The 62183-nt window shown below is 34.9% G+C and overlaps 1 pseudogene; it reads left to right on the top strand.

Moving 5' to 3' along the window:
• The first annotated feature begins 40579 nt into the window (after positions 1-40579).
• LOC118006327 lies at positions 40580-40745 on the top strand (annotated as a pseudogene).
• The last annotated feature ends 21438 nt before the right edge of the window (positions 40746-62183 follow it).

Below are 62183 nucleotides of genomic sequence, written 5' to 3'. Positions count from 1 at the left end.
TGGGGGGGGGGGAGGGTTAGAGGGAGAAGCAGGCTCCTCGCCTAGCAGGGAGCCCGGTGCAGGACTCGATCCAGGGACTCCAGGATCATGACCTGAGCCGAAGGCAGTCGCTCAATCAACTGAGCCACCCAGGTTCCCTAAGCACATTTCTTGATAGTGTGTAACACTATTAATTTTTTTTGTAATTAATGATAGTACTTATTCACAAGTAATATAAAATAGATGATAAAATTTCAATTATGAAGTGCAGCTTCCAGAATGGTTTCTGGAACATCTTCTACAGCTCCTTTTTGTCTTTGCAATAGTAAAGAAGCTGACAATTTCAAACAAGTTAACTAATATACAGAATAAGTAGTAAGTGTCACAATGTTTACTCTCCAGAATGTAGTCAAGAGCCTTGAAGCAAGCTCCTTCCCACCTTCTTCTCCAGAATTAAGCCAGTGAGCAGTCAACCTCAGTCCTGAAAGGGCCACATGCTTAAGCTCACACAGTTTCAGGGCAGTTTCTCAAATGTCTCCTCAAAAGTCACTTTACTTTAGTTGTGGTTATAGCAAGCTTATTGTCTGATTTTTCTGCCCTCAATAAGTTAGATACAAGAAATTGGAAAGTGTCAGGGAAGAAGTCATGAGACTCAGACTCATGGATGATACCAAGAAGTGACAACTGGTCAACTAGTAGCCAGGGAGGAAACATAAGGACTACATAAAACAAGTCCAAATACTCAGAAATCAAATGGGGATAAATAGTCCTATTAACCTCAATAGCCTTTGGGAGAATTACTACTTTAGAGCAAAATAATGTTGATAATGTGACCATAAATTTTTAAGAACAAATAAAATTTTGCTTCAGGATATTCTTTCTAACATGCAGGATAAAGTTAAATATATTTACCAAGTTTTTTATTCAAAATATTTAGATAACAAAGTAATCTGAATACTTCTCTTATATAGAATATGTTTTCCCTCTATGAGTTTAGGATAAATGAAGTAGTTTGGTTCAATGGTTACTCAACTCACTTTAGTTCTGATGAAAATTCAGATACTAATTTTTATGTATTTTACATAGTTCTTTTTTTTCTCCTTCTTTATTTCAAGAGGAGATTTCCTTTACAACAAATGTATTATCTTCTGGTTCTTATTTTTTAGCTCTGTCCTCACACAATCCATTTAAGAAAGCCTCTCAATTCCTAAAACTATTAATTATATATTTCATAATATTTAAAATGAAATAGTTTGGAAAAATGTATGCAACTATGCTTTTCTGATTGCTTTTAACTGCAAGAAAAATAAATCTTGAAATGTGTGGTTCTCACAGAAAGTAAGTATAACTATAGATAACTCTACAAAATAACTTTTTTCAGGCATTTGTACTTTCATCTGTGTCTCTATCTTCATGTTTACTATTCTATATGTCACTTTTAAATCCTCATCGAGTGCACTTTATATGCATGAAACTATTTAAGCCCTGTCACAAACCTAAGATGGGCATTATTGTTTAGATGCTTTTCAAATGACTTTCCCATTGTCATTTTAGACATTAAGTGGTATAGCTCAGTTAACCTGAATGCAGACTGAAACACTGCCCATGACTAATGAATTCAAATGTGTGACACCGTCTAGCCTTCACTAGACAAAGACATGGAGGCAAGAGACAGCTGTAGCTGGGGCTAAAGCATTCTACAACCTGTCAAGTGAAGATGAAAGTTTGTTGGGGGCTCTGAGGACAGATAAAATGAACAAAGATACACAGGTCCTGCATGGTTTAGCTCAAAGAGGAGATTGTTTACCTTAGTGGCTAGTCCCAATTTGCACATCAACCTTTGAAGCATCTTGGATGCAGAGGGAAGAACTGCATTGAGGGGCTAAAGGGTGAAGATAGATTTCCTATGAGTCCTTTCAAGTGGCTGACCATCAAGTCTTGAAGAACATGACACTAATTATAACAGCATCCACAATCTCCTGTCTGATCCTTACTGAACTGTGTTCCCAGTTAGAGAATCAAAATATCTTTCACAAGAATATAAGTTGCATGCTGAAGCTGTCCTATTCATTGTTATGTCTCATACTCCATGTATGGTTCCTACTACATAGAAAGTATTTATTAAATATTAGTTGAGCTAATGGAAGGGCAGAAATGTACCACTATTGCAAACTACCATACTCCCAGAAAGAATGTGAATATGGGACATCTTGACTTTTTGGACATATTGACTAATCCTTCATCATAACAGCCCCACCTATGGGTCACTCACCCTTGATTGAGATAATTAAGAGCCAGCAGGGGATGATACAGTGTATTTTCCTACCTTTAGTGTATATGGTCTTCACCTCTTCTGTAGACAATAAATAAACATCAGGGAATACATGCCAACTATGCCTATTAATTTTTATATGTTGATAAACAATTTATATTTGGTAGGTAGTAATTTACCATATAATTGTGTTTATGAACATTTATTTAATTTTTTGAAGTAATTCTTAAAATTTATAAAATATGTAATATTAATACCACATATATCTAGTCTTGATGAGGCAGATAGTATTCATAAAATGTCTTATGTTTTCAAGTTTGCCAGAGAAAATTACTTATGACAGAATTGGCTTATATTTTCCAAGTTTTGCATCTATTCAGAGACAGTCATATGCTTCTCTAACAAGAGATATTCTAAAGTTAATTTTAACTCTGTCCCCAATGAAATGAATCAATAAACTCATTAATAACCTACATTGGTTAAATATTAAATTATTCTTGATCAGAAAAGTGCATTTTAAGCCAGGTACACTTAGGTTTGAATAATTATAATAAATAAAATTGAAATGTGGGTCCACTATTAATATCCTTCTAGAAATGACTAAGAGTCCTTAGTTTGAACTAATTTATTGATAAGGATAATTAATTTTTAAAGGGAACTATAAACATCCCAATAAAAAACCATTCTGCAGATGGTACACAGAGCAGCTCCACATTCTGTTCTTTGAAACATGTTCTTTCACAGTGACTATTTGGAAGAAATGTTATCTGAGACATGATGAGAGGGTTAAGAAAGTCAATATTTGGAATGAGGTGAGTTTTCTCCAAATATTGAACAATCTTTATATGGGAAAGGAAAAACTCATTCATTTTTTTTATCCAGAGAGCAGATTATAATGAGTGTTGAAAATCTGTATATGTTGTATATCTATGCAGGATGTAGTGAATCAAAATTTATTCCATCCATATGTACAGAAGTCCAAAAGATGAGAAATTAACACAAAAATGGTTGTGTTGTGGAACTCTCCTGTGAGAGCAAAAATATAATTTAAATGTACTGTATAGAAAAAATTACTATCCAAAAAATGTAGAAGTCTCCATCAAAAGAAACAATAGACAACAACAACAACAAAAACAGGTAAACTGTGCTTACAATAAAAAAGAACACATATTAAGAGGAAAAAAAAGCACCACTGTGATGAAAAATTATAGATATAACAAAATAAAAAACTTCACCTCCCCCAAAATAAAAAGACAAAGAGCACACTGAAAATAGCATAAATATATATAGCTTAAAATTATAAAAGTTTTCCCCTAAGAATGAAATGAAATAGCATTTTATTTTTTTTAATTTTTTAAATTTCTTTTACTTTTAAAGATTTTTATTTATTTATTTGACAGAGACAGACATAGCAAGAGAGGGAACACAATTGAGGGAGAGGGAGAAGCAGGCTTCCTATCGAGCAGAGAGCCCGATGTGGGGCTCAATCCCAGGACCCCGGGATCATGACCTGAGCCGAAGGCAGATGCTTAATGACTGAGCCACCCAGGTGCCCCTGAAATAGCATTTTTAAAGAACAGATCATTTTGATAAAGAACTAAATAAAATATCTAGAAATGAAAGCAAAATTTATAGACAATTCCCTGAATCAAATCTCTTTCTGTTCAAAATAACTAAAGTGGCATTTTTTTTTTAACTTAGTGGTATTTGTTTTTTGCAGTTGAAATTTTTCTGATATATCAAGGATTCACTCTTCCAGAAACTTTTTAACAAGTCTTTTTGTTAGGAATACTCATATATTAATGTTGCCATTGATAAAAATATCTTCCTGGGAATGGAGACTCTAGAAGAGAACTGTTATTTGATTGATGTATTAATATAAAATGTAAAGATGACTAAATCATACCTTTTTAACAAGTTTAATACATTGTTATAGTTATATTCTTAAGTAAGCTGCTATAATTCCATACATTAGAATTACGGCACACATATCAAACTATCGGTTGACAGATTAGAAAACATACTCTCAATATAGAAGCAATTCAATATGGATTAATAGTACCAAAACCTGTTATCATGTTAGGGTCGTTGCTGCTCAAATACCTCCTGTCTTTTATATTTACTCATAGTACTCCTTTCAGCAAGTAGTAAATTTTAAATAGTCAGATATTATTATTATTATTATTATTATTATTATTATTATTATTATTATTTTAATTTGGTATATCGTGAAGGATTTCCTGGCTAACTGTATTTTCACAAATAAAGAAACTGTGGTTTAACAGTTTAAGTTAAATTATGTCAGCCTGTCCAAGTGACTAATTTAGGAACCAGCCAACACATACCAGAAATGCATGATACTGGAATTCAGATTTTGTCTTTCTCCTGCCTATGTCACATAATCTAAAATAACAACCAGGATGGAATGAAGTTGGGCAAAATAGAATGAAGAGTGATGAGGAAATGAGGAACATAAATATCAATTGTAACAAGACTGTAAAATTTAGTGCTCCCCTCCCCCCCAGGAAAAGTAATCATTTGTTTCTCATAATTATGTGTCAGTTGGGCATTCTTCACCTTAGCTGACCAGGCTGGGACTGGCCTGTATGGGCTGACTCACAGATGTGGGTTCTCAGGTGAAAAGAGATGGGCTAACTGGGAGGTCTGAAACCACTTTCCAGGTCTCACATTGTTCAGGCATTCTGCCTTGACTACTTCATATGACACAAGAAGACATTCCATCAGCAAGAGAGAAAATGTGCCAATATATAATTGTTTTACATTTCTCTGCATTCCTTATGTTTGCTGATATCCTATTAAATAAGCATTCATATGGTCAAGCCCAGAATCAAGTTGGAAGGGGATTACCTAAGGGTATGTATATGTATATAGAAAGAGGTATTGCATAAAGCATATGTTTGAATATTTCTATAGGTAGATTTCTAGAAGAAAAATAAAAGTTAGTGCATATATTGTAATTTTTGACATTGACCAATAAGATCACCATACTAAAATTAATTGCTCCAGTTAAATGCTTACCAAACAACTCTATCATTTCATTTTGCTTTCCCATATATTTATTCTTAATTTGAGATGACTCACTGACCAGAAATCTCAAAATTTGCATTTATAATTCCTATGTGTGTATGCATATGTATTTAATACTGATATATAATCCATAATCTTCTTTTTTTTTTATGTAGCATGCATTTTCCTCAACATAAATCTCTTTAAATGCTTGAAGTCTTATAGCAGCAAATTCATGAGCATGCTTTCTTTTTTACAATCTCTTCCAGACCTCTTTTCATAAACTTAAAAAAAAATAACTGGAAAGGGGAAATAAAAGAATAAAGTGAATAAAGGAGAGAATAAAGCTAATTGAAATCTAAGTTTGTTACAGTGTCTGTTTAAACATTTCATATTGAATGAACTAATTCTTTCTAATTAAATTAAATAAACACTGGTTACCTGTAATAGGTGCACAACATTATTTTAGGACTCTAGTGAATAAAAGTTAGGAAAAGGTTGCTTGACATAAACTAATTTACCATCTAGTAAGAGAAATGAGACACATTTACAAATAAGCATAAAAGAAGAAAGAATATAATCACTAACTGATTTAAGAAAGAATAAGTTAAGACTTCTTATGAGGGGCGCCTGGGTGGCTCAGTTGTTAAGTGTCTGCCTTCGGCTCAGGTCATGATCACAGGGTCCTGGGATGGAGCCCCGCATCGGGCTCCCTGCTCAGCGGGAAGCCTGCTTCTCCCTCTCCCACTCCCTCTGCTTGTGTTCCTGCTCTTGCTATCTCTCTCTCTGTCAAATAAATAAATAAAATCTTTATAAAAAAAAAAAGACTTCTTATGATACTGTATTTAAATTGTATTTAGTCTGCTCTAACTGCTATAATACCATGAACTGGATGGCCCAAAACAGGCATTTCTTTTCTGTAGTTCTGAAACCTGGGGGATCCACAACCAAAGTGCTAGTTTCTTCCATACCTGGTAAGAATTCTTTTCCTGGTTTACAGAGGAGCATCTTCTTGCTGTATCCTCACATGGTAAAGAGTGAGATTGTCTTTCTCCTGTATCTTATTTTAAGGTACTAATTCCATCAGTGGGGCTCCACCCACGTGATCTAATTAATTTCTGAAAGCCCTGCCTCCAAATATCATATTAGAAATTATAGATTCAACATATGAATTTTATGGGGGACATTACAGCCAATAGCACCATCCTTCAGACACATATAGAAGTTTGACAAGTGGAGATAAAGGGGAAAATCAGTGAAAGTAGGGTCCAGACAGTATAAATTGTCAGCAACAATATTCTATGTGCTGGCCCCACCTACCTCTCAGAATTATGAACCATGGGACATTTACCTATAGTTTGATAACATGAATAGAGTGAAATCTTAAATCCACTTCAGAGAAGAACTTTTGCCTAAAAACTTTAAAAAAAAATATTTTATTTATTTATTTGAGAGAGAGTGAGAATGCGAGCGGGGGGAAGAGCAGAGGGGGAGGGGGAGGAAAAGAATCTCAAGCAGACTCCACACTGAGCACAGAGCCTGATGTGGGGCTTGATTTCACAACCCTTAGATCATGACCTGAGCCAAAACCAAGAGTCTGACGCTTAACTGACTGAGCCACCCAGGTGCCCCTGAAAACTTTTTATATGGTATAATATATTATACGTCAAATAGAATTTTACATACAGATGAAATCTGTATTTCCTAAATAATTTCTTATACAAATAGACAGCATTTGAAAACACTCAACAGTTTAGGGGAAAAAAAAGGCAGAGAAACATGTCAAATATCTGACTGAAATCTTCTTTTGCTCTAGAAAAGAATTGACTTTTAGAAACAATAATGTCACAAATGATAAAATCAATAAGAACATTCTGGAGTTAATAGAAACTTCAGTGATTAGTATTTGCAAATATCATTCTTACCTTAGTTCAATTCAAACATAGAGTTATTGTTAGAGGCTGAACTTCATACTCATCACCTATGATTCTAGTGAATAGGAGGTGATAGAAAGTCAGTTTCAGAAAAGGCTGTGGAATAATACCCAATTAGATTGCATTGAAGATGGTATAACATATCATTAGAGCCAAAACTCATTTCTGAATATTGACCACCTCTTGCCAGACGTAATGGAAAAATGTTCCACACATATTAACTACTGATCTGAGAAGTAATTTTTAATGGGATCACGGCAAAAAGCGGTTTAGCATAAAAAGGGTAATATTTTCTGCTTCCAACTAGACTCAAAGAGAACATAATAATTTTATATATTTTATATATACATATGCAGTATTATATATGAATAATTATAGATAGAATCTACAACACACAAAGTAAAATAGGAAAATAATAAAATAGATTTTAAAATATAGAAAATGTAAAAAAATACATTTATTTTTTTTTGGTTTTTTTATTTTTTTTAATATGTTATATTAATCACCATACATTACATCATTAGTTTTTGATGTAGTGTTCCATGATTCATTGTTTGAGTATAACACCCAGTGTTCCATGCAGAACATGCCCTCTTTAATACCCATCACCAGGCTAACCCATCCCCCACTCCCTCCCTTCTAGAATCCTCAGTTTGTTTCTCAGAGTCCATAGTCTCTCATGGTTCGTCTCCCTCTCCGATTTCCCCCCCTTCATTTTTCCCTTCCTACTATCTTTTTTTTTAACATATGTATTATTTGTTTCAGAGGTACAGGTCTGTGATTCATCAGTCTTACACAATTCACATTGCTCACCATAGCACATGCCCTCCCCAATGTCTATCACCCAGCCACCCCATTCCTCACACCCCCACCACTCCAGCAACCCTCAGTTTGTTTCCTGAGATTAAGAATTCCTCATATCAGTGAGGTCATATGATACATGTCTTTCTCTGTTAGACTTATATCATTCTTAAAGCATCAATCCAACAAGATCTAACAATTGTAATTATCTATGCCCCCAACATGGGAGGAGCCATCTATATAAGCCAACTGTTAACCAAAATAAAGAGTCATATTGATAACAATACATTAATTGTAGGAGACTTCAATACTTCACTCTCAGCAATAGACAGATCATCTAAGCAGAAATTCAACAAAGAAACAAGAGGTTTGAATGATATTGGACCAGATGGACCTCATAGATATATACAGAACATTCCACCCTAAAACAACAGAATACTCATTCTTCTCGAGTGCACATGGAACTTTCTCCAGAATCGACCACATACTGGGTCACAAATCAAGTCTCAACTGATACCAAAAGATTGAGATTGTTCCCTGCATATTCTCAGACCATAATGCTTTAAAACTAAACTCTATCACAAGGAAAAATTTGGCAGAAATTCAAACACTTGGAAGCTAAAGACCACTCTGCTCAAAACTGTTTGGGTCAACCAGGAAATCAAAGAAGAACTTAAACAATTCATGGAAACCAATGAGAATGAAAACATATCGGTCCAAAACCTATGGGATACTGCAAAGGCAGTCCTAAGGGCTATCTAAGCTATCTAATACATAGCTATTTAAGCCTCACTCAAAAAAATAGAAAAATTCTAAATTCACCAACTAACTTTACACCTTAAAGAACTAGAGAAAAAGCAACAAATGATGCCTAAGCCATGCATTAGAAGAGAAATAATTAAGAGCAGAGATCAATGAATTATAAACCAAAAACACAGTAGATTCGATCAATGAAACTAGAAGCTTGTTCTCTGAAAGAATTAATATGATCAATAAACCACTGGCCAGACTTATCCAAAAAAAAAAGAGAAAGGACCCAAGTTAATAAAATTCTGAATGAAAGGGGAGAGAACTCGACTAACACCAAGGAAATAGAAACAATTATTAGAAATTATTATCAACAACTCTATGTCAATGAATTAAACAACCTGGAAGAAATGGATGCCTTTCAAGAAACCTATAAACTACCAAGACTGAAACAGGAAGAATTTGACAATCTGAATAGGCCAATAACCAGTATGAGATTGAAGCAGTGATCAAAAACCTCCCAAAAAACAAGAGTCCAGGGCCTGATGGATTCCTTGGGGAATTCTACTAAACATTCAAAGAAGAAATAATACCTATTTCTTTGAGCTGTTTCAAAAAATAAAAACAGAAGGAAATCTTCCAGACTCATTCTATGAGGTCAGCATTACCTTAATCCCCAAATCTGGCAAATACCCCATCAAAAAGGAGAATTTTAGACCAATATCCCTAATGAATATGGATTCCAAAATTCTCAACAAAATCCTAGCTAATAAGATTGAACAATACATTAAAAAGTTCATCCACCACAACCAAGTGGGATTTATCCCTGGGATGCAAGGGGTGGTTCAACATTCGCAAATCAAATAATGTGATAGAGCACATTAATAAGAGGAGAGAGAATAACCATATGGTCCTCTAGATTGATACAGAAAAAGCATTTAACAAAATACAGCATTGGTTTCTGATTAAAACTCTTCAGAGTATAGGGATAGAGGGAACATTCCTCAAGTTCATAAAATCCATCTATGAAAAACCCACAGCGAATATCATCCTCAATGGGGAAAATCCCTTAAGATCAGGAGCACATCAAGGATGCCCACTCTCACTACTATTGTTCAACGTAGTCCAGAAGTTCTAGCAACAGCAATCAGACAACAAAAAGAAATGAAATGTATTCAAATTGGCAAAGAAGAAGTCAAATTCTCTCTCTTCGCAGATGACATGATAGTTTATGTGGAAAATCCAAAAGACTCCACCCCCAAATTACTAGAACTCAAACAGCTATTCAGTAATGTGGCAGGATACAAAATTAATGCACAGAAATCAGTTGCTTTCTTCTACACTAACAACGCAACTGTAGAAAGAGAAATTAGAGAAACGATTCCATTTACAATAGTACCAAAAACCATAAGATACCTCAGAATAAACCTAACCAAAGAGGTAAAGGATCTATACTCTAGGAACTACAGAACACTCATGAAAGAAATTGAAGAAGACACAAAGAGTTGGAAAAACATTCCATGCTCATGGATCAGAAGAATAAACATTATTAAAATGTCCATGCTACCCAGAGCAATCTATACCTTCAACGCCATCCCGATCAAAATTCCAATGACATTTTTCAATGTGCTGGAACAAACTACCCTAAAATTTGTATGGAATCAGAAAAGACCCCAAATTGCCAAGGAAATGTTGAAAAAGAAAAACAAAGTTGGGGGCATCACATTGCCCTATTTCAAGCTATATTTCAAAGCAGTGATCACGAAGACAGCATGATACTGGCACAAAAACAGACATATAGTCCAACGGAACAGAATAGAGAGCCCAGATATGGACCCTCAACTCTATGGTCAAATAATCTTCGACAAAGCAGGAAAAAATATGCAATGTAAAAAAGACAGTCTCTTCAATAAATGATGCTTGGAAAATTGGACAGCTATATACAGAAGAATGGAACTTGACCGTTCTCTAACACCATACACAAAGATAAACTCAAAATGGATGGAAGACCTCAATGTGAGACAGGAATCCATCAAAATCCTAGGGAACATAGGCAGTAACCTCTTAGACATTGGCCACAGCAACTTCTTTCAAGATACATCTCCAAAGGCAAGTGAAATAAAGGGAAAATGAACTTTGGGGACTTCATAAAGATAAAAACCTTCTGCACAACAAGGGAAACAGTCAACAAAACAAAGGGGTAACCGACAGAATATCCATATATACAATGGAATATTTCTCAGCCATCAGAAAAGATGAATACCCAACTTTTACATCAAAATGGATGGGTCTAGAGGAGATTATGCTAAGTGAAATAAGTCAAGCAGAGAAAGTCAATTATCATATGGTTTCACTTATTTATGGAACTTAAGGAATAGTATGGAGGGCATTAGGAGAAGGAAGGGGAATTCAGAGGGGGAGATGAACCATGACAGACTATGGACTCTGAGAAACAAACTGAGGGTTTAAGAGGGGATGGGGGTGAGGGGATGGGTTAGGGCAGTGATGGGTATTAAAGAGGGCATGTACTGCATGGAGCACTGGGTGTTATTTGCAAACAATGAATCGTGGAACACTACATCAAAAACTAATGATGCATTGTATGGTGACTAACATAACATTAAAATAAAATAAAATAAAATAATAAAATAAAATAAAATAATAAAATACTAGCAAACCAATTCTAGCAATATATAAAACAGATTATGCACCATGACCAAGAGGGAATTATGTCTAGAATTGTAGTTCGTTTAAGATTTGAAAATCAATTAATGAAATACACCATAATCAATAGAATAAAGGGGATAAAACCACATGATCATCTCAATAAATGTAGGAAAAAAGTATCTGAAAAAAGCAGCATGTCCTTATCATAAAGATAATCAAAAAAACTAGGTGTGGAAAATAAATTCACCTAATAAAGGACATTCGTGAATATCCTCCAGTTAATATCACATTTTATGGTGAAGGACTGAGTGCTTTTCCCTTATTAACTGTCTACCATATAAATTTTGTGATTATCAGTTTATTAAAGTTTTGTTTTATATTAAGATTCCTTGGCAGTATTATTTTTTCTTTATAATTTCTCAAAATATATTCCAAATTTATTGGCACAAAGGTTTCCTTTATTTATCTGAGAGAGAGAGAGCATGTGTGAGTGGGGGGAGTGACAGAAGGAGAGGGAGAGAGAATCCTCAAGCAGACTCCCCAGTGAGTACTAAGTCCTTTTAGGGGCTTAATCCCAGGACCCTGAAATCAGACCTGGGACAAAATCCAGAGTTGGACACTTAACAAACTGAGCCACCCAGGTGTCCCAACATCTTTAAAATCTCTAATATAACTGAATGTATTAGAGAATATAATATATATCATATAAATTTAACATTTTTGAGTTGCTTTATCATCTATTAAGTAATGACTTCTGTAGATGTGTTTACCTTTAAATTCCTTTTTATCTCTTTGAGAGCAGAGTACAATATAAACTCATCATTCAAAGAACTTGTTAGTATTGCACAAACTTATCTGTACCATGCAAGTTTTCTAAGCACTCTATATTTTTATCTCTTCACTTAGATTCTGATAGATATGTGGCAAAAGGTATGCATAATTTTATTCAGTGCTTTATAAAGAAAATGTAGGTTCAACTCTCTATTATTATTTTATTATAATCTATTTTTCCTTTTAATAGTTGAATTAAAATCTTTAAAATTATTATTGTTATTAACATTGCTATAAAATTATTTTTGTATTTCTTGTTCCTGACTTCTAGGTAATCCCCTCTCACTGTCTTCTCACTATCTTAGAAAATGTGATTTTAGGAGCCCCTGGGTGGCTCAGTTGGTTAAGTGTCTGTCTCCAGCTGAGGTCATGATCCTCGTGTCCTGGGATCGAGCCCGTGTCTGGCTCCCTGCTCAGGGGCAAGCCTGCTTCTCCCTCTGCTTGTCACTCTCCCTGCTTGCGCTTTTTCTCTCTCTCTCTGACAAATAAATAAATAAAATCTTAAAAAAAAAAAATGTGCTTTTAGTACTGACCATGGTCACTCAACGCAAGATCAAAGCAAAACAAATGCACTTTTACACGCAAATCCATTTATCATCTCCTTCCACCCAGTATACCTCTCCTTTAAGAAATAAGACTAAAAAATTTTGGTGATTTTTAATTAAACAATGATTTTCTGTTCAGTTTTGTATGTCCCAAGACTGAACAGCAGAAGTATCTGCTTTGTACCATATCTATTTTTTCCTCCTCTCTTTATATTGGTTCCCTCTTTGCTTTCCTTCCATCTCAGTACCATAGTAAAGAAATGATGTTAGAAGATGACTCAAGTAGTCACATTTTCCCTCATGCTCATCATACATTTCTAGTTGGGGTGACCGCTAGTGGTAAAGTAAGGCTGATGCAATTGCTCAGGAGATATGAAAGGGAGAATTGCCCTCACCTAAAATGTATCTCTGGTGCCACTAAGGCTCTGAGTATATACACAAAATCCCAAACGATAATTACAAATGGTATCAACCAGCAAGACAAGCCTATTGACTTCCAGGTGCTAATCTGGCCTTATTTTGCACACAAAGAGACATGTTTAAATAAAATGAACAATTTTGTTAATCTGCATTTTTTCATCAATAGTTTCATTTTTTTTATCAGTTTTTCATCAGTCAGTGCTTGGCTACCCAAAACCATTTTCTCTCTGTTTATTTTTTTAACAGAATATCACAAAATATATTACATTTAACAATACCTTTTGAAACACCTGGCAATCATGACTTATTGTGCATCTCAGTCCCTGGACCAAAGGCAACTTATTGGTAGAGGATCGTTGGACCCTTTTGGTCAAGGAGAACGGAACTAATCTAGGGAACAGAGGTGCACTGCATTTTGAGTATTTTAAAAAGTGATAAAGTGATATAGTTTATAGATACACAGAAAGACCTACTGAATGCTATGCTTTCCTGATTCTCTTAATATTTTTAAGTATTTCTTTTTTTTAGTTTTAAAGTTTTTATTTTTTTATTTGACAGAGAGATAGACAGAGCCAGAGAGCACAAGTGGAGAGAATGGCAGAGGAGAGGGAGAAGCCTGGTCCCCACTGAGCAGGGAGCCCTATGCGAGGGCTCGATCCCAGGACTCTGGGATCATGACCTGAGCCAAAGGCAGACGCTTAACCATCTGAGCCACCCAGGTGCCCCAAATAAGTATTTCTGTTATAGATTGTAAACACTGTTGTTAGTGCTGTTAGTGTGTAGGAGATCAGACTGAGGAGCTTGTGGTTGATGATAGGACATTTAGGATTAATATCAGTATCATAGTAAAAATATTATGTTGGATGAGAAAGAAAGAGTACAACTGCAGGCTTATTATAATGTTTTGACCATGAAAATATGACTGAAAACTTTACCAATGAAACTGCTCTGGGAGTTTCAATTTTAACACTCTTAAAATAAAATTCCACTTTCCCCCTTACTTTTCCAAACTGTTCTTCAGCTTTCATATACATTCAACATTATTAAAAATGATTGGAGATATTTGATCTTAAAACATTTGTTTTCTATAAAAAGGGACAAGTGGATGCAAATATCAAAGCCATTGATTTCTCATCTATCCTCAGATGAAATTTTGATATTATCCTGACAAATTTTATGATGCATTGAATACTATATTGAATACTACATGGCTTTAGCAAAATTATCCAACTTTACTTTTTCATGAAAATAACCACATACTTACATATTTTTCCACTTTGTCCTACTTATGCCAAAAAGAATGGGATTTAGAAAGAGAATTGAAGATACAGAAAAAATGTGGGAAATGATTTCATAAGCTGCCTTAGCACAGTTACAGAAGTGTAATTGGTAGACATTATAAAATGTCAGCTTTTATCTATAGTAAATATAATTTACACAGCAGAAAAGAGTGATTAGAGTCAGATCACTGAGAGGCTAATGAAAAGAGCCATCGGCACAGATGCGGATTGTTCATTTTGCAAGAGATCAGAGAAATGACAAGTGTTGAAGGTGTTTTTATATGCACCGAAACTCATTGCAGACATGCTCCATCATGCCCTGGGATACAGAGCAATCTAATCATTTTATATTAAATAATTCAAATTCTATGGCCTGTGTTTGACTCACATTTTGAAAGGTATTGAATTGAATCATTCATTGCTTGGAAGTTAAAGTATGTTTCATAAATTGGGCTTGTAAGAAACATTAACAGAAGAGGGCCTTAACAAAACAGAACAGAATAAAGGGATGGGGCTTGGAAGGGACAATAAACCGGAGACCAAATTGCAAAACTAAATTGCGACAACAAAATAAATAGATCTGATATGCTATTGGAAATAACAGTCTACATATTTGTTTTGTAAATGATGTCCTCTAATAACTATTAAAGGAGTTACTTGAAAAGTTTCATGGTTTTTTTGTTTGTTTGTTTGTTTTTTTGTACTCCAGTTAATGAGATTGTAGAACTTAAAACATTGCCTAAGGAAGAGAGGATGAAAAAGAAAATTATGCTTCTTTAGCATCTTTTGGTAAATGAGTACTATTGCTAATCAAATAAAGTTGAATCACAAGGGAAATCAGAGGGAAGCAGAACTGAGAAAACTCTTAGAAGGACATTTAAAGGAAACTAAGATCACTCGAAAGAGATAAGCTTAACAATAACAATTTCTGTTAAATATATATTTATCTATTTTACTATCCTATTTTTCTAGGTAGTAAAGAAATAAGTTGGGGTGGTCTACTCATATTATTTAAAATTTCATTAAAATATTTAATTAATATCTTGGGGTAAATTTAGGCAACAAATGTAGAGAAGTATTTTGAATCATGAGATTTTAAACATTAACCTATAGAGTGCCTGGGTGGCTCAGATGGTTAAGCGTCTGCCTTTGGCTCAGGTCATGATCCCGGGGTCCTGGGATCGAGTCCCGCATCGGGCTCCCTGCTCCTTGGGAGCCTGCTTCTCCCTCTGCCTCTCTCTCTCTGTCTCTCATGAATAAATAAATAAACTCTTTAAAAAAAAAAAAAAAAAAAAACATTAACCTATAGTAATTCAAGACAGCATGTTTTCTTAAGATAAAAACATGTTCATTATTCTTGGCTAGAACTCTTTTGTTATTTTTTTATTGTGAAAGTAAAACATAATTTTAATTGTTATTCTCAGAAGAGATTAAACCAATAATTCAAGAAATTACAACATGATGATTTAGATCATTATGGTAAATAATCAACCAAAAATATAGTAGCAGCACCAACAACATCAAAGTAGTTAAAAAGCAAGAGTGAAAGTAAAACAAAAAAAAAAAAAAGAGGGAAAGAGAGAGAGAAAAATTCAATTTGCTTAACAGTAAACCAGAATTAATGACTGCATTTATCTAAGAAAGAAAATGGAAGATTAAAAGGTATAATAAATATTACTCATTATGAATATATCTGGAAGTATTCAAAAGAAAAATAAAATGGCAAAGAAGAAAATAAAAACTGTACTAAAATTTGCATGAGAGATACAAAATAAAAAAGTCCACAGAATAGTTTAGAGAAATGTTAACCCTTTTACACATAGGTAATTTATTTAATACACCTAGACCTGAATATTCACATCAGTAAAAAAAAAAAATAATAATAACTTATTTACTTTTTAATTTATACAGGCTAAATTTCACTTATGGCCCACAGTTCTGTGAATATTGATATATATAAAAAGTCATATACCCATAACAACAAAATTCCCTCATGCCACTCCTCCCCATTCATAACTACTTATATGCCTCTTCCAGAATTCCAGATAAGTGGAAACATATATGTTGCCTCTGGTTTCTTCTACTTAGTAAAATTCATTTGAGAGGACTTCATGATGTTGTGCGTATCAATATTATTGCCATAGGATTTTTGTCTTAAACCATTTATTGGACAAAGTGTATTTGGACTGTTTCCAGATTTTGATGATTATTCATTAAAATGCCACATTCCTGTACAGGCTTTGTATAAAGACAAGTTTATATTTCCTTAAGATAAGTAACTCAGAGTGAGATTTGTGGGTAATATAAGCATATGATTAATTTTATAAGAACTTAAAACAGTTTTAAAAATGGATGTGCTCAGCATAATACCCTCCAGTTCCAACCATGTCGTTGCAAATGGCAAGATTTCATTCCTTTTGATGGCTGCATAATATCCCATTGTATATACATATAGATAGATAGATAGGTAGATAGATGATAGATAGATAGATAGATAGATAGATAGATAGATAGATAGATAGATAGATAGATGGTAGATTGCTTCTTCTTTATCCATTCATCTGTTGCTAGGCATCTTGGCTCTTTCCATAGTTTGGCTATTGTGGACATTGCTGCTATAAACATCAGGGTGCACGTACCCCTTCCGATCACTTCATTTTTATCTTTGGGGTAACAAATAATACATTATATGTTAAAAAAGAAGAAGATAGCAGGAAGGGAAGAATAAGGGGGGGATCGGAGGGGGAGATGAACGATGAGAGTCTATGGACTCTGAGAAACAAACTGAGGGTTCTAGAGGGGAGGGGTGGGGGGATGGGTTAGCCTGGTGATGGGTATTAAAGAGGGCACGTTCTGCATGGAGCACTGGGTTATCCGCAAACAATGAATCATGGAACACTACATCAAAAACTAATGATGTAGGGGCACCTGGGTGGCTCAGTCATTAAGTGTCTGCCTTCAGCTCAGGTCATGATCCCAGGATCCTGGGATCGAGTCCCACATCGGGCTCCCTGCTCCGCGGGAAGCCTGCTTCTCCCTCTCCCACTCGCCCTGCTTGTGTTCCTGCTCTCTCGCTCTCTCTCTCTCTGTCAAATAAATAAATAAAATCTTAAAAAAAAAAAAAACAACTAATGATGTAATGTATGGTGATTAACATAACATAATAAAAAAATGGAATATTAAAAAAAAATGGATGTGCTATGGCACATCCCCGCCAGCAAGGTATGAGTACAGCTATTCTGCCTCCTGAAAGCAGTTGGTATCACCACGTTCTTTGTTTTTATAGAATTTTTTTTTAATTTATTCATTTGAGACAGAGAGATACAGAGAGAGAGAGAGTAGGAGCAGTGGGGAGAGGCAGAGGGAGAGGGAGAAGCAGACTCCCCGCCAAGCAGGGAGCCCAATGCGGGGCTCGATCCCAGGACCTGGAGATCATGACCTGAGCTGAAGGCAGACGCTTAACAACTGAGCCACCCAGGTGCCCCACCACGTTCTTTGTTTTTTCTTTTTTAATTGTAGCCATTTTAGTAGGTGTGTATAGGGTAAGGATATATGTCATTTGGGTTTCAGTTTGTACATTCTGATGACGAAGGATGCTGAATATCTGTTCATTTGCTTATTTGGCATCTGTATATCTTCTTTGGTGAATTGTGTGTTCAAATTTTTGGATACATAGTATCATTTAGTTTTTCTTTTAGTTGAATATATATATATATATATATTCACAAATCCACAGACTGAGATTACATTTAAGTCATTTTTATTTATTTTATATGTAAGGTGTGATGTAAAAAGTTGATATTTTAAAATATGAATATGCAAATGTCTGTTTTGTGGAAAAGAATGCACAATTGTGTCAAAAATCATTTGACTACGTTTGCATGGCTATATTTCTGGGCTTTCTCTTCCATTGTGTTGATCTTTGTTCTATCTATTCCCAAATTTACATACTTTTTTTACCACTGTTACTTTATGGTAAGTCTGGAAATCTGGTCCTCCAACTTTTTTCTTCCTTTTTGAAATTGTTTTTGACTATTCTACTTTATTTGACTTTGATATACATTTTAAATAAGTTGTCATTTTCTACATAGAAATCCTGCTGAGACTTTGGGGTTAAGTTAAATCTGTAGTTCAACTATGGGAAAACTGACCCTGTTTTTTGAAAAGTTTAAGATTTTTTTTTATTATGTTAGTCACCATACAGTACATCATTAGTTTTTGATGTAGTGTTCCATGATTCATCATTTGCGTATAACACCCAGTGCTCTATGCAGAACGTGCCCTCTTTAATACCCATCAGAGAACTGACCTTATAACAATACACGTATTACCCACTTTCCGAAGTTCACATTATGCCATTTCACTTTTAGTAAACCCTATATTAATATCTGTTTTCACTAACTAAAGAAATATGAAGATTTTTCCTTTTATGAAAAAAAAAAAAAGGCAAAAAGCAAAAATAGACGCAGTATGCACCTGAGCAGTGAGAGTGACCCCACCCAGTTCCTTCCCTGGGAATTATACACAGCATCTCAGCACCAAGCCACCATAGCTTTGAACGGTCTCTATGAGCACCCATACTTGATCTTAATTTATTTTGTGCATCCATTAGCAAGATATGTCCTAAGGTATCAGAAAAGCCTTAAAAAGGTAATTTTGGGGTCTGGGAATACTAAAAAAAATGTTTCCAAATAAATTAATGGTACTTGTTTTTTTGCTTTATGCCATTCAGCTTACAAAAGTTTTCAAAAGAATGCTCTACTTTCAGATGGTGGGAGAAACCTTTATTGAGTCTGACAATCCAGGAACATGGTATAGCCACTCTGTTTATTAAGGTCTTTTATTTATGTCATCAATGTTTTATAGTTTTTATCATATAGATAATGCACATATTTTGTTACAAAGTACACAAGTAGCTTTTCTTTGTAATATGACTGGTTCTTTTTAAAATTTTGAACTCTATTTTTCATTACTATTAAACAGAACTATAGTCTGTCTATATACGTATAGATTATATATATATATATATATATATATATATATATATGCTGCATTGTAAGATCTTGCTAAATTATTAAGTCTAGAAGATTTTTTCTAGATTTTTTTGGATTTTTTTTGCAATTATATCCTCTGCAAATAAAAAAAAAACATGTTTATCTTTAAATCTGTATGACTTTTGCTTCTTTTCTTGCCCTTATTACACTATCTAAGACTTCCATATGATGTCTAATAGGAGTGATGAGACGTATATCCTTTTCTTGTTCCGAGGGGATCAATTAGTCATTCACAGTCAAGTATAATGTATAGCCTCCTCCATTATCAATATCCCCCACCAGTGCAGTACATTTGTTACAACAATGAAACTACATTGACTGGTCATAATCATACAAAGCCCTTAATTTATACTGTGGCTTACTCTTGGTGTGTAATTCTATGTTTTTTTTTTTTTAAGATTTTTTTTTTTTTAATTAATTTATTTGACAGAGAGAGACATAGCGAGAGCAGGAACACAAGCAGGGGGAGTGGGAGAGGGAGAAGCAGGCTTCCTGCTGAGCAGGGAGCCTGATGTGGGACTTGATCCCAGGACCCTGGGATCATGACCTGAGCCGAAGGCAGACGCTTAACGACTGAGCCACCCAGGCGCCCCATAATTCTATGGTTTTGAGAAATGTATACTGATGTGTGTTTATCATTTTGAATACTTTCACTGCTCAACAATCTTCTGTGTTCTTCTAATTCATTACTCTCCACCACCAACAACCCTTGGAAACCACTGATCTTTATACTGTTTCCATAGTTTTGCCTTTTCCAGAATGCCATATAGTTGGAATCATACAGTATTTAGTTTTCTCAGTCTGGTTTCTTTAATTTTGAATAATGGTCCTGTCTTGCATTTCTGGGATAAAAACCAGTGGATACTGTAGTTTGTCAAATGCTCTTTCTGCATCTATCGAGAGGATCATATGATTCTTATCTTTCCTTTTATTAATGTGGTATATCACATTGATTGACTTGTGAATATTGAACGACCCCTGCAGCCCAGTAATAAATCCCACTTGACTGTGGTGAATGGTTCCTTTAATGTAATATTGGATTTGATTGGTTAATATTTTGTTGAGAATTTTTACGTTCATGTTCATCAGGGAAATTAGCCTTTAAATTCTCTTTTTTTAGTGGTCTTTGGTTTTGGAATCAAGGTAATGCCGGCCTCATAGAATGAGTTTGGAAGTTTTCCTTCCATTTTTATTTTTTGTAAAAGTTTCAGAAGAATAGGTATTAACTCTTCTTTAAATGTTATGTACATCCCCCTGGGAAGCCATCTGGCCCTGGACTTTTGTTAGTTGGGAGATTTTTTATTACTAATTCAATTTCTTTGCTGCCTATCAGTCTGTTCAAGTTTTCTATTTCTTCCTATTTCAGTTTTAGTAGTTTGTCTGTTTCTAGGAATTTATCTATTTCTTCCAAGTTGTCCAATTTGTTGGCATATAATTTTTCATAATATTCTCTTATAATCATTTGTATTTCTGTGATGTTGGTTGTGATCTCTCCACACTCATTCATGATTTTATTTATTTGGGTCCTTTCTCTTTTCTTTTTGATAAGTCTGGCTAGGGGGTTATCAATTTTATTAATTCTTTCAAAGTACTAGCTCCTGATTTCATTGATCTGTTTTTTGGTGGTAGTGGTTGTTTGTTTGTTTCTATATCATTTATTTTTGCTCCAATCTTTATTATTTCCCTTCTTCTGCTCACTTTATGCTTCATTTGTTGTTCTTTTTCTAGCTCCTTTAGGTATAAGTATAGGTTGAATATTTGAGATTTTTTCTTGCTTCTTTACGTAGACCTGTATTATATATACTTCCCTTTTATGACTGCTTTTGCTGCATCCCAGAGGTTTTGGACTATTGTGTTTTCATTATCATTTGTTTCCCTGTATTTTTTTTATTTCTTCTTTAATTTCCTGGTTGACCCATTCATTCTATAGTAAGATGTTCTTTAACCTTCCTGTACTTGTGGTCTTTCCAAACTTTTTCTTGTGGTTGACTTCAGGTTTCATAGCATTTTGGTCTGAAAATATGCATGGTGTGGTATCAATCTTTTTCTACTTGTTAAGGTCTGATTTGTGATCCAGTGTGTGATCTCTTCTGGAGAATGTCCCATGTGCACTTGAAAAGAATGTATTTTCCTGCTAATGAGTGAAATGTTCTTTTTTTTTTTTTTTTTTTTTTAAAGATTTATCTATTTATTTATTTATTTGAGAGAGAGAGAATGAGAGACAGAGAGCATGAGAGGGAGGAGGGTCAGAGGGAGAAACAGACTCCCTGCCGAGCAGGGAGCCTGATGCGGGACTCGATCCTGGGACTCCAGGATCATGACCTGAGCCGAAGGCAGTCGCTTAACCAACTGAGCCACCCAGGCGCCCTGAAATGTTCTTAATATATCTGTTAAGTCCATCTGGCCCAGTGTGTCATTCAAAGCCATTATTTCCTTGTTGATTTTCTGCTTAAATGATCTGCCCATTGATGTAAGTGGGGTGTTAAAGTCCCCTAATATTATTGTATTATTATTAATGAGTCCCTTTATGCTTGCTATTAATTGTTTTATATATTTAGGTGCTCCCAAGTGGGGGCATAACTATTTATAATTGTTAGTGTTCTTGTTGGATAGACCCCTTTATTATTATATAGTGCCCTTCTTTATTCTTGTTACAGTCTTTGGTTTAAAATCTAGTTTGTCTGATATAAGTATGGCTACTCTGGCTTTTTTTTTTTTTTTTTACATCTGTTAGCATGATAAATGGTTCTCCATCCCCTCACTTTCAATCTACAGCTGTCTTTAGGTCTAAAATAAATCTCTTGTAGGCAACAGATAGATGTGTCATGTTTTCTTTAATCCATTCTGACACCCTGTGTCTTTTGATTGGAGCATTTAGTCCATTTACATTCAAAGTAATTCTTGATAGATATGAATTTAGTGCCATTGTATTACTTGTGAAGTCATTGTTTCTGGATAACTGCAATATGTCTTGGTGTTGGCCTGCTTTTGTTGATTGTGATGGGATTTTTCTGTGCTCCTGGATTTGGATGTCTCTTTCCTTCCCCAGATTAGGGAAGTTTTCAGCTATAACTTCCTTGAGTAAACCTTCTGCACCCTTTCCCTCACTTCTTCTGGAACTCCAATGATACAAATGTTACTATGCTTTATAGAGTTGCTGAGTTCTCTAATTCTACATTCATAATCCAATATTTTTCTTTCCCTCTTCTTTTCAGCTTCATTATTTTCCGTAATTTTATCTTCTATATCACTTATTTGTTCCTCTGCTTCTTCTATCCTTGTGCTCATTATATTCAGTCAGTCTCACATCTCAGTTATAGCATTTTTCATTTTGGCCTGACTGGTTTTTAGGTCTTTTATCTCTGTGGTAAGGCTCCCTGGTGTCTTCTATGCTTTTCTCGAACCCATCTAGTATCCTTATGATTGTTGTTTTAAATTCTGGATCAAGCGTACTAGTTATATCTTTAGTTATATCTATTTCAATTAGATCTCTGACTGTGACATTTTCTTATTCTTTCTTTTGGGATGAATTCCTCCATCTTGACCTTTTGTCTAGGTCTCTGTCTTCTGAGTGTTAGGAAAGCCTGTTATGTTTCCTGCTTCTGAGAGTAATGGCTTTATTAAGAAGAGGTCACATACTGCCCAGGGCCTGGCATTTCACAAAGTGTCTCTGGTGTATGCTGTGTGCACTCTTCTGCTGTGTTTTGGCTGCTCTTTCCCTCAGATCAGTCCCCTGCAGAGTTTCTCCTTGCCTATAGTGGGGAGTGTTTGGCCCTTGGCCAGAGTGTGGCGAGTTTTAACTAGGTGTGCTCTGCTCTGCTTGTTAAAAGAGACCTGACACTATTTCCACTGGAGCTAAAGCTCTGCAGAACTCAATGGTCAGTAGATGTGGTGTGTGTGTGTTGGGGGGGGGGGGTTGTGTTCATCTTCTGGGGGAAGGGCCTCCTACCTTGGTTCTCAGGCACGCTTGCCCTAGAAGAGCAGCACTTACGGAGCATGGGGTCAGGGGCGGGGGGTTGTTGTAAGCAGTTTAGGCCACCACTGGTGCTGTGCTACTTACTGAAGTGAGTGTATGCTGAGGGATTGAGGAGGGAAATGGTGCCAGCCCTCTCCCTTGTCCCAGAGAGGGGAATTTGCATCCATTGCTCTCTGGGAATTCCCCCCAGAAAAGCAAACAATCTCCTCTTTTGTGTCCCAGGTGTCCCTCAGATCCCTGCCTTCGCCTTGACTCTGTTCATGCCATTTGACTGTGCTGCAGTGCAGTGTACCTTGGGCTCTATCCCAGGCAAGCAGGCTGAGTTTTAAAACTCTAAACTTAGGGACCTGGTATGGTAAAGACCTGCACTGGTCCTCTGGGGGAGGGTCTTGCCATGCTGGGACTTATGCAGGTTTGTCCCAGAGAGGCAGTTGCACCAAATGGCAAGGGAGTGGGTTTTGGAGTAAAGTGCAGCAAAGAGCCAGTGTCCTGGTTAGCTGCATGCCACAGGTATCTCTGCACCTGTGTTGAGGGGCAGGGAGAAGGTAATGGCATCTGCCGGCTCTTTTCTCCCAGGAGAGGCAATGCCACCTCTCCCAGATGCACTCCAAGAAGGAGGAACTGTCTCTCCCAGTGTGTCCCAGGGATCCTCAGATCACACCGTCTGCCCCCCAGGTTACCTGCCCTCCTTCTGCACAGGAGCACTGCAATGCTTGGCCAACTCCACACTGGTTATGCTGAGAACCTCTAAAACTCCCGTCTTTTGAGCTCCGCTGGTCGTAAAAACTCATAAAAATTAGCCACTCCCATCTTCTCAGTCAATGTCCTCCAGATGTAGCCAAATGTCTCTGGGGATGGATTTATGTCTGGTAAGAACCACTGCTATAAAGTGTTTTTTAAATTATTTTTTAAAAGATTTTATTTATTTATTTGAGAGAGAGAGAGAGCCAGGGGAGGGGCAGAGAAACGGACACCCCACTAAGCAGAGAGCCAGACACAGAACTTGATCCCAGGACCCTGGGATCATGACTTGAGCCAAAGGCAGATGCTTAACTGACTTAACCACCCAAGCAACCTATAAAGTGGTTTAGTCTATATGCAAGATTAAAAGAAAACATTGAAATTATATGATTTAAATTTATATTTAGTAAGTGCACAGTTTCTCAAACTCGATTATTTTTTCTCTGCATGATTACATAGGAATGAATAATTGAAAGGCTCAGGAGATTCTTCAGAGTGCCCTCACAAAAGTCTTTGAGATATAGCGTATGATACAATAGGAGAAAGAAAGCAAGGCAAGCCTCAGGGGACAAAGGGACCTCCATTTGCAGCTCGCCAGGTATCTTTCTTCCTCAGAGAATGTGCTTTGTCTGTGGATTATGAATTCCCAGTGTGAAAAAGAAATCTTGGATTCAGGAACCCTCAGGCAAAAGTTTCTAAGAGGGTCTTTTATACCCAGTGGTCATGTAACCACAGCAAGCTGTGCAACCAGTCAAAGTAGATTTAAGGCATCGATCTTTACTTCTCTAACTAATATAAGCCAGTTGTTCCAGTAAAGTTACTATCTTTAAAGAGCATATTATAAATCCCTAGCTAACCCATCTTGTCCTTACATTAACTAAGTTCCAGTACCGACTTTGAGGCATTTAAGGAATAGGCATAAGGCTACCTCCAGGCAGTTATAGGAATACTCTATTTCACATTTCCCTTCAAAAAATAGGCAAAGAAAAACACTTTCCTCAAATTTTTCTGTCTCTCTGACTGGCTTTAAGCCATCTCTCTACAGCCATAGGTTATGATACAATTCTCCTTTCTTATTGTCTAAATTACCACACTACCCATTCATTTGTTCTTTGTTTGAAACTTCCAATATTTCAAAACACACTCATTTAAGAGTAGAAACTGATTAGATTTGGCAAACTTACACAGTTGTGCAACTATCAACATGATCCAGTTCTAGAACATTTCCATCCCCCAAAATGTTCTTCATGCCCATATACAGTTGATCCCTATCCCTCTCTTGACACAGACAACAACTGATCTGCTTTCTTTTCACATTGTTTTTGCCTTTCCAAGAATTCCATATATGTAGAATCACATAATATGCTATTTTTTATGCACGACTCCTTTCATTTAGTATGATGTTTTTGAGATGCACCCATGATGTTGCATGTATTGGCTGCTCATTCTTTTCTTCTCTGAGTACTATTCCATTGTATAGATATACTTCACTTTGTATATCTTTTAACCAGTTGATGGATATTTGACTTGTTTCCAGTTTTTCCTTATCATGAATAATGTAACTATGAACATTTGTGTCTTTGTTTGGTCATGTTTTCATTTCCTTCAGTAGATATCTAGGTGTGGGTTTAGTGTTTTAATATAAATGTATGTTTAACTTATTAAGGAACTGTCCAAAAGTTTTCCAGTATTACTATATTAATTTACATCCCCACTAGCAATGTATGATATGAGAATTGCTGTTTTCCCACATCTTTGCTAACATTCAGTATTGTTAGTATTTTAATATTTTAGCCATTGTAGTGGGTATACAGTGATTTTGTTTCAATTTCTCTAATAACGAATGATGTTGAGCATACTTGTTGTTTTCCAGCTTTATTGAGATATGATTGACATACAACATTGTGTGAATTTAAATGTTGATTTCATACACCTATATATTAGAAAACCATTACTACCAAAGTGTTAGCTAACATCTCCGGCACCTCACATATTTACCATTCCTTATTTTATAGAGAGAATATTATGATCTAATCTCTTAGCAATTTATAAGTATATAATAAAGTATTGTTAATTATAATCACCATGCTGTACATTAGATTCATGTGCTTAGTTGACGTTCTTTGGGAAAGCTTCTATTCAAATTTTTGTACAATTTTTTTATTGGGATATATGTCATTCTAATTGACTTCAGAAATTTTTATATATTCTGTATATAATTCCTTTCTCGGTCCATCTTCAGAAAGTGTTTTCTTCTTGGCTGTGCCTTTTTTTTTTTTTTTAAGATTTTATTTATTTGAGAGAGAGAGAATGAGAGACAGAGAGCATGAGAGGGAGGAGGGTCAGAGGGAGAAGCAGACTCCCCGCTGAGCAGGGAGCCCGATGCGGGACTCGATCCCGGGACTCCAGGATCATGACCTGAGCTGAAGGCAGTCGCTTAACCGACTGAGCCACCCAGGCGCCCCGTGCTTTGTTTTTTTAATTTCCTTAATGGTATATTTTGAAAGGCAAATATTTGAAATTTTGATGAAGACAAATTAATCATTTTTATTTTATTGTCATATTGAAGAACTCCTTACCTAATCCAAGATTACAAAGATTTTTCACTAAGGTTTTCTTCTAGAGGCTTTATAGATTAAACCTTTACAATTGTGTAATCCATTTTGAGCTAATTTGTAAAATGATATTAACTAGATAATGAGGTTCTGGTTTTGTTTTATTTTACATATGGGTATCCAATTGCTCAAGTGCTGTTTGTTAAAAAGACCACCCATTCACCATTGAATTACTTTGGTATTATTTAAAATCAATCAACTATATATGTATGTTTATTTCTATATTCTATTCCATACATAGATCTACATGTTTATTATGTTGTTACTACATTAACTTATTTACTGTAGCTTCATAACAAGTTTTGAAATCAGATAGTATAAACCTTCTAACATTGTTCTATTATTCGGAAACTGCTTTTTGTTTTTTTGTTTTTGTTTTTGTTTTTGCTTAAACAGTTTATTTTTTTTACTCATGATACATACCCAGTGTTAGTTGACTTTGAGAACTCTTCTGGTTATTGTAGACACTGCTGCCATGCAGTGGTTTCCTTACATATCAGCTTATTCATTAGCTCTATACATACAGATATAAGCATACTGGCACAATTATGATACAATGCTTTATAGCTAACCAAAAAAATTTCAGGATTTATGTAAGAAAAATGAAAATGTATATTCACAGAAAACCCTGTAAATGTAAAAAAAATTAAAAAAAAATGAATGTTCATAACAGCTTTATTCTTTTTTTTTTAAGATTTTATTTATTTATTTGAGAGAGAGAGAGAGAGCACATGAGAAGGGGGAGGGTCAGAGGGAGAGGCAGACTCCCCGCTGAGCAGGGAGCCCGATGCGGGACTCGATCCCGGGACTCCAGGATCGTGACCTGAGCCGAAGGCAGTCGCTTAACCAACTGAGCCACCCAGACGCCCATAACAGCTTTATTCTTAATAGCTAACAAACGATGGTTCAAGAAACTGTGATGCATACATACCAATCATCAATAAAAAGAGACAGGGGCGCCTGGGTGGCTCAGTTGGTTAAGCGACTGCCTTCGGCTCAGGTCATGATCCTGGAGTCCCGGGATCGAGTCCCACATCGGGCTCCCTGCTCGGCGGGGAGTCTGCTTCTCCCTCTGACCCTCCTCCCTCTCATGCTCTCTGTCTCTCATTCTCTCTGTCTCAAATAAATAAATAAAATCTTTAAAAAAAATAAAATAAAATAAAATAAATAAAAAAAGACAGACTGCTGATACATTAATGATTGAATGGTTTTTAAGGAAATTATTTTGAGTGGGGAAAAATATCTCAAAAGTTTACATACTGTATGAGTCCATTTATATAACATTTATGAAATGACAAAATTACAGAAATAGAGAACATGCCGGTGGTTGCAGGGGACAAAGATGGCCGTGGCTATAAATAGGTCATATGATGGATCATCAGGATGAATCTGCTCTGTGTCTGGACTGTCTTGGTGGTCACATGAATCTACATATGTGATAAAACTACATAGAAATAAATACACGTGTGCGTACACATGAGTGCATATAACACTGTGAAATCTTAATAAGGTCAATGGATTGCTTCAATGTCAATTTCTGATAATGGTAAGATAGAAAAAGAAATGCTAGTTTTGGGGGATATAACTGTGAAAAATTAAACCTGATCCATCTATTTAGGAAGAGTAATATAAAAATAATTAAAAGTTACTGAGTACTTACTAAGAGGCATCACTATTCTTTTATGGCAAGCCTACGAAGTAGGTACTAATATTATCCTTATTTTAAAAATAGATGATCTAAGGCATAGTGAGTAGAAAATCAATTTAAGATAGTTAGTAATGGGGGGCGCCTGGGTGGCTCAGTCATTGGGCGTCTGCCTTCGGCTCAGGTCATGATCCCAGGGTCCTGGGATCGAGTCCCACATCGGGCTCCCTGCTCTGCGGGAAGCCTGTTTCTCCCTCTCCCACTCCCCCTGCTTGTGTTCCTGCTCTTGCTATGTCTCTCTCTGTCAAATAAATAAATAAAATCTTTAAAAAAAAAAAAAAAAAGAAGATAGTTAGTAATGGAAGAGCCAATGTTTAAATCTAGACATTGGTACAAGCATTCTTAGCTGCCTCTATCATAGCTTGCCTCTCAATGGTACCTAGTATAAGTCTCACAGAATTTAAAGATAAGCAAAACCAACGTGGGCCAGAGAAGCCCTAAAAATTGTTATGAGCTGCTTATGCAGTTATATTTAAAACAAAATGAGCAGATTGTGAGAACTGCAAGGTTTTAAGTTGAGATACATTATTATTCAAGAATCACATTCAAAATCAGTGAAGTACCTCTAGGATATAAGACAAATATCAAGAGGCAGCAACACCATTGGAAAAATTAAGTTTTCTTCTTGAGCTACCAATATATATTAAGGTAGTTCTTAAAAGTTGAAGAGAGAATGTACTCTAAGTGGGGCAGATAGGGAGAGTTCCTAATTAGTCACATAGGGATGGATGCTGGCAGCCAACATCCTTCACCTGTCAGCTCTCTTAGGGAGAAGCTACTTTCTGTGTGGTTATGGACCTTTCTGGTGCAGCCCAAATCTATTGCCCAATGAATATAATGATAAAAGGATCACAGAAGTGCCAGAATGAGTGAAAACCTGGATTCTCTTGGCTTCAAAGATCCATGTATATCAGTGAAGGCTTATTAAAATTGCATCACATATTTTGGTCTGTCCAAATGCTCCTCCTTTCCTTTTCTTCCACAAGTCCGAAGCACACTCCCTAATGAAATTCTAGCAAATCAGTCTCTGTCATGCCGTCTACTTTCATGAGAAGTTAAACTTCAAGAGTTGTCATTTTTGAAAAACTGTAATTGACAAAGTGCTTACGCTTGGGGGGAATGACATTTTTGTTGAGTATTGAGTTCGTGGTAGTATATTGAGGTAAGTGTCTCATTAGCAATGTTGCTCTGACTCCGAATTTCTTGGACGCACCATCACTAGAGCAAACAGGTCAGTGATTTGGAAGACATCCTTGACTCCCCTCCGTCTTCTCATTGGCAAAAATCCCATCTACACTGTTTTGTAAAATTTCAGTTACAAGTTTCTCCTCTCCATCCTTCTGCTATTGCTTGTGTTATTGCCTTGAGCATTCCTTTCCTAATTTACATCGCATTGTTTTCTAATCAGTTCTCCATTATTTAGCTAATGGCATGGTCATCCTAATATTCAAAATTCATCCTGACACTCCCAAACTTAGAATGCTTTTATGACTTTCCATTATTGACAGAAAAAAAAAAAAAAAAGAGAGAGAGAGAGAGAGAGAGAGCATTTATCATGGTCTGTAAGGGGTACTTAGGGATCATTCTCTCGCTTAAGTTGCTGGTTTGTCTCCTACGGTGGTATTTTCCCACCACAGCCTATTATTATAGAGCATTACTAACATTTGTGGCTTATTTGCTATTTACCAGGACAAGAATTGAACAAACTGCTTAACATGGATTACTTTGTGTAATCCTCACAAACTCACAAGCTTAATAAACTATTTGCATTACCCTGAATATAAAGCTAATGCATGCCTCAATTTCATACTGCTTCCTCCACATGGAGTGACCTTTCCTTACTCTTTTCTCCCATACGAACACCTACTGATCCTTCAAGACTTCATTCATTTATTACTTCCCCTCTTAATACTTTCTATTGCCACTTCAGGTGTTAGTGTTGACCTACTCTCCACCATTAATCTTAGACGGTTCTATCACAAAAGTTCTAATGCTTTAGCAACACTTTATTTAAATCATTCACCTCTCTACTGAATTGTTAACAATTTGAAGAAATAAATCATGTCAAATATTTTCTGTTCTGTGTCCACAGGTTTTTGTTTTGTTTTGTTTTGTTTTTGTTTTAAGATTTTATTTATTTGACAGAGAGACACATAGCGAGAGAGGGAACACAAGCAGGGGGAGTGGGAGAGGGAGAAGCAGGCTTCCGGCCGAGCAGGGAGCCCAATGTGGGGCTCAATCCCACGACTCTGGGATCATGACCAGAGCCACCCAGGCGCCCCTGTCCACAGTTTTTAATAAGTAAAAAAACCACACAGATAATATCACTGTCTTATATTATTAACAAGGGCAACAATTAAGGTGATTTTCTCAAATGTATATACTTAACAACAGAACTTGCTTTGTGTTATAGCAGCCAAAGGATGGATTTTAAAACCAGTTAGACCTAGGTTCAGATCCTGGTTTTTGTCTCTTATTAATACATAAATTACCTTGGAATTCTTCACAGTAATATAATTTTCCTCTGTAACATAATTATAATGGCACTTTATTTTTTGTGACATATCTGATCATTACATCATATTACACATGGTACACAGGAAAGCCACAGACCTCACAACTGAGTTTTAACTCTGCCTTCCACTATTTCAGATTGAGTTAAGTCAGAATGGGTGGCTGTGCCTGAATGTCAATCTAAGATATGGTGTGAGGCAGGCTCCAGCTGGTCTTAGCTGTGGGCCAGGTTCTCAGAGGTGCCAGAACTTGGCCCTGTTCCTTTTTGCAGTGGCCCAATGTTAAAGCTAAAGTAGGAAGTCTTTGTTCAGGCTGCAGCGATGGTATATTCAAGTGTGTCTTTCAGATCCAGAAAAACAAGCCACTGTGGCTGCTGGAATTGAATTACCCCACTATCTACTGTCTCTTTCCTTTTCTTACACAATTTTCCCCATTCATCCACGCCCCCCTCCATCTGCACCTTTATCTCCTGCTTTTTATCACCAAATTCCACTCCAGTACCTGCTACCACTTGTAAAACATGGTTCTACATGATAGAAAATTAATTAATGAAGCAATACTTCATTGCACTTGTAAAAGGAACTGGCTTCCCAGAGAGGAAAATGAAGTGTCTGCAAATTCTTTACTTATAATAAAACTCAGCTACAAAAGAAGAAACTAATACATCGATTTAACAAACTTGTTTTTCACTTCATTTGGTACTCAGCTTAAGTGAAATTCAAAAAAAATTTCTGATAGCAAACTTGCAAAGCATGAGAAGTTTATATTAAAAATTATAAATGAATTATCATTTTAGTAATAAATTTAATAAATAGTAATAGATAAAACTACCATAATTTCAGACAATATTTCAATTAGATTTAGTGGTTTCCCCATTTTCAAAACATATTAACAATAGCAGATTAATTATGAACAATGACAAAAATACATTTCCTATGCATTCCTGAATCGTTGTTTAACTTAAAATCAAAGCATAAATTGATGTAACATTGAGCTTACTTGGTAGTTATTACCTTCACAAACTTTTATCCTTAACGCAGTTGCTTATAAAGAATGGCTTGGTTTATTTTATTTTATTTTATTTTATTTTATTTTATTTTATTTTATTTTATTTTATTTTATTTATTTCATTTTATTTTATTATTTTTATTTTATTTTATTTTATTTTATTTTATTTATTTTATTTTATTTTATTATTTTTATTTTATTTTATTTTATTTTATTTATTTTATTATTTTTAGTTTATTTTATTATTTTTTACATTATATTAAATTTGTTTTTCAGTCTATAAAAAGTAAAACCAAAACTAGCTAAAGCCTACTCGCACTACGTTATTCATATTATTAATTTATATACAGTCACCATATATTCATTGTGATATATTTCTTTAAAACATTTTTTATAGAGAAGTAGTGTGAAATGTATTATTTCCTTTACATAAGCAATCAGGAGTATTCCAGAGGACAGAGAGGATGGATGCAGTTACTGTCTTGACACTAGATGGCATTCCTGTGTAATCAAGAAGACCAAAAGGCTAATACAGTTGTGGGTCTGTTTCCCTGAGACCTGTCATAAATTTAAAAAATGAATGGATTGCAGCTAGAGAAAGTTAAATACAAGCTTTTATTCAGATTATATGAATAAACCAATTTGACATCATGTTATGTACAGTTTGTTAACTATTTTAAAATTAAAAATTGTTGTTCTGCCTTCCCTAAATTTGAAGTATAGATGCTAGCTACTAAAAGCTATTTTCTGCTTTTGTAAGCTATGATACTTACTTCCATGCAAGTATTTTTACGTCAATAATTCAGCAAACATATTTAATTCAACTTGCATAAAATAATGTCACAAATTTATTCCAACGAGTAAATAATTCCATGCATCAAAATTAAAGATTATCTTAGGTTCATTATTATTGTAAAAAGTTTAAACAAAGGATAAGAGTCTTTAAAATTATTGTAAAAAACTACACTTTTAAAAATATCTTACTGCTTGTCATTTGCATATGATGGCAAAATAAACCACTGATTTAATATGATGTGTCTTTTCACATCATATTAAAGACATGCATGTTCCTATCAACATAGAAGCTCTCAAATTTTTTAAAACAAAGCAAAAACAGAAAATGTAACATTAGCATGACAAACTTGAAGAGAAACAGTGGCTGTGGGAACCCGGAATTGAGGGGAGTGATGTGTCGGAAACCTGGATGTAATCTGTGACATACCAGTGGAGATTCAGTGTTAGACATAAACACACAGACATTAAAATTTTGATAAAATTAGATACTTTCTCCCAAAATTATGGTAAAAAAATACATATTGTTGAATTCGCTTTTCCACGAAACAAGAGGAACTTTAATTTTTGCAACAAGAGGACATATTTATTGACCTCTTATGTGTCTGGCACATCACAAATATTATCTCTAATTTTCAGAACAATCCATTTAATTCAATCCTACCCCCTCCCATTAGACATGAGTAAAATCTGGGTTAAGAATTCAATTTCTTGGGCGCCTGGGTGGCTCAGTTGGTTAAGCGACTGCCTTCGGCTCAGGTCATGATCCTGGAGTCCCGGGATCGAATCCCGCATCCGGCTCCCTGCTCGGCAGGGAGTCTGCTTCTCCCTCTGACCCTTCCCCCTCTCATGCACTCGCTCTCTCTCATTCTCTCTCTCTCAAATAAATAAATAAAATCTTAAAAAAAAAAAAAAGAATTCAATTTCTTATTACAGGCCACCAACTGCCAGAGCCAGAATATGAACTGCAGCCTATTGAACCATACACAGTGAATTTCTCACTACATAATTCAGCATGCTTGTTATGAGCTGAAATGCACTTTCCCCAAATTCATGTACTCATTACCTCAGAATATAACCATATTTGAAGATAAGGCCTTTAGAGAAGTAATTAATTTTGAATGAGGTCCTATGTGGTGGGGCTCTCTCCAATATGATGGGTATCTCATAAGACAAAAAGAGATACACACTTTGAGAGAAAAGTCCATTTGAAGACACAGCCATCTGTAAACCAGAGACAGAGCAGCCCCAGGAGAAACCAAACCTGCCAACCCCTGATTCTTGGATTTCCAGTTTCTAGAACTGTGAGAAAATAAATTTCTGTTGTTTAAGCCACCATTCTGCAACACTTACTTATGGCAGTCCTACCAACAAATAGAATGTTCAAAACAGTATTCTTAACATTTAATAGAATCCAGTTAATAACGACTTCCAATGCATTTAAAGCCATGAATATTTCTACAAACATATTTTTTTAAAATACTATATATACAATGCTAGGTGTTTGCCTTTGTGTATGTGTGTGTCTATCTATCTATCATCTATCATCTATCTATCATCTATCTATCTATTGAGAGGACTATTATGCTACTATTTGTTACTGGACAAGAACTATAGATGATATCTTAAATTGTATTCATTGATTTTTAATGCTTTAGAAATAATTTTTTGGCATATATTCGGATATTAAAATTTAGTAACCAAGATTTGAAGTGAAATAGAAAATTTAAAAATTAAAACAATCTTAGTTACATAAAATGTCTGCAATGCTATACATTGGAAATTTTAAATATTGCAATGAAGTCAATTTTTATCAATATTTATGTTATGTCTTTCTCCTAAAAATATTTAAAAACATTGACATCCCAGTAACAATGACCTAATCACAAGCTTTGGATTTCCCACTAAAATGTATGGATAATGGCTGATGCTACACCTGCCTCAAGTAATGTAAAAGGTGAGCATAAACTTTGATGCACCAGAAGTATAGAATTCTAAGATTAATAGATTCATTCATATGGATACAGAAGTCAGCCTGAAGATTCTAGAACTTTTTAAATTTGTGAAATTGGACCATCAAAATATTAATGATTTTAATTGATTGGAACAGATTGAATAAACAAAAATCTTTACTCCATAGGTAGTCTTAAATTTAAAAAAAAGGACCAAGACTAAATTTAAAAAAAATCACAATTGGATGTCATTGATACATCAGCGTCTTACTCTGAAAATTGGTGTTAAAAAAAGAGGCAAACTTATTCTATTTCATTAAAAAGTGTACTTCATTCAACAAATAACTCCAGATGGTTAGGAAAAGAAATCATAGAATTTTAAAATGACCAATGACATCTAATGAAATCACTGATTCAGAGAAGAACCATTAGTCAGTGCAAATGTTGTTGGTTAACTGAACATTCACAGGTTTCAAAGTATCATGACATAGATTACATGTTATTTGTCAACAAAATATGGTAACAATGCAATGGAGAAACAAAATAACATTATGTGTTTCTTGAAGTTAAAATATTCCAACTGAATCTAACTTTTCTCCTTTGGAGCTAATTTCCAGTTTCAGAAACAGGAAATTAAAGGAACATATTAAATAACAATTTGGAAAAGATGAGGGAAGTCTAAAATATAGAACATTCTCCAGAGCATGTGTTCTTATCTCTCACATAGCCAATATGAGAAAAAAAAAAAAAGATGAAGCAGGAACTGTACTAAATTATACTGATGTAACAAGAAAATGAAATGTATGGGCATTGGTTATATCATTTGTTTGGGGGAAAAACAGCTGCTAAACGCACTTTGGGGCATTAGGAAAGGTAGAAATGGAATATACATGAGATAGTATTAATTTCATCAATATGATCATTAAATTGTGGTTAAATATAAAAAATATTTCTCATGATTTGAGTATATTTGTAAGGATAAAGTGTTACAGCATCTGTAAATAACATTAGGTTTTAGTTCTTCAGTATTTGTTTTTGTATGTATGCTGATGAAGAAAATATAGCAAAATCTAACAATTAATAATTATTAAATCTGGACATTGGTATACCAGAGTGTTGCTGTATTATTCTTTATTTTATTAGTATTTATTATTTTATTTTTTCTTTATTTTGAAAATTATTTTATAATAAAATTTAAAGTTTCTCAGCTTGTTTTATGATATGCCTACAATATAGAACATGTGCAATATAAATATTTGATACATAGAATAAATAGTAGCTGTTTCATAGCAGTGAGATTCTTAAATCCAGTGTTCTGACATAAATGTGACATGTAGTTTTCCAGTGTTACACATTCAATGGTTATTAGGAGAGAGAAAATGTGTTATTCTAGTACATGCACTCAGCTAGAGGACTTGTAGTTAAGAATTCCTTCTGAGTATTATAAAATACCAGACTATCAATCATTTAAAGACTTTGAAAAAACAAGTGTCATTTAGTGTGGGTTTAAATGGCAGACAACTAATTTAATGATTCGAAGCTACATTCTCTGTCATGTCAGAAGTGTACTGCTCAGAGTTCATTACCAGCCCTGCATGAGCTGACGTAAAATCCAATACAGTGCATGTCCCACGGTATTCAGTAGCAAGGGGCAGGGAGTCTCGTTTGCTTGGTTAGATGACAAAGTGGGAAAGATGGCAGGTGATTTGCTTTTGGTAACCTCTTTTCCATTATTTATTCTCTGATTACAAATGCACACTAGATGAGCCCTGATAAGGAAAATAAAAGTAAAATAACAACAACAACAACAAAATCGTGTTGGAGTCTTACGAAATCATGTCTTACTAGAAAAAAAAAAAAAAACACACACACTTCTAATGCAGCTTAATGAAAACAAATCGAGCCTTTGAAAAAATTGGTGGTATCAATTAGTCAACGCAAAAATTAATTTCATAGTTATATATGGCCATTGGCTTTTGTTATACTTGATTTTCTTAATTATATTTTATAGAAAGCAATTAATGACTTCTAAAAATCTAACTCATTTTCCACAATGGTAAATTAATCCCTCATAAAAAAAGAAATACTTCTTTTATATTACCGAAACTTTCACTATCTGATTTTTTAAGAACTATACTTCTTTTCTACCCCACACATATTTCACTGTGAGGGAATAATTATTTTAAGTACTAAAATTTAACTGAATTGCAAGAAGGATCCTCTCAACTGCCATTAACAACTTATCAGGCCTTGAGGCCAAAACACATACATTTTCTGTCATATGAAACCTTATTGCATTTAGAAATTATTTGGGGGAACAGTATTTAGAAATATTGTCCAATTCCTTGTGGGAAGAGCTTACTTATAAGTATTCCAAACAGATATACAAAATTCTAAGTAGTTATAAATAGGGAACCTTTCACTTCTTTCAGGTCCAACTGATTCATACACATTATTGTAAGATATTTATGATGTGGGGCTTGTTAAGACACAGCATTTCACATTTTAAAAAATGCATGGACAACCACATAGATATCTACTTGTCACTCTAATCAGTCTTATTTCCATACGAATGAAACCAATTGATTTTCAACTTAATTGGGGTGATAGTATCGCAAACTGACTGTGTCTGAATGCAGGTTTGTAAGTAAAATATATTTTTCTCCTTCCAAACACATTCTTGCCTAAAGTATGTAATATGCTACATGGCTAAGTGTAAACAAATTCTATTAATTTTCAGCAAGTTATTGTTCAGTGAAATAAAATTGCCATTTGACTGTAACAAGGAAACTCCAAACAGAACATATAAATCAGTATTATTGGCAGCTGGAAAAGATACATTGCCTAGATTACTGTTAGTGACTAGGGAAATAAATGACCATTTTAGAGGTTTTAGAAGCACTTGGAAGAGTAAATGAGGATAGCTTTTGAAAATTGCTGATGGGAATTCATCATAATGGATGCCTGAGTTATATAAACAACATTTATTTCCCAGACTTGATCATTCTAAAATGGAATAAAGTTTGGGTGAAAAGAGATTTCTTTATATGAGAAAAATGCTGAAGCAGCATAAGAGAAGATTCAAAAGAGTTTTTTGGTTGATACTAACAGGTAGCAGGAAAAAATTAGTTTATATCATGTTGAATTTAAGAGTCTGGTATTTATCTAGATGCCTAACATGAAACGCCAGGTGTTTCCTTTTTAGAATATAATACATGGGATTTGGACAGGTGATATGTTAAGAACATCAGCTTGTCTTTGACACTAGATAAAGCTGCATTCAAATACAACTCTGTCAATCGTAATTTCAGGAAGACAAAAAGTGATTAGGTTTGCTGTATAGATGGAATACTGTTTGAAGATATCTGGGACAGAAAATCTACCCAGAATATGGGTTCCAAGAGTATTTTTGATAAGGCAAACTATTTCTTTTTCTACATCTCTAAGATAATTTGTAAAATTCCATGTATTTTTAAAATATTTCTAATTCAGTAAACATGAAATCAATATTCACATATACATCTAGAATCTCTTAATATCTAAGAAAAATATATTTAGGAATGATCAAGTTGAGTGACTAACCTGAAAAACTTGTAAGATATTAAGCATTTAGTTTTATTGATTTGGTTTCATTTTTATTTTAATTTATGGGTTTGATCATTTAAAAGGATTCATCATTGCTGCTATGGATATTGGGGTTCATGTGCCCCTTCTTTTCACTACATCTGAATCTTTGGGGTAAATACCTAGTAGTGCAATTGCTGGGTTGTAAGGTAGCTCTGTTTTTAACATCTTGAGGAACCTCCATACTGTTTTCCAGAGTGGCTCTACCAGCTTGCATTCCCTTTCTCCACATCCTCGCCAAAATTTGTTGTTTCCTTTTTTGTTAATTTTTGCTGTTCTGACTGGTGTAAGATGGTATCTCATTGTGGTTTTGATTTATATTTCTCTGATGGCTAGTGATGTTGAACATTTTTTCATGTGTTGAGATGCCCTTCAACAGATGAATGTATAAAGAAGATGTGGTACATATATACAATGGAATATTACTCAGCCATAAGAAAGGATGAATACCCACCATCTGCATCGACATGGGTGGAATTGGAGGGGTTTATGCTAAGTGAAATAAGTCAAGCAGAGAAAGACATATTATATGGTTTCACTTATATGTGGAACATAAGGAATAGCACGGAGGACCATAGGGGAAGGGAGGAAAAATGGAAGGGGGACAAATCAGAGAGGGATAGGAACTATGAGAGACTAGGGACTCTGGGAAACAATCTGAGGGTTTCAGAAGGAAGCAAGGTGGGTGTATGGGATAGCTGGGTGTTGGGTATTAAGGAGGGCACGTGTTGTGATGAGCACTGGGTGCTATATGCAAGTAATGAATCATTGAACAATAGCAAAAACTAATGATGTATTATATAGTGACTAACTGAACATAATAAAAAAATAAAAAGTAAAATGATTCATCATCAGGAAAAGTTATTTTATTCAAATATGTCCCTTTCTTTTGAAACAACAATTTTATATTTCAAGATACAATTATTTCATTTCTAATTGTTGAAAAATAAGAAACAGTATAAATTTTTTAATCCTTTATTTTCAGGAAGTTCAAATTCTAATAAATAATTATAATAAATATATAAAGAATATATTCTCAAGAAGCACCTCTCATTAAGTAACTGAGAATTAATGATTTGTTATAATGTTCTATATATATTGCCCATTAAAAGCAAAATTATTTCATACTTATAATGTTTACAACTTTTTCTACCCACAATATTCTCTTGGGATACTTTTTTTTTGTGAAAGTGACTAAAGTATGGGATCTACATGAATATTAAGCTCCACTCTTTCTCCTTATTTCATTTCTTCTTATTACTTAAAATGGATTTTTTTTTTTTTTTTTTTTTTACAGAAAGATCTTTTCAGTGCAGTGCTCCATTCAGATCAGTTACAAAAGGTAAACTATAAGGCAAGGAATAGTGGAAGATGTGGCTGGAGCATCAGGTGGTAGTCATAATGGGTCTTATATATGATACTGTGTAGATTTCAGCTCTCATGGAAGCTGTACAAAACCACTGAAATTTTAATAAGCACATTGAAATAATAAGGTATACTTTTAGATAGATGCCACTATTTGCTCTATAAAAATAGACTGAAGTTATGAAAAACTAGAGTTCAAATATCATTTAGAAGGGATTAAAGTAGGAAATAAAGTGTGCAGAAAGGAGGTCTGGACATGTATTCTATACAAGGGGCATGTATTCTGTTTCCATGTTTTACTTAAGTGTAATATTTATCACTTCAAATTTGAAGCATTAGATCATAGACAATATTCCTCCTGGAAAGTACTTATTTGCAGTAGAATCAAACCAATAAGTAAGATAACATGTTAGCACACTGTAATAATATGAATAAGCAATTGATAATAGTTGACATTTATATTACAACTGGTCAAAGAATACATAATAAATATAAGTTGAAATCTCTGCCTTTAGGTAGAAATGAAATTAATGCAAATTAAAAATGTTTATTTAAAGTTGAATGTGTTATCTATTTTGTATACAATTGATTATAAAATCAGATGAGACAATGTAGGTAGACATTCAAAAAAGATGAATAAGTGATTATTAGGGAAGAGGCAGAAAGTTTTCATATGATCTATGACATAAGCCTGGACTCAAAAATAGATATAATTTAAGTAAGGTAGCTAATCGCTTCTCGGCCTTTTGGCTAAGATCAAGTGTAAGTAAGGTAGCTAGATTTAGGAAAAAAAAAAAAAAGTTCAAGTTGAATTTCAGATTAATGAGGGATAATTTATTAGTGTCAGTATGTCCCACACAATATTTGGTATATACTTATACTAAAATTTATCCACTATTCATCTAAAATTCAAATATAACTGAATAGCTTGATTTGGCAACCTCAGGTTTAAAAGGAAAATAGCAGCCAACAAGGGAAACTAGAACAGTAAAGTGAGATGTAATAAACATACCACCTAAATATTGGGCAAAGGTCTATGTTGTAAACAGAGAAATGTCATCTTAAAGAGATAGAAATCCAGATCTGAATTGCATTAAATGTTAGAGAAACATAACTTGTTAAAATTAGAAATATGGAACCATTTAAAGCTTTGATCAAAATATCAAAGTACGTTTAAGAATAATCAATCTAGAAAGTGAATTCTTAATGGATCAGAAAGTTAAAGACTTTAGAGACAGAGAAGGGATTCAAGAGATAATTTAAACTGGGTTTGTAGCATGCCCTTCTGCTAAATTATGGAAAACAAAGAGAAAGTCTGTGAACAAAGGGAAAGTATAGTTTAAAATATTAAATGCAATTGCAAAGACAGAGTAATTGGAAAAAGTGTGATAAAAATACCAAATTTGTTACTGGGACTTTTTTTCTTTTTTTGGTTGTTAATAGAGAGTGGTTATCAAAGTTCAGTGAACAAGACCTTCTGTTTTCAGCCATAAAGGAAGTGATGGTACCAGAATAGCCCTCCCACTGTTAATAACTAGAAAACAGGGCAAGGTGTTAGAAAGAACTGTTTTCAGATATTAGACAACATGATACACAGAACTGTGAGGCCTGACTAAGGGCACTTTCTGTCTTTAGAGGGGCAAAACCCAAGTAGAATATGATGGTCATATTGAGTTAAGGAGTCACAGATGAGTACTTGGGGAACTGAGACAGATGGAATTTGGGAGCACAATAGTTGAGAGTGTTGTCTGCAGTGAAAGTGGTTCAGCAATAGAGTCATTAGACTGGGGCAACTCTAGAAACTTTGATAGTTTAATGTGAACAAAGAAACCAGTTAGCTAGGTTTTTCTTCAATCTGAGAAAATGAAACTCAGGAATAACTAATCCTGAGTAGTCAGCCAGATTCTCTTGATTCTGAGAAAATGAAATGCAAGAACAACTATCATAGCGACCAAATAACTAATATTTTCTAAATAAGGCAAACATTTAAATTACAGCCAACTGAATAATTGCTTTTCTTCCCTGTCTTCTCTATACATACCTCTGCGCTAGCCCTTGCTCACAAAACACTGATAGCCATCTTTGGTTTGTGCTTTCTGATACAAATAGTTGTTTGCTCAAAAAACTTTATAAAAATTTTTTTAATGTGTCACAATTTTATGTTTTAACATCATGTAGAAAAAGAGCTCCAGAAATCTCTGTAAGGAAACACCTGAGCCCTTGGCTGAATACTAAGTGTTCATATGTAGGCTGAGACATCACAAAGAGGAGTAAAAAACTAGCAGGGAATGAAGAACTTCAAGTAGCTCTGAACTAAGCAATGGCAGCAGCTTACAAAATAGAGGGGGATGTCTAATATCCAAATATCTAGAGTGTATTGACCTTATTGAGCCCCTAGGGATTTCAGTAGATATTTTAGAAAGACCATTTCTTAGGTCAGCAGGGAAATGAGCCCTAAAGTAAAGGCTATTCCACTCCCACAAAAATTTACTTGATCTCCAAGTAAAGCAAATGCCTGCCAGAAGAACATTAGTATTGTTGAAAAGAAGACAAAATATCCAACAATCACTGTAACATACACAATTATCAACATACAATAAAAAATGTGGCACATTGCCAGGAGGAAAATCAATCAGTATAAACAGAAATGACAGAAATGATGGAATTAGTAGACAAAAATTTTAAGACAGATATTATAAATGTTTCAGAACTGAAAAACATATGAGCATAATAATGAGAAAAATGGAAATCATAAAAAATTACCACACTGGTCTCTGAAAGGTAGATATTTAAATCTGAAATAAAATTTCAAAAGATTGTTTTAATTGCAGATTAGACATTGAAGAATAAAAGATCAGTAAACTTGAAGATAAGGGAAGAAAAACCACTCTACCTGGATCACTTAGAGAAGAAAGGTAGAAAACCATGAATAGAAACTCAGTGACGTGTGGAATTTCAAGCAATCTAAATATCAGCATATTGAAAATTCCAGAAGTGTAGGCTGCAGAGAGAAAGGACATATTAAATATAAGAGGGGAAGACAGTGAAAGAGAACATGGGAGGGAAAAAAAGGCATAGAGAAAAACAATGAAACAAAGATTTGAAAATATTAATAAAATTGACCAGCCTCTACCTAGAGAGAGAGGAAAAAGAAGAAAGATTAATTATATCAGGAATGAAAAAAGAGGTATCAATGATAATGATATGTGATATTGTGTGATAGTGATATTCAAATGAAAGTATTATGGAGTATTGTGAAGCCTTATGCCAATTAACTTGAGTGCTCTGATGAAATGACAACTCCTTAAATGATAAAATTAATCTAAGAAAAATAGAAATTCCAAATTCATTAAATAAGTTGAATTTGTAATCAAAAGCCTCCCCATCCCCCCCTCCAAAAAAAAAAAAAAAATCAGGCCAAAATGGCTTCAGGGGTAGAATTCCATCAAACAGGTAAAAAACAATGAAGAGAACCTTTCCCAAAGAAGTCATGAAAATCATCAGAGAGGGAGAAAATCCATGAGAGACTCTTAACTATAGGAAACACACTGAGGTTTGCTGGAGGGGAAGTGGGTGGGGGGATGGGGTAATTGGGTGATGGACATTAAGGAGGGCACATGATGTGATGAACACTGGGTGTTATATGCAACTGATAAATTATTTAACACTACATCTGAAACTAAGTATGTACTATATGTTGGCTAATTGAATTTAAATAAAAAATAAAAATAAAAAATAAGTAAATGATGTTTTAATTTAAAAAAGTCATGAAAGAAGATAATAAAATTCATGAATGGATGCTCAACAGCATTAGTCCTCAGTTGAACTAAAATTAAAGTCACGGGCGCCTGGGTGGCTCGGTTGGTTAAGCGACTGCCTTCGGCTAGGGTCATGATCCTGGAGTCCTGGGATCGAGTCCCGCATCGGGCTCCCTGCTCGGCAGGGGGTCTGTTTCTCCCTCTGACCCTCTTCCCTCTCGTGCTCTCTGTCTCTCATTCTCTCTCTCTCAAATAAATGAATAAAATCTTAAAAAAAATTAAAGTCACAAAAATGTATGAATATGTTATGGGATGAATGTTTGTGTCCTCCCAAATTTTATATATTTAAATGCAAACCCCAAATGTAATGGTATTAAGAGGTGATGCCTTTGGGAGGTGATTGGATCATGAGGGTGGAGCCCTCATGAATAGGTTCAGTGCCCTTATAAAAGAATCTCTAGAGAGCTCTCTTCCCCTTTTTCTGCTATGTAAGCGAGAAGAAGGCTGTCAAAGAGTCACAAAGCAGACTTTGACCAAACACGGAATGTGTCAGCACTTTGATTTTGGACTCCCATCCTCCAGAACTGTGACAAATAAATATAATACAGTAAAACAAAGTTATTTCTGGAAATTCTTTGGTAGTTCCTTATTAAGTTAGCATGCATTTACCATATGCTGCAACATTTCTATACCTAGGTATTGAACCAAAAGACATGAAAAGATACGTCTACACAAAAAACATATACTGATGCTCATCAAAGCTTGGTTCATAATAACTTCCGAATGGTAACAATCCAACTGTCCATCACTGATGAATTTAGACCTAAAATGTGTACATCTTATTTCATGTAAATTGGGTTTTTATAATTTTGATTTAAAATTCTTTGAGCATATGAGTTACCTGTAAAGTTTATTAAAACACACATTCTTAGGCTATCTTGACAGAGATCCTGGTCAAATAGAGGTGAGTTAAGGATGAAGAACCTCCTAGAGGGCTGCAATATTTCAATTCGGTAACATGAATGTTTGCTTGTTCAAGGTGTTATATACTATGCAATATGTATTTTAAATATGATATGCAGCTGTCTACTAAGGTGTTTTAGCACCTAATTTCTCTGTTATTAAAATTTTCCTATACTTATTCTTCATGTTAAATTGACAGTTCTCTAGAGAAAGGAAGCAAGATGAATAATTATGAAAACTACCAAGTGAGAACATGTATTATTTCTTTTTGACTCTTAAATAAATATAGAGATCTGTATTTCCATTTGGTGCAATGTAATCATAGGAACTAGGGCTTAGATATGGAGATATTTGCCATATTTTAAATTTTGTATCAGTTTACAGTTTATATCAGAAACAGATCTTGTTATGTAAAGCTTTGTTTCATGGATCTATCGCCCCAATCACTTAACAAAAGTCCTTACCCTAAAGGATATGTTGCAACATTTCACTGATTTCACTTATATTTAATCATTCAAAACCTCAAATCATAAATAGCATGCTTTGTTTGTTTGTTTTTTTTTAATAAATTCTCTGAGCTTGTGCATATGCACTGTATTCTTTACCTATTTAAGGAGAGGGAAGAATTAAAACAACCCTTTAAATTTTGATTGATTTAGTGAAGAAATATATGTCTATACAAATAAATTGAGCATTGACTTACGTAGTTTTCTATGGCAACATAAGTGAAGTTCATTCTAGCAATATGTAAATAATATAAGAAAAATTATTATGATATTTAAATATGATTGGAATGGGGCGCCTGGGTGGCTCAGTAAGTTAAGTGACCAACTCTTGATTTCGGCTCAGGTCATTATCTCAGGGTCAGGAGATGGAGGCCCACATCAGGCTCCATGCTGGGTGTGAAACCTGCTTAAGACTGTCTCTCTCTCCTTCTGACCCTCCCCACCTGCTCCCTCACTCTCTCTCTAAAGAAAACATATTGCATGGAGCACTGGGTATTATACACAAACAATGAATCATGGAACACTACATCAAAAACTAATGATGTAGTGTATGGTGACTAACATAATAAAATAAAATTTTAAAAAAACTAAATAAGTAGTATTTTAAAAATAATAGTAAAATACATATTTAAATAAAATTGGAATATTCTGGTTATCATAAAGAGAGGTAAAAGTACAATGGAGATTCAGAGAAGAAGGTGATCAGAGTATGTTTTCCAGAGGCACCTGGGTGGCTCAGTCATTAAGCATCTGCCTTCAGCTCAGGTCATGATCCCAGCATTGGGCTCTCTGCTAGGCGGGAAGCCTGCTTCTCCCTCTCCTACTCCCCCTGCTTGTGTTCCCTCGCTCACTGTGTCTCTCTCTGTCAAATAAATAAATAAAATCTTTAAAAAGTAAAAGAATATGTTTTCCAAGAGGAAAAACAAAAATAATAAATTCAGGAATTAAGAAGTAAAGGATGCCATAACTAATTAAATAAAGATATACTTCAATCTTAAAAATTAATAACTCATTTAATTTATTTTTTCCTGTAAATAATTGGTTTATTAACTATATGTTTATGATAACCCCAAATTGGTAGCAAAACCTGAACTGCAATATTCCTCTAATTAATATTCTAGTTACTCAAAGGTTATGATCTCCTAATTTGGTTCCTTATTTATTTATATTTTTGCTAGTAGGTGGGTATGATGAAAAAATTGTGGTATTGACCACAGAGTTTAAAAATATGGAGAAATAGGAAGGATAAATGTGTCACTTTGCTTATAGAAGAAATCAAGATAATGTAATCTTAATATTTTCATTAAAAATATTTGTTCTATCAAATGTTATACTTGAATATGTTTGAAGCCAAAAGAAAAAGAGCCAGTAGAATCTTCAAGACTGATAGTTAAAGATACTGAAAGGAGACTGGTGATTGCTTTACAGTAAAGAGAAAATGTAAACCATGTTTTAAAATAAAGACTTTAGAAAGACATTGGACAGTTAGCCCATTTTCTGATACTGAACAGGACTTCTAAAGAAAAAAATAATAGTTGTAAGACTAGAGATCTCTTGAAGCTAAACACCCCACCCCTATATTAGACTAAAAGAAGAGACAGAGGGAGCAGGTGTGAGTAAATTGGGTATAGGAGTTTGTGGTGTAGCTGTCAAATGGGGAATCCCAGAAAGATATATATGACTGTGAATATTGTGCCTTTTGCAACTTTAGGGGATGCCATTCCCATTGTAGTCATCCTAAATACATATAGCTATTAGAAATTTTTCCTTGCAAAACCAATAAACTGCTTTGAGGAAAGGCGTATTTTCATAATTAACATGAAGTCACCATATTGGCTAACAGTGGAATGGTGAGAGCAGTAAATCACACATTGCAGTTCAGTGTGAAAGGCTTGAGTGACACCAAGGGCAGCAGGGCTAGGCAATAGCCACCAGGGGTAAGGAGATGGAAGCAGTTAAATAAGTGTCGTCCACTATACAGTGATGTGTGACAGGTATTTTTGGGCTAAGCAATTTCTAATTCAAGTGGAATAAAATGGGAAATTCTAATAAACATTACAGAGAATGCATAATATATCTGAAGATATCTGGTTTTGATTAGAAAAATAGGGAACTTACAGAGTTGTTAGATGTTTGAAAGTGGTAGTGGAAAAAAAAGTGTTAGTGGAGTGTTTGCATCATAAGAAACAAACGATTTGTCTAAATGTGATTTAACTTTCCAATATTGACTAATAATAACTGCTGGTCAAATAATGAAAACTTAAAAAGTGTTCTGATTTTTCCCCCTGATTAATGTTTTATGTTTTATTTTCTAATCTGTTTGCAAAGATTTAATGAGGATAAATAATTATGGCTGTAAAATGGTAAATTAAGTCTGATCGTAAAGTGATTTTAACTATATGCTATATTTAATTTAAACTGTGATGTGCTTTATCACATTGTTGATTTTTACTATCTTAAATTTAGCTTTACTGGCAGTGGTAGTTTTAGCAGATTTTTACATTTTTACAATCTGATTCTAATTCATTTGATGGACTAGTTTGCTCGTGGCAAAGCATAGTCTCAGGGTATATTAACCAGCTCTATGTGTGGAGTTAAAAAAAAGGATAAAAAAGCCTAATTAACATTATGTGACATTCACAATTATTGAAGATGCTATGTCCTACATTTAAAATGCATTTAGGTCCAAAATTGCTGTTATTAACCAATTATATATTTTCATTTCTTTATTTCATATATCAGATTAGGAAATCCTGGGTGGAAATTTAAACTGCTCTCTGAAGTAGTGTGCGTAAGTGGTCTAGAGCCAAACATCATGGGTTCAAATCTCTACCCCATCACTTCGTAGAAATAAACATTTGGATAAATTACTTAAGCAATCTGTACAGAGTTCTCTTATCTGGAAAATGGGGACAATAACAATATAAAAAAAGTTATAGGACTGTTAGGAGGAACAAAAGTGTCATCAAATAAAATGTTTATAAACATGTATCTGGCACAGAGACTATAGGGCTAAGTCATCCTACAGAGATTTGTCATATCGTCTTTTTTCCCCCATTTTTTAGAGGAAAGTTTTGTAGTCTGTTTTAATGTGTGTGTCATCCTCTTAAATGATATTTCTACAATGTTTTGTTTATTTTGGATATGAATACAGTAAAACTGTAGCCATGAAATACCTTTTTGAAAGTTTGCCAAGTATATAAAAAAAATCACCTTATGTTTCAGGATTCCAGAACTCCCAATCATACCCCTCAACACAGACCCTGATTCTGTATGAATTTGAATCTTTGGCAGGGGAACCTAGGTATGTTTAATTTATTAAAAGCTCAGCAGGCAAGTCAAATATGCACATCTGGTTAAGAACCACAATTAGGGCTCTCCTATATAAGGTTTCCTCACACTGAAATGTTTAGGGTCACTTCCTTATTTCCCTTGGTTTCAACACATCAGTTGGGGTACACTTGAATCAATGAATCAGTCTCCTTGGACCATTCTTTCCTTAAATATTAGAATGCTTTCTGATCTTCATAACTATATCTTCTTAGATATCTAGTCTTCACAGTTTTTTTGCCAGCACCAGAATTCAACAAATAATGACTTCTGAAATTTGAATAACAAATTATGTTTGTTCATCGAAAATATTTAAAATTTTCTGTTATTATCTATTACATCCCATGGTAGAAAGTTATTTACAATATATTTTATATCTGCTAACTCAGTTCCCACCTTCCTCCAAAGATAAGGTGATTCAGGTGATATTTAAAGCATGAATAAATTAGTCTTCATAAATACTTCATTACAAGGGGCTACTGAGAAAGCTATTTCAACATTCTCTTTCTACCCTTTAAATTTATTTATCTGGGATAAATTTGCTTTTATTAAACTGGCAGACATCTACTAAATTTAACCCCAAATTGGGAACATGATTTTCTCTTATTTTATATTCTCAACTATAATTGTTAAGTCAAACTCCTAGAAACAGAATAGAATATTGGTTATTAGGGACCGGAAGGGAGGGAGATGGACAGAAGCTGGACAAACGGTGCAAGTCTTCAGTTATAAGATGAATAAGGTCTAGAGATCTAATGGAAAGCACCATGACTATTGGGTTTTTTTTTTTGTTTTTTTTTTTTGTTTTTTTTAAAGATTTTATTTATTTATTTGTGAGAGAGAATGAGAGACAGAGAGCATGAGAGGGAGGAGGGTCAGAGGGAGAAGCAGACTCCCCGCCGAGCAGGGAGCCCGATGCGGGGCTTGATCCCAGGACTCCAGGATCATGACCTGAGCCGAAGGCAGTCGCTTAACCGACTGAGCCACCCAGGCGCCCCAGCACCATGACTATTGTTAATAATACTGTTCTGTGTACTTTAAATTTGCTAAAAGAGTAGACGTTAAGCATTCTCACCCCACACAAAAAGATAACTGTGTGAGGTGATACATGTGTTAATTAGTAGGATGGTGGAAATCATTTCACAAAATACATGTATGTCAAATCGTTACATTGTATACCTTAAATACACACAGTTTTATTTATCAATTATACCTCCATAAATCTGAAGAAAAAGACAAAAAAATTGTAAATCTTCATTAGCAAAAAAACACCAGGGAAACATTGGAGTTGAAGAAAGTTCAGCTTTTCAGTACTTGCTGCAAAAGAAAAATAAACCACAAAGCATGTAGAATCATGGAGTTTCTAAGAAAGAGTGTGTTAAGAGTGGCTTATGATAGTGCTTAGCAACCATTAGGTGATTTTAAAGAGGGTTCAAGAAAGCAAAAGTTTGTTTGGGATAGGAAGTTGTCAGAAGCAGGGACAATTTTTTTTTTTTTTAAGATTGTATTATTTATTTGACAGAGACAGCGAGAGAGGGAACACAAGCAGGGGGAGTGGGAGAGGGAGAAGCAGGCCTTCTGCTGAGCAGGGAGCCCCCTATGCAGCCGGATCCCAGGACCCTGGGATCATGACCTGAGCCAAAGGCAGATGCTTAACGACTGAGCCTCCCAGGCCCCCCTTGTGATATGTTTTTTAATATATTAAAATAATTAATGTAATTTAATAGATTAATTTTAATCTAGATGGTGGGAGGAAGAAAGTGAAACTAATTTCTAATTGACAAAGAGGCACTGATCAATCAAGAGATCCAGGGAAGAAGAGAGTTTGAATCTATCTGTTATTTGGACAGTGCTTTTGTTTCTGTCTCTCCCTAGACCTGATTACAAAGTGATCTTGTTTGTTTCTTTCCATCATGCTCACAAAGTGAGCTTGTCTGATGTTGATATTCTGTGACACTGGCCGAGCTCTTAGTGACAGCCAGCTCAGAAAACTCAGTAAGACACTAAAAATTTGTGTTAAATAAGAAGTCTCAAGATAGATTCAGGAGGACATCTACTCTAGGAAAACGTACTGTAAGCTAGGTCTCAGGGAAAAATGAAATTGACTGGTGGCAGTTAGGATCTGAGGTACAATTTGGGAAAAGGACTAGTGTACAAACACGTTCTGAGGAATCCATTACGTCATCTGTGACGTGAACACATAGGGCTACGTAAGCACACTGGGCCTTCTTTGTTACCGTAATCCTCCAGTTTCATCAATTTCAAGTGCAACCCAAAGAAGGTAAGTAGCAATAACAGGCCCTGCATGATCGGAGTCTGAGATAAAGTAGCTTCAATCCAAACCCCAAAGCACAGTGCTGATGGAATTATGATATATTGCTAAGCGATGGCAGAAGCAATTCAATTAATTGCTTGAGATTCTTTTTCAAAAGTGGGACAAATTTGTGCATTCAGGAAGAAAGTTCAGAAGAAGAAACACAGTGAAAACAAGGGAAGAGCTGATATTGTTGAGTTACCTTCCTCAGAAAATGAAGAAAGGAAATTATGGGAATGGACACTCTACCTATGTTCATTTACCAGATATAACATTTACAATGATCAATTAGACTTTCTTTCACTGCTTTATAGATGATGAAACAGGCTCAGATGACTGAAACAATATGTCTAAAGAAACACACCTGGTAAGTAGTAAAACCAGGATAACCCTAATTTTTTCTAGTCTTCAAAATCATGGTCTACATTAACTCTGCTGATGCCCCCCCTCCATTTTACCCCCATGCATAAAAAAGTTATTGGTAAACTCCTTATAAATAATTCAAATTTACATTTTGATCCTAGTTTTCATTGACATCTTGTCAGCATGACACTGTTGCACACGTTTACACACCTTCTGGAACACTCTTTTCTATTGATTTCATGAGACTACTTCATTTTCTTCCAAATATATTGCTATTCCTTTTTTTATTATGTTAATCACCATACATTACATCATTAGTTTTTGATGTAGCATTCCATGAGTCATTGTTTGTGCATAACACCCAGTGCTCCATGCAGAACGTGCCCTCTTCAATACCCATCACCAGGCTAACCCATCCTCCCACCCCCCTCCCCTCTAGAACCCTCAGTTTGTTTTTCAGAGTCCATAGTCTCTCATGGTTCATCTCCCCCTCTGATTTCCCCTCCTTCATTCTTCCCCTCCTGCTATCTTCTTCTTCTTCTTCTTTTTTTTTAATATAATGTATTATTTGTTTCAGAGGTACAGATCTGTGATTCAAGTCTTACACAATTCACAGTGCTCACCATAGCACATACCCTCCCCAGTGTCTATCACCCAGCCACCCCATCCCTCCCACCCCCCACCATTCCAGCAACCCTCAGTTTGTTTCCTGAGATTAAGAATTCCTCATATCAGTGAGGTCATATGATACATGTCTTTCTCTGATTGACTTATTTCACTCAGCATAATACCCTCCAGTTCCATCCACATCATTGCAAATGGCAAGATTTCATTCCTTTTGATGGCTGCATAATATTCCATTGTATGTATAGATAGAGAAGTAGATAGATAGATAGATAGATAGATAGATAGATAGATAGATAGATACTACATCTTTTTTTTTTTTTAAGATTTTATTCATTTATTTGACAGAGAGAGACACAGCGAGAGAGGGAACACAAGCAGGGGGAGTAAGAGAGGGAGAGCAGACTTCCCACAGAGCAGGGAGCCCGATGCAGGGCTTGATCCCAGGACCCCGGGATCACGACCTGAGCTGAAGGCAGACACTTAAAGACTGAGCCACCCAGGCGCCCCCACATCTTCTTTATCCATTCATCTGTAGATGGACATCTTGGCTCTTTCCACAGTTTGGCTATTGTGGACATTGCTGCTATAAACATCAGGGTGCACATACCTCTTTGGATCCCTACATTTGTATCTTTGGGGTAAATACTCAGTAGTGCAATTGCTGGATCATATGGTAGCTCTATTTTCAACTTTTTGAGGAACTTCCATACTGTTTTCCAGAGTGGCTGCACCAGCTTGCATTCCCACCAACAGTGTGGGAGGGTTCCCCTTTCTCCACATCCCCACCAACATCTGTTGTTTCCTAACTTGTTAATTTTAGCCATTCTGACTGGTGTGAGGTGGTATCTCACTGAGGTTTTGATTTGGATTTCCCTGATGCCGAGCGATGTTGAGCACTTTTTCATGTGTCTATTGGCCATTTGTATGTCTTCTTTGGAAAAATGTCTGTTCATGTCTTCTGCCCATTTCTTGATTGGATCATTTGTTCATTGGGTGTTGAGTTTGATAAGTTCTTTATAGATTTTGGATACTAGCCCTTTATCTGATATGTCATTTGCAAATATTTTCTCCCATTCTGTCAGTTGTCTTTTGGTTTTGTTGACTGTTTCTTTTGCTGTGAAAAAGCTTTTTATCTTGATGAAGTCCCAATAGTTCATTTTTGCCCTTGTTTCTCTTGCCTTTGGCGATGTTTCTAGGAAGAAGTTGCTGTGGCTGAGTTCAAAGAGGTTGCTGCCTGTGTTCTCCTTTAGGATTTTGATGGACTCCTGTCTCCCATTGAAGTCTTTCAACCATTTGGAGTCTATTTTTGTGTGTGGTGTAAGGAAATGGTCCAGTTTCACTCTTCTGAATGTGGCTGTCCTATTTTCCCAACACCATTTGTTGAAGAGACTGTCTTTTTTCCATTGGACATTCTTTCCTACTTTGTCGAATAGAGAGCCCAGAAATGGACTCTCAACTTTATGGTCAACTGATCTTGTTATTCCTTTTATAATTTTCTTTGCTGGATCATCCTACTCTGACTGATAAAAACTGGCATTATTCAAACTTCAGTTGTAGGCCTTCTTCTACAGTTCCCTGCTGTATGATCTTACTCACATTCCTGGAACTAAATAACATCTCTTGCTTATAATTATAAAATACGGACTCATGGCCCATGTCTGTCCTCTGATCTTCAGACTACTTTTCCATAGCTTAATAGATAACACTTAATGGGTGTCACTCAGACCAAATTGGACATGCCCCAAATTGAACTCTTGAGCATACCTCTCAGAACTAGACCCTTCTACCCATTGTTTCAGTAAATACATGCACAATTCACCCAGTAAGAGAAGCTAGAAGAAACTTAATTCACCACAGTCAACCTGAATGTCTGATCAATCACCACAATTTACTGTTTTTGCCTTCCAATTATTTCTGCATTTATCTCTCTACAGCTAGATCTCATTTTCCCTAGTTCCATCAATCTTTCTTCAAGGCTATCATAACAGCCAAACTCTAACTCAGTCACACACGTATTAACTTTCCCTCCATTCAATATTCCACATTGCAGAGTTTTGTATTGAACAAGTATAATTGAACGTTGCACAACATGGGGGTTGGGGTGCCAACTCTCTGCATAGTCAAAAATCTCTGTATTATTTTTGACTCCCCAAAAATGTAACTAATAATTAGCCTACTGTTGAAATGGAGCTTTGCCAATAACATGAACACTCAATGAACACAAATTTTGTGTATTACATGTATTATATACTGTATTCTTACAATAAAGAAAGGTGGAGAAAAGAAAACGCTATTTTTAAAATCATAAGGGAGAGACAATACATTTACATTGCTGTACTGCATTTATCTAAAAAAATACATATATAAGTGGACCCACAGGCAGTTAAGCCCATGTTGTTTGAGTTTGTATTCTGATTATTTCACTTTTTATGTCATCTTTACATATGTTTTCTATTGCCTTCTAGTTTCACCTTTATCTTCTATTCATGTCTATCTTATGTTACAGTACTTTCCAACAAAAGTCCTCCCAAATCACATCCTCTCTTTCCCTACAGGACTTTCTACCACCTCTGACCCTATTACCTAATTAACTCCTATTCACATTATAGAGTTCAGTTTCAAATGAATTTCCTCAATGCAGATCTTATGGATGCCCTAGACTCTGCTAGAACCCTTTCAATCATAGTATTTCATGCTTTTTTGTAACTCTGTTAATAATTGTATTATTTAAATAATTTTCTATTTATCTGATTGCTTAATGCTTTCATGCTTAATTATTTAACGTTTAATTTGTCCTTCTAAACAAATTACAAAAACAAAAACAAAAACAAAAACAAAACTTCAAAATCTGGGAAGAAAAAAAAATAATTAAGAATTGGGATTCCTGGGTGGCTCAGTTAAGTGTCTGCCTTCAGCTCAGATCATGATCCCAGGGTCCTGGGATCGAGTCCTGCATCCCTGCTCCTTGTTCGGTAGGGAGCCTGCTTCTCCCTCTGCCTGCCATTCCCCCTGCTTGTGTACTTGTTCTCTCTCTCTCTCTGACAAATAAAATCTTTTAAAAAATGAATAATACGAAAATTTCACACAACTTATCAAAGTCAAACTCATTTTAAGAGTTGTGTTCAATCACTTTCAATATAATAACAATATATTAAAAGAGCAATAAATAAAACTAAGACTTGTAATTAAATCATGTATTATTGACTTGTAATTGTGTATAATTGACTTGTAACTTTTTATGGTTAATTTTAATGATTCATCAAATATGTGTCTCAGGATGACCTACAATACGTTTTGTGCAATTCTCACCATAGACAGGATACCAGGGCAGAGAACAAAATGACCTCCTCTGTCTCTTATTTTTGGGGCTATTTTAGGAAACCAAATTGAAGTGCAGGTAGAAGAAATAATAATTCATTTATGTCTGGGACTAATTGTCAATGGGTATAGGATTTCAAAGAAAGTAGACATATCTGTACTGTTTGCCAGTGACTGTAGGAACAATTGAAATTTGATTTGAATTTTAAAGCCAATCTGTATCTTGAAAGATCTATATACTTTGAAATTTGAAAATAATTAAAAATTTAATTTTATCTTACAACACTGCCCTACTTATTGGCAAGTTAGCCTCCATTATCCAGTTTTCTTCTTTATAACCACATCTTTGCTTTTCATCTACCTCTTCACTTAATCAGTGACCACATGGCACACAATTACAACAGGAGTTATCACCAAATTCTCATTCTTCCTTAGAGGAGGTACTCTGATTCTCAAAATCATACTTATTAAGAATAAAATGAGCACACTAATTTGAAGTTAATAGTGACATTTTAAGAGATTGTAAAACTGAAAGACTTGCAAATCATATCATTTTCCCAACAAGGGTATCTTAATACTTTTTAAAAAACCCTAAATTAAAAAAAAAATATTCTTGTGAGTACTCAATTACTTTTAGTGTTTACAGAAGAGATACTATCTGACTAAATATAGTTAAGAGTATGAAGCAGGAATTGGATGATTTCTGTTCAGATTTACCCTTGCATATATTCTTACCTGTAATGACACATGATTGCAAATATAAAAATCTAATTAGGTTATTATTTTTTTCTGATTTGATTTAATTGCATAATTTAGCCAAAGCTTACTGCACTCTGAGTAATTTCACATGCATTAATGGATATACCTGTGTTAAATACATCAATATGATTTGATTTCAGTGTCTTCTACCAAGCTTCCTATTATATGAACATTACATTAGTTTCTAAAAGAGAATTGTTTAATTGCTTAATATTTAATACTATTTGCCTACTATTTGCCTTTAATACTCTTTTGCCTACTATTCGTGTGACCTTAAACCAATTATTTAACCTCTCTGTAAAAAATATTGTTCTTTACTTATTTCTTCACCAGTAAAATGGGATTAAAAGTAATACTTAATTCAGACAGTTGTTTTGAGCTTTACAGAAGTTAATGACTAAAAATACTTAGAAGACAATCTGGTATAAGTGAGTACACAATACACGTGAGCCATATTATTGGTCCATATTTTTCTGTCACTTTATCTTCCTAACACTGCTCTTCCATTTCCTCCTTCCTTTCTTCCAGAATTGTCAATAAATCTACAATGACACTGAGAGATATCAAATCAGTAGCTTGCTCTTTGAATAATCTAGATCTATCACTTCTGGTCATATGTCCCAATGCTTCGGAACAGAAGAGCCCTTGTTGGCCGTCTGTTTTACCTCTTCTAATCAAATGAAAGGAAAAATTTTTGTACCATTTTTAAAAGACTCACTATAAACTCTTCAATCCCATTTTCTCTTCTTTTTCATTTCCCGGGTACATTTCCCTGCTTCTCTTGCCATGAGAATGAATGTTAGCTGAAGAAGTGGGAAGGGTAGTGATCAAGCCATTTCCACACATATTCAATCATACATCTTGTGTGACCCTCTATGTTTCTTCTCTTTCTTCAGCCTGCCAGTCAGAATATCAAAGCAGTGAGGTCACTAACAACTGGATGCATGATAAAGTCTCCCAGTGAGAAAAATAAAGGTGTGTGTGTGTGTGTGTGTGTGTGTGTGTGTGGTACAGCACCAGGATTTTATTATTTCAGTTGCCACAGTTAACTGACCATATCCATCAGAACATTATATGCCTTCAAATCCCCAGTGCTTAATAAATGATTGCTGCTTATTGAATGACTATGTATCAGAATTTATTAGATAATACAATAACCTTAAAAAATCCACCAAAACCTCTTAGTACATAAAATGATGAGAAGGATAAATAATGTTTTATTTCTTAAAGAATAAGTCTCTTTGTCATTCAAAGATACTTTCTCTAATAACCACTTTATAGATTTTAATGTGCAGGTAAACTTGGCAAGCAGAGCACAGTGTAACATTTCTTAGCAAACAAATACACTTATAAATTTCCAACATTAATCTCCCTGATTTACTGAAATATCATAAAGCTGAGTTAACCTTGCTTGTATTTTATATTTTTTTTAAAAAATAACTCAATGGTACAAAGTATCTTCATGTCTCTCTCCATTCTACTTTCTTTAGTTTATATTTTCTCACTTTTAGTTAGTAAATGTAATCAGCAGATTTCAAAATAAGTATCTCACACAAAATTCTGCAATGTTTACTGCAAGGCTGAGTAATTGTCTCATAATGGTAAGAATAGTCAAAAACTTTATGCAAGTGCACCCAGCCTAGTAAAGTGAACAGAGAAAATGAATTGGGAAAATATAAAAACTGCTGACTAGCTCTTCTCTCTTTCACTAAGGGCAGTAGGAAAAAATATGAAGAGGAATTTCAGCATGAAGGATTTGGAATTACTTCCTGTCAACTGGGTCCCTAAAATATACGTTTTTTTGATTGAACAATAAACTTGGGTAATAAAGCAGTAAAGAATCCAATAACATCTGATTACACAAATATTTTATGTACCATAAGTAAGTCAATATACAATTTAAAGCAAAAACAAAACCACCAAATTTTACTCTACCTTAGGTTAAATATTTTAACAATTGCACTTTGCCATGAATTGCACATTAATAACTGCTAATCACTGTGTAATATAGTCTTTGATGAAAAATTTAAACTGTTTTATTTGCTATTTGGGCACACAGAGCTTGACAGAAGTTAATTCATCTTGTAAATCTTCCATAAAACTTTCATTGAAGGTGATAGCAAACTATATTAGAAATAAAATGTTCAACAGTATATTTCCATTGACTACATGATAATTCAATTATAGAATTGAAAAATACTTTCTGCAATTATCTGATTGCTTGATGTATATGCTTGATATTAGTCACACTATGTCTAACTAAAAGAAAATTACCCTATGATCTTTTAGTGTATTTTGAGGGAAAACTAACCTAATGAAATTGAAGCAGGAGAGAAAATAGGTTAGAGTACAATTTTTGTCCTAAACTGCCTTATAAAGGAAAAAATATATATGATATGATTAATCTTCCAAGACATCCTCAAAGTGTCACCTCAGTGAGAGACAATGAGATGTAACTGAAGGGCTCCATTCTTAAGATGATATCCGTGGGGAGTTTATTGATTCAACTCCTCAGCATGGACATAGAAAAAATATAAAAAAAATAATGAAGGATGTCTCGCATTGTTAATTTAAACTTATATTTAGATTATATAATTGGCTAAAACCTTGTGTGATTCTTAAATTTCCTGTTTGTGCTCAAGAATACAAATTGCTGATGTTGTTCTAAATATTTTTCAAAAAAGGTATTTAAAAAGCTTTCATTTTCCTGTCAGATACTTGCATGAACCTGTCAGATCTCATTCTTTTGCATAAATAAACCTGAGGATTGTGATTTCTATACTAATTGGGCAACTCAGGATACATGGCAACTGGGTGGCCAATAGTTAAGTGTTTAATCTCTACTAAGGCCCCGTGGCAGGCCAAAAGCTGCTTCTCAAGGGAGAGTATCATCTGCAAGGATGGCAGGCCTTTACTCCAAAATCCTAAGGGTCTGCTCCGTGATACACCTATAAAATCCTGCCAAAGACCTGAACAGGATCTCACCACCGACGCTTAAGCACAGTCTGATCTGCCAGATCAGATGGCCCACATAGAGAGCAACATGCATAGCAGCAAGGACCTGTTGCAGCTTCCTCAGGTTCTGCGCCCCTCTCAAAACTCTCAGTCTTTTGGGTCACTAGGTAATGGGCCATAGTAGCACACCTAAATGAGGAATACCTTGCTTCCAAACCCAGAGCATCCCACTAGACCATATGCCTCTCTTTTGGTTGCAGTAGAGTCAGATGTAACAGCTTATCCTTTAGCCTAGGGAGAATATTTGGCTCCATATTATTGCGCCACTAGAAATTTCATTCAAGTGGAAGGCCCCTGAATTTTAGTCAGATTTATTTGATATCCTCCTATACACAAATGTCACCCATATGTCCACAGTAGTTGCTACTTTTAGCTCACTATGTCCAGTCACCATGATATCAGCATAACAGACTAGTGTGATGTCTTGGGGAAAGGGGAGGTGATCAAGTTCCTTGTGGACTAATTGTGACATAGGGCTTGAAAGATTGATAGATGATAGATAGATTGATAGATAGATAGATAGATAGATAGATAGATAGATAGATAGATAGATGATAGATGATAGATAGATAGATAGATAGATAGATGATAGATGATAGATAGATGACATCAGAGGCTTAATATTTGGAGGAACCAGTGTGGGATAAGAATAGATTTAAAGAAACAGCTAATTAATCACAATATCCCTAAAAAATAAATAGATGGGTAGTTCACTAATCTCTTACTTGATCCACACAAGTGGAAGAGTTTTAGGTTTCATGAGCAGAAGTCTAACTTAAATCACCAAAACAGAGAGTCATGGCCCTTCAATCAATTCTCAGATTTGGGCCTGTTTACAGACTTAGAATCTCTTGAATGAAAGGGCTATCAGGTCTACTTAAGAAAACCAAAAACCAAAAATGAAACAAAACTGTCAGCACTGATAAATATTGATACCGCAAATTTCTCCCAGTGTTTTCTAAAGAGACATAAGACAATTTGCCAGGGTAATTTTACACTGGCAAATCAGACTATTTGGGAATTCCTGAACATTGGCACTAATTCCAGGACATGTCAGAACTCACTGTGGTCCCCCAGTCAGAGAAGCAGCTTATGCAGGTTAAGTGATCAATAGAATTTTAGGTCAGGTCCATCCCAGAGTGGGTTCAGGGGTTTGCGAATCTATCCTGTGGTATTGCCTCCATTTTAAAATGTATAATTGGAATAACATACACAGCAACTGACAGAATATCCTGACCTCTGACTCGAAGGCTTTTATGGTGGGAAAGGCCAAGTGCAATCCACTAAAATAGCCTCTCCCTACAAAACAGTAAACCAAAAGCAATACTGAGCTCCTGGCAGGATTGAAGAGGAGAGTACTACCCTCAAGAACTTGAAAGATTCAGTAATGACAATACCACCACGTCCCCATTTAACTTAACTATTGGGCCTGCACAGAAAGTGCAGTTTTCTGAAGTAGATCTCTCAATACATGTCTCCTACTGGTTCAGTTTCTCTGGTTGAGCATCGACTGATATAGATTTTGATACCTGAAGTGGAGTGCTACTATAATAAATACTTGAAAATATGGATGTGTCTGCAAAGTGTAGACATTGGTAGAGGATTGAAGAATTTTGATGACCATGATAGAAAAAAAAAAAACAAAACTAAATTTACTTGATCAGACTATTAATAGGAATACGGACATTAAGTATGGCTGAGGGTTCAGAAGGAAGTGAGGAACGTGGTAAAGAAAGCCTCTTTTATCTTAGAGAATATTTAAATTATCATAAAAAGACTTTTGGAAGTGAGAGAACAAAAGGAAATGAGGAACACGTTGCTGCAAACTGGAGAAAAGGTGATCCTTGTTACATGGTGGCAGAACACTTAGTTGATCTACATCACAAAGATATGTGCAGATCATTTAAGCAACGAGCTTAGTGTTTAAATGGAGAGATTTCCCAGTGAAGTGTTGAAGATGTGGTGTGGTTTCTCCTTACTGCTTGTAGTAAAATTCCAGAGGAAAGAGACAAATTGAGGGAAGAACTGTTAGGCATAAAACAAACAAATAGAAAACCCACAGCTTACTGATTTGGGAAATTTTAAGCCTATACAGATTTCAAAGGACACAAAAATGAAAAGATTCACCGTCAGCAAAATGTGCTCTTGAGAGAAAGCCAGCCTTTTGCTAGTGTCCCAGAAGTATGAGAATGTCAGCATATTCAATCATTCAGAGAGACCTTGGAAGAGCAAGTGATGTGACAACAGAAGCAGAGAAAGAAGGGAAGATGTGACAAAGCAAGCAGAGATTGGACCCATATAGGGCTATAGGCCCAAGAATGCAGGTAGCTTGTAGAAGCTACGAATGACAGGAAAACAAATTTTCCCCTAGAGCCTCCAAAAAGATCTGAGCCAGCACCTTGGTTTTAGCCTATGGAGATTTATTTTGTACTTCTGAACTCAAAAACTGTAAGACAGTAAGGTTTAGTTTTTGTTTTGATAAAAGCAAATTCCATTTATTTCATTGAATACTCTGAATTGATTTAAAAATTCTGGAGTTTGCCTAAAGAGTGACACAATTCCCCTAAGGTTATAAAAAATGGTAGATTAGAGAAACTATTTTGAGATTTCAGGAATTTTTTTCTTAATTTTATTTTGTGTATTTCCAACTAAGTATCTTCAAAGTAGATAGTAATTTATCCATGTTCTGCTTTGTATGAACTCTAGGATGTTAACCTAAAACATAGAAGAGTATCCAAATAACATACTTCTAAGATGTTATGTGTTTTATTTTAGTATATGCATATTTTTATTTGGAACATATTTCCCCTAAATTTTTGTTCATAATTTGGTTGCCTTAATCATTAATATTTCATGATAAAAGTGTTTCCATTTTTCTTCAATATTCTGGGACTTTCTGGCCAGTGAAAGGGCTATAATTTCCTACAGTGCAGCACATCCATTTATAATAAACTATTACTTTCAGTCTTAGCTACTAAAACGTAGCAAAATAAACAGAGGCCAATGTCCCTGAGGATTCTGCTCAGAGTCCAGCTATGCCTATTATCCAAAATTGAGCTGCAATTTTGTTTTTTAACAGGGGTTATCTTATTGGTAATAAAATATCTGGTACTTGAAAACTATATTTATGTATACAAGAAATTGAGACAAAAACCTTAGGACATTATATTTTAACAACTATTCCTCCCAGAAAGAATAATTCCCTTTACATAATATTTTTAGGCAGGTCTTTGATGTTTGTATCCATGTCTTTCAGTTGTCCCTGCTGACATAACCTATCATTTAATAAAATAGAATTGTTGGCATGTTGCTGACCTTCCTTTCTTCTTTTCTTTTTCTTTCTTTCTTTCTTTCTTTCTTTCTTTCTTTCTTTCTTTCTTT

Source organism: Mirounga leonina, unplaced genomic scaffold (genome assembly GCF_011800145.1).
Source record: "Mirounga leonina isolate KUSES-001 unplaced genomic scaffold, KU_Mleo_1.0 Mir_95, whole genome shotgun sequence".
NCBI classification, from domain to species: domain Eukaryota; kingdom Metazoa; phylum Chordata; class Mammalia; order Carnivora; family Phocidae; genus Mirounga; species Mirounga leonina.
Note: the sequence above shows the minus strand (reverse complement) of the source record. Positions and strands in the feature narration are given on the sequence as shown.